At 35.9% G+C, this 72089-nt stretch overlaps 5 protein-coding genes across 5 annotated transcripts; 4 read left to right on the top strand and 1 right to left on the bottom strand.

Moving 5' to 3' along the window:
* The first annotated feature begins 32804 nt into the window (after positions 1 to 32804).
* On the top strand, positions 32805 to 33423 carry LOC145058996 (histone H3.2). The gene has a single exon (XM_079006865.1). It carries the CDS (start codon positions 32885 to 32887, stop codon positions 33293 to 33295), a length of 411 nt encoding a protein of 136 aa, XP_078862991.1. The 5' UTR covers positions 32805 to 32884; the 3' UTR covers positions 33296 to 33423.
* A 3977-nt stretch (positions 33424 to 37400) lies between these two features.
* Positions 37401 to 40352, top strand: LOC145059874 (uncharacterized). Its single transcript, XM_079007642.1, has 4 exons — positions 37401 to 38340; positions 38482 to 38559; positions 38690 to 39349; positions 39544 to 40352. The coding sequence occupies exons 1-4, from the start codon at positions 37401 to 37403 to the stop codon at positions 40350 to 40352; spliced, it is 2487 nt and encodes an 828-aa protein (XP_078863768.1).
* Positions 40353 to 40999: 647 nt separating this feature from the next.
* Positions 41000 to 41604, top strand: LOC145058994 (histone H3.2). The gene has a single exon (XM_079006864.1). The coding sequence runs from the start codon at positions 41084 to 41086 to the stop codon at positions 41492 to 41494; it is 411 nt and encodes a 136-aa protein (XP_078862990.1). The 5' UTR covers positions 41000 to 41083; the 3' UTR covers positions 41495 to 41604.
* Positions 41605 to 56031: 14427 nt separating this feature from the next.
* Positions 56032 to 56689, top strand: LOC145058993 (histone H3.2). Its single transcript, XM_079006863.1, has one exon. It carries the CDS (start codon positions 56104 to 56106, stop codon positions 56512 to 56514), a length of 411 nt encoding a protein of 136 aa, XP_078862989.1. The 5' UTR covers positions 56032 to 56103; the 3' UTR covers positions 56515 to 56689.
* Positions 56690 to 57020: 331 nt separating this feature from the next.
* LOC145058992 (uncharacterized) lies at positions 57021 to 61130 on the bottom strand. The gene is made up of 4 exons (XM_079006862.1): positions 60531 to 61130; positions 57999 to 58282; positions 57690 to 57917; positions 57021 to 57608 (listed from the first exon to the last, which is right to left on the bottom strand). The coding sequence occupies exons 1-4, from the start codon at positions 60976 to 60978 to the stop codon at positions 57129 to 57131; spliced, it is 1440 nt and encodes a 479-aa protein (XP_078862988.1). The 5' UTR covers positions 60979 to 61130; the 3' UTR covers positions 57021 to 57128.
* Between the last annotated feature and the right edge of the window lie 10959 nt (positions 61131 to 72089).

Here is a 72089-nt window from a genome sequence, read left to right as displayed (position 1 = left end):
TGGAAGTTGACTTTGACCAAGGAGTTGACCTTGGACCAGGGGTGGGTCAGTCATTTGATCTGAGGGTATTTATGAGTGGCTAATCTATGTTTATGGATTTGTAGCCGAAGGATTACCAGTGCAGCAGTCAGACGTTCAGCAGTTAGACTTTTGGTAGCTACTTTTCGAGGTGAGTTTCCTTCTAGTAGGAACGGGTCTAAGGCACCAAGGCCGGCTCGTATAGACGATATGATAGTATCGGAGTGTGGGCAGAGCCCGTATCTCTTAGTTGAGTCTGATGATGATATATGCTAGTGTGGTAGAATTGTTTATACACGTTGTCTGTGTGATACTTGTATGTTATGGTTTAGTAGCGGAGTGTGGGCGAGGCCCGTATATCCTAGATAGCGGAGTGTGGGCGAGGCCCGTATCTCCCAGTTAGTTGGGTTTGTGCGAGGCCCGTATCTCCATGAGTGTGGGCGAGGCCCGTATCTCCTAGTTGTTCCTTATATGATTGTATGACATGTGGTATTATGGGGGAACTCACTAAGCTTTGTGCTTACAGTTTAGAGTTTTGGTTTCAGGTACCTCTTCAGCGAAGGGGAAGGAGCTGGCACGGTAGCGGCACATCATACACACCCCTTGTTTTTCCGCACTATGAGATTGTTCTGGGATTTGTACTCTGACACTATGGTTGATTCCATGTTTTGGTTTTCAGACACGTAATATGTTTAAGAAACGATATGATCGAATGTTGTTTATTTTCAAATGTTTTGCAAAATGTTTAATTAAAAATGAAATTTTTGGCTGTGAAAATTGGGTCGTTACATTTGTAATAATAATACTTTTGTACTTCAGTTTATGTTTGTATAAATTACAATATCCTGGGTAATTATGTAATATATAACACTTTGTAATAGTCGGTTTGTATCCAGTAGTTTGTAACCGCTTTATCACTGTAAAATATTGTTTTTATGAATATGCAAGTAGCATGTTTTGGAGTAATAGTATTGTGAAGTATGAGAGTTTGGGTCTTTCGGAAATACGAAAGTTGGGGTCTTTCATTTTTGGGCTTCGCCCTTTGAGCCACTTAGTTAAACATGTTGTTTGGGCCTTTGGGCCACCTGAGATCATCTATTTTACTAAGGGTAGCTTTGGGCTTTTAGATAAGGCCCATATGGGGTTTAGGCCTAATTTGGAAAATTAGGCCATCATCATATCTTTATGGATCTTTTAGGTTGGGCCCAATAGGGCTTGGTTCATTTATGTGTCGGATTAGTGGGCCATATTTAGACTTAATGTTTGGACTTAGTCTTAAATCCTAATTGAGTTTAATTGTGGGTTTGACTCAAGGTTTGGGTCCAGTGTGCAGTAGCAACAATTATAGGATATGTTTATCATCCGAGGTGAACCTTCTCACTATACTTACCTGTGTGGTAATTTATGTTTGACCAGAGGGTCTTATTCGTGTTATTAACCAGAGGGTCTTATTTTCTGTTATTGATCAGAGGGTCTTATTTACATGATTGATCGGAGGGTCTTATTACATTATTGACCAGAGGGTCTTTGATGTGCACAAAAGTACCTACTAGTTTTAAATTTATTTCCTAACTAACTTAACTAACCAATATGCACCTAGGCAGTGTACCTAGTTGAATTGTAATGTAGTTTAAGTAAGTCGGGGTCGAACACAGGGAACCGTTTTAATTAGCTAAAATAATTACTCTAAATAATCTAAAATCAAACAATAATTAAAAATGTTTTTCTATCTAATTTTGCAAGTTTAGATGAACTTAATTTATCAACAACTGTTCAATGTTATAAAAACACTTATGTTAGTTTCAATCCACTTTCCCTCAATGGTTTAATTATTAATTATGACAATTCTCGGTGGTTACCAATTAAGATATTATTAGCAATTCAATTCCAAATTAACTAATGTTGAATCAATTCATGTAGATCTATGCATAGTCACACATAATTTAACACATAATTAACTATTAAGTAGAATTGGAGTTATGTAAGATTGAGTTAACAAACACAATTATGTTCATAATATGAGTTCTCCAACACGACCAAGTTCAATACTTCAATTACCTATCTAAGATTGGTTAAATCTTAGCTCTAATAATCTAATGTTCACTAAATTACTAGGTATTCAAATTCATGCAGATTAATGGTCACTAACTACACAAAATAAGAATTTAAGGCAATCTAGTATCAAATTAAGCATGCTAGTTATAATCAATCAAACACAAGACATTAACCAATAAGAAAAGTCTAAGTATTTATAAACAAACATGAGTTCCAGCTTCATCTAGCTAACAAAAGCAACTAGATTTAGCTACTCATTCTAACAAGTAAACATAAACAATTCATAATCAAAAACATTTAAAGTACCACGACTTAGAAAGTAATTATGCACTTCTTCTTCTTCCTTGGTATTCAAACCAATTTCGTAGCCTTCTAACCTTCTGAATATCGACTTATGGAAACCTTTTTTCACCAGCCAACCTCTTAAATTCGTAGAGATCAAAAGTATTTATAGTTGTCATAAAATTACATTCCACGTCGTGGAATAGTGCTCCACGTCGTGGACCTAGACGAATCCTTATTGGGTAAGGATTTCAACTTTGCGCGTGCTCATCTTCCAAAATTTCCTTTTCCACGTCGTGTAAGCTTACACGATGTGGATCCAGCTTTTTTCATGGGTTTTTATCTTCTTTAATGTTCCAAGGCTCCAAAGTTTCTTCTTTTTCCACTTTTAGTCCTTATTCCTCAAAATGACTTATTTTGGCTGCATAATACTATTTAATCTCATAAGTATCATTATTCCATGCAAATAACCAAAAATATGTATAAAAATGTATTAAAATATTGCCTAAAAGTATGTATAAATATGGCAATATCAATCTTATTCGCTTATACTGAGATATGTGTTATTATGCATCTTGTCTGTGTGACTAATGTTGTTATATGATTCTGTGTGTGTGTGTGTGTGTGTGTATATATATATATATATATATATATATATATATATTGAGTTGTGACCGTAGGGTCCATACCGATACGTGTGACCGGAGGGTCTTCACTGAGACACATGACGAGAGGGTTCTTATCGAGATTTAGCCATGAGATGCTAATTATTTGTGTATGTGGTATTTTGGGGGAAACCACTAAGCTTCGTGCTTACGGTGTTGATTTAAATGTGTTTCAGGTACTTTGTAGATTTTGGGAAGGCGAAGGCATGATTGTCACATTCGTCGGCTTACGATGTCTTGTGGATTTTGGGATACTCTGATATTGCTTTAATAAAAATGTATAATCTTGTGATGACTTGGGTTTATGTATAATGTTTGGTGAATTAAAAATGAAAATTTTGTTTTGAAATTTGAGGTGTTACGATTTGGTATCAGAGCCTTGGTTTGAAGTATTCGGGCACACCGTCGGGTATGTCTGGACTCAAATTGAGGAGTTGATAATTTTTCAATTGAAATGATTTTTTAATCACATGATTTTCTAAGGAAATTAAAAAGTTTTGAAAACAGGTCCAAAGCGGAGTGTACAATCAGCCAGAGCCCGAGCGGTGATTTCTCAAAATGCCCTTATTTGATTATGCGTTGTGATGAGTTGTTACTTTAAGCTACTAGAATTGCATGCTAGTTTAGGGCTTGGGATCTGCTCAATATTGCATGCTAGTGTGCCTGCTTAGGAGAGATGCCTTTATACCCGTTATGTGAGCTGGTAGTGTTGCTTGTTTATGATTAGTGGTCTCCAGGAGTTGCAAGTTCTGTGGTTAGAACAGTTGGGGTTGCATGTCGGTGTGGGTTAATGTGTTGGTTGGATAGCCTATTATGTTATGTGCTGGTAGAGGTTGCTTGATGCCTGAATGCTGCTTGCTTTGTGCTTTTAGAGACTTCCATTAATATCGACTAACTATTAATCGAATTCGTTAGGTTGCATTTTATAGGGATTAGATAAATTTAGAGGGTTAGATTTAACTATTTTGCGCAGTTCTCGTTTGAGTCTAACCGTTGAAGGGTGGGATCTTGCAGTTGAAGAATTATCTAGTGCATGTAACATGTAACTATATCTGAGAAGTAGTTAGTATGTATTAAAGGGAGCCCCTTTTGCATCTGATGGCGGAAAGAGGTGTGAAAGGAATCCTAGGAGAACCTAGGGAGTATTTTCAGTCTGATAAGAGGATTGTTTAGCAGAGAGTATTCGCTGGAGAGTGGCTATGTGGAATTAGATTGGTTGATAGTGGAGTTGAGTAGCTACTTAGGAAATTTGGAACGATTCTTGAGGAAAGTATGGATAGATGTCGAAGGTAGTATTGGGCACGTACTACCGAAAGCAGATGATTCATACTTAAATCGAGGAAAATTCCAGGGGTTCTAAGTAGCAGGTTGAGGGTGGATGACATGGTTTGGGTGCCATGATTCATTACATAATGTGTTTCCGTCTCTGCGGGTTATTTTCGGTTGTGGTGGTTGTGACTGAGAATGGTCCTGGTGATTGTTTGGCCTGAGGGCCATATCGGTTGGGTTTGAATGGAGTAGAACTTGCGAGAAAGTTGAGTTTATTTCTCGAAGGATTTGATCGGTGAGGTGTCCATTTGAGTCGTAGGACTAAAAAAGGAAGTGGATGTGATGAGCTGTTTGAGGATCTGCAATATGAGTTGAGTGATCGGCCGCTAGTTTGTGATGTCATTTTCTATGACGATAATTATATTATTTTAGTTTTCCGTGTTGGAAGGAAGAGAGAGCGAGCTTCTAATTTTAGAATCCGGAAGGTAGACCCCGTAGGGTACCAGATAGTTATGGTATTTGCACCAAAGGGTTTTTGTGGATTGACAGCCTTAAGGTATTTCCTATGCTATAAGAGAGTCCTTTTAGTAGGGACTATGAGATTAAGGTCTCTTGTTTCTTTTCTTGCAATGGGGCGTGGTCGAGACTTCAGAGATGAAGTGTGTGATAGTCCATTTATTCCCAGATAAGAGTTGGTGCTATTTTAGGACCGTCGAAACATCTGTTTGTGCAGTTGAATGGGATTCTTGGTGACTGGAGGCAATCAAGTTGGGAAGATTCTAAGGTATCCATTTGAGATTCATAATGTCTGGAGTTGATTGGTCCTTATCTGTAAGGTCATCGAGTGTTGCGCTTCAAGAGTCGGTTTATGGTATTTTTAGTGAGCCAATACGAAGTGCGATATGTTTCGAATGCCATTTTGCGGTAGTTTGAACCCTAAGTGGGGGAGAACTAAGTATTCTATTGGAAGGGTCATCGACCTGTTCGAGTTGCGGCTTCAGAAGGTTGAGTTATTGGGATCTGCTGTCCGGGTGTATGAGACTTGCGTCTAAGCGTGTCAAGGCAAGGTGAAGAGCGAGATGATGCATGTTGTATGTGCTCATGAATGAATGAGTTTTTGGATTATGTGTCTAGTCCCATAACTATAATTGGTATGTACTTGATTTCATAGTAGCGGAGTCCTTTTGGGTTGCCTTCACCAAAGCAACCTGACAGGATGACTTTTGGAGAAAGAGGTTAATTAGTGATTTATTAATATATTATAGGAATATGATATTAATTAGAAATCATGATATTTAATTAGTATTTAATCAGAAATTAATTAAGAATTAATTTTGGGATTAAAGGAACTGATTAAAAGAATGTGGACTGGTATTGCGCATCATTGATAGTTCCACGTTGGGCTAATGGACTCCTTATGGAGGAGTGGACGAAATCTATGGGAAGCCACATAGAATTCATCCAAGGCCTTCTAGAAGGAGTGTCCATGGACTGCTTAAGGCCTAAGCAAGGAATTAAGGTTTACACCTGAGAAACCCTAGCAGCCTCAACTATATAAAGACCCCCCTTTGAGATGTTGTATGGGAGGAAGTGCAGGACCCCAATATGTTGGGGAGAGGTTGGGCAGAGGGTCATGGGAAGCACCGAAGTGGTGCTCAAGACGACCGAGAGGATTCAGCAGGTCTGTAGCAGGCTTCAGAATGCTCAGAGTCGGCAGAAACGTTATGCCGACAAGCGCCGATCAGACTTAGAGTTTCAGGTTGGAGGCATGGTTCTCATGAAGGTGTCGCCTTGGAAAGGTGTCATCCGATTCAGGAAGCGGGGCAAGTTAGGCCCCAGGTACATTGGACCGTTCAGGGTATTAGCCCGGGTGGGAAAGGTAGCGTATAGGTTGGATCTGCCAGCCGAACTTAACCAGGTCCACAACACTTTCCACGTCTCTCAGTTGCGGAAGTGTCTGGTGGACGACTCGGCAGTGGTGCCTTTGGAGGATATTAAGGTCATTGACAGCCTGAATTACATCGAGCGGCCTGTGGCTATCCTCGACAGGAAGTCGAAGGATCTGAGGAACAAGAGAGTGGAGCTGGTGAAGGTGCAATGGCAGCACCGAAAAGGCTCGGAATGGACTTGGGAGCCGGTGGATGAGATGATGGATCATTACCCGGAATTGTTCCGGGAACGGGTAGCAGACTTCGAGGACGAAGTCTAAGATAAGTGAGGGAGATTTGTAACACCGGATTCCTGGTACGATTTCTATTTATGTAGTTTCTCTTATTTGCCTTGGACTCGGCGACTTGGAGGCCCGACTCGCCGAGTAGGAGCGATTTTGGCACGGGATTTAAATGAGGGACTCGACGAGTCGGGTCCCAGACTCGGCGAGTCCGTGCTGGACGAGTAAAACCCTAACCCGGGTGTTTGCACCCTATTTAAACACTATAACTCGACCTCCCTTGTCCCTAACACTTCCAGAGAGCTGTAGAGCAAAACCCTAGCCCCCATATTGTTCTTGTGAGTGATGTTTGGCTTTGTAAATGAAGTTTGGAGCTTAGAAGAAGAAGGAGGAGGTTGAAGAGTGCAAGGAGGGGAAGTAGATCCGAAATCTACATTGTGAGGAGCTTCCATTTAGGTAGAAAAGTTCCTACCTTGATCACTAGTTCATTAGATCCCCTTTTTGTCCCTAATTGGTGGTTTTCAAACCCTAAAACCTCAAACTCCATGTGTTTATACTCCATGTTCTGAAAGAACTTCAGATCTGGACCTTATAGACATCTTAGAAGTGTAAAGTCTCTGTGGTTGAGGTCCCTATTGAGTGTATGACCTCGTAAAGAGCTTGAAATTGCCTTTTGGAGCTCATAGGGCCATGCATGCACGTAAAGTTTGCAACTTTATGTGATAAGCATGCCCTAGGAGCTTAGATATATGGTTTGGAACTGTTGCATGTCTCAGATTTGGTCCGTATGGGAGGAGGGTTGAAGGGACTCAGCGAGTTCCAAAGTGGACTCGGCGAGTTCTATGAAGATGGTCTTAGACTCAACGAGTTGGATGAACAACTCGGCGAGTCCTATGAAGATTTCCTGGAACTCGACGACTTGTTCTTCAAACTCGACGAGTCATATGAACTGTTACTGAGTTAAGAGGGGTTTAAGTGTAGAAGGTCCAACCTTTCGTAGTTGCACGCGGAATTAGCAATTTAACGTGTAGCAATAGTCCCAGAAACCCAAATCCTCAAGATGGATGCTCTGGTGAGGATTTGGAAGCGAGTAAGAGATCTGCTTGTGGGACTCGGCGAGTTGTTCTCGGACTCGGTGAGTCGGATCACGAGTCGGTCTAATCGTCCCAAGTAGTGAGTTAAGGGTGACTTAGTGAGTGGGAAGAGGGACTTGATGAGTTAGTACCGGATAGTAGGAGAGGGACTCGGCGAGTCCATTCAACTGGAAGTTGACTTTGACCAATGAGTTGACCTTGGACCTGGGGTAGGTCAGTCATTTGACCTACGGGTATTTATGAGTGACTAATCTATGTTTATGGATTTATAGCCGGAGGATTACCGGTGCAACAGTCAGACATCTAGAAAGCAGACTTCCAACAGCTACTTTTCGATGTGAGTTACCTTCCAGTAGCGGTGGGTCTAAGCCCACAATGTCGGCCCACTAGTAGGAGTTATAGGTTGGATGATTGTCTTTGTGATGTCATCTAGGTTTGCTACTATCTGATATGTTATATGTTGGCATGATATGTTATATGTGATTGTGGTAGAGTTTGGTTGTTAGGACTGAAGGGTAGGTCGGACACCCCAAACATGTCTGACAGTATGTGTTGTTATGTTTATATGCTGGCATGATGTGTATTATGTGATAGCGGTAGTAGGAGGGGAATAGTCCCCGAGAATCGGTTGTGAGGACCGATGGGTAGGTCAGCACCCCATAACGACTTGACTACCCCAGAATGGCTTGACATAGGTAGGTCAGCACCCTAGAATGGCTTGACACGGGTAGGTCGGCACCCCAGAATGGCCGTACCGGGTAGGTCGGGCACCCCAGAATCGCCCGATAGTATGAATGCTATGTGAATGTATGGTATGTGGTACGTTGGGGGAACTCACTAAGCTTCGTGCTTACAGTTTACAGTTTTGGTTTCAGGTACCTCTTCAGCTACGGGGAAGGAGCTGGCGCGGTAGCGGTGTATCACACACACACACACACTCTTGTTTTTCCGCATTATGGATTTTCTAGGATGTACTCTGACATATTATTATGATGTGGTTGGTTTTCAGACATGAAGCATTACTATGAAACTTTTATATCGAAGTTTTTATGAATTGACCTACTTAAAAATGAAATTTTTGGCCTGTATTTTTGGGATGTTACAGCTGGTCTATACGGGGTGTTTAAGGAAGCGGACTGTAAAATGACTGCCATTGGGTATCCACTTTTACCCACCGCACTCTTGACTAGTGGAGGGTCGTTAGCCGAACGGTTAGGATATGACACAAACTTCCATTATAAGTATAATGAAATACGAAGTAACTAAATATTTTGTAAATTCCCAAATCTTAGCTACTTTAGGAAAAATGTGAATTTGGTGCTAATCCATGAAATTGCACATTGCACCTTGTTGGTCGTTAGTGGAGCTTGTGGTTAACCGACACACTAATATGGGAATAATGAAGGATGACAATGGGTAGCTCGTAGTTTATCATAGATCGATGGAGCGTATGTGGTTAACCAACACATTGATTAGGTGATAAATGACTTCGAGAGTACCAAGCTAATTTTCATGGTTATTCACACCTTGTTTGTGATCCTCGGTATCGCAATCATAAACTTGAAGGGCATAATTGAGATTAAACATGCCATTGAAAAGTTCAATGAATCTCAAAAGATCTAGGAATTTCATTTAAAACCTAATTCGTTTCAAATTTCATTTTCATGGTGGAATTGGTAAATCGTCATTTACCTACCGACAGATAACTTGCAATTGGATTACGGCATCCTTCTTCCGAATTGTGAATTATTGTGTTGGGTCCTAGCCTTAATATCTCATTTGGGTGTTATATTAAGGATTGAATCAACTAAGTTGAATTTTCTCCCCTTGTAGGTGTCTAGTTCTGACAACTATGGTCTTCTTAAATCCTTTGGAAAAGATTTTCCATTCGAAGATGATGTTCCACATGTCGATCAAGGTGAAAGATCAATCCCTTCTTCGTGTAAAGGTAGAACTAGAAATCATACATATCTTCCTCCACCTAATCCAATTATTCTCCTTGCCCCATGTGTTCATTGACTTGAAAAGTTCAAGGTCACTCAAGCCTTATTGGCAAGCAAACACCAAGATGGAAGGTCTATGTGTGCACACGTCTTGGAGATGATGTCACACATTGATAGACTAGGGATGTTGGGTGTCGTTGTCACGAGGAAGTTTGCTGTTGACTTGGTTCTCCAATCACTGTCCGAGTCGTATAGTTAGTTCGTTAAGGACTACTATATGGCAGACCACGACGTGACACTTATTCATCTGATATATTTGCTATTGTCGCTGAATCAACAATGATTTGATGGACTCTTGTTTTCTCTTCCCAATGGAAAGGGATCGAGCAACGTAAAACCGTTTGACTAAATGGTAAAGAGAAAGGCTAAGTCTGAGATTGTCTTGTGTACCATTCTGAAAGATTTTGCTTGCTTCTATTGCTAAGAGAATGGGCATTGGTTGCGAAGCTGCCATATTTACCCGAAAGATCACAATGATGGTAAAGTTGAAGTGTTTAACTCTGCTTCAGGTAAGTACACTATCTAACTCTATTAATTTCCTATTTATAGATTCTTAATACATGATGTGATAATATTTCATTTTGATGTTTTGTAAGATCGAAGAAAATAAAGGAAGCTTAAAGGAAGAGTAAGGCAAGTCTAGTCGCGAAGAGATGGATTTCGATCGCATGGTTTGATGATCAGATTTTTGTGCTGCAACTAAGGAGTTATGATAGATTGCTTAGAAATATTTAAAAACATAGTTTTCATGTGTATTTGTATTGTAAGGACAAGTTTTCTGCATTTTTTATAAATAAAGAAAATTTTTGATTGTCTTATTTTTATGATATCCTTGCAATGGCATTAGTGAAAATTGGTGTTTATATATTGTTAACAATGTTGGAAATAAATTTTATTCTTGTATCTATCATTTGTGGTAATGTCGTAACTTACCAAACAAGGAAGGATTCTCGTCACCCGAGTTTCAATTGGACAGAAACTTGGAATCATGCAACCTATATTGTGTGATGAATGAGAACCTTCGTATTTGGAAAATTAAGACTAATTCCTTGCTCATATAAGTATGTGAGTGAAGTGAAGGACTAAAGGGTCTAGTACACATTGTTGTGTACTGGTCAGGTCCACCACAAAGAACGACAAGACTATTCGTTATGATTTACTAAAAGCTTAGTAAATATGGTTGTTCTTACAAGATTAAGTGTAATTCTGAATCATTGGAAAAGTTTCAATGTATAGCAGAACGAATAATAAGAATCAAATTAGGCAGAAAAATAAAAGTTTCTCCAATATGAAAGAAAATGGGAGTACTTTAGTATCGTGTTTTTTGATCATCCTAATGATCATGGAACCATGTCATAATCAATCCTCTAAGGACACATTAGTACATTTATATGACTAAGGAGAGGAAGCAGAGATTGTTGAACTGGTTAAATCAAAAGGATGAGTCATACTTCGTTCCAAAATCAAATCTTAGAGTCATACTCCAAGATTGTGACTTGAATGACATATCTTAAGCATGTTGATAGCACCTCATAGAATGTGGAGCAAAAATGTTTCTTACTCTTTGACATTGGAAATTGGTAAGTTGTGATGTCTTGGATAAGACAAAGACCAACTAATACCAAAATTGTGTGTAGTGTTTGTCTTGATAAGAACCTATACTAACTCTTGAATATTTGTTTGTGAAGGAATTTTTCTTGACTAGAGAATCTTATATGTCAAGAGGTCAGTGGGAGTCTTGAAGATCTTGAAAAGGTTTCAATAACTAATCAAGAGTAAACCTATTGTTAATCACCAACACATGAGGTTTGTAACCTATCGTGTTAACATATTCTTGTTTCTGTGCCTATTCCAGTTGAAGTTGACCATGCATGTGAGTTCTACGAGTTCTCATTTGACTGCATAAGGCAAAGCACCTTGATTAGTGAAAGTTCATTGATTTGTGTGGGTGAGCTGCTAAACAACCTGGAAGCACTGGTAAGCCATTAAGCTACTAGATGGAAAGATATTAAGATTGAACATGGTCAATCCATATGAGTTTGGATTTGTCACAAACATTGTCTTGTGATTATAGTTATGACAAATTCACATGGATAGGAACACATACACCATAAAATCTGATTGATAAGGTTTATCTCCATTTCATGAAAATGATTGTGAGAAAACACTTTCACTAAGAACATTTTAAGGAGATACCAATTGTGTAAATTGTATTCTCAATTTCGATTATGATTACGAAATTCCTCTTCATAGTTCAAATTGTGAGAAATGGCAAATAGTCTGAACATTCGAGACTTATTGCTGTAAGTTCTGAATTAGTTTAGACACACGTGTGAGCTTTCTAAGGAAAGGTGTGTGGGCTTGAGAAGCGTAGATAAAGACTTATCGAAGCATCTCGTATCAGAAATCTAAACCTTGGTAAGAAAGTCAATAAGTATTGATTTCTAGAAGTCCAACTGATTTTTGGGTACATGTCAAAACTAGTGGGAGCATAAGTGTTATGCTGGTAATTATTATGCTAGTGGGAGCATAATTATTACGGTAAGTGTTGCAAGGTAGCAATGTCATTTATAGGAAACAAAGTCTTGATTTGCAAGGTTGCAAAGTTTGGAAAGTTGTTTCACTATAGTACGGGAGAGGATACTTATACTTTATTTTGAATCTCAAGGTTTAGATAGAAGTATTAATTTGACTTAGTCATGAACATATATGAATATCTGGTTGAAACGTCTCAACACTGGAAATTCTATATATGGCAATATTATAGCACGAGACTAGTAAAGTAACATTTTTTATGTAAGACATTATGAATCATATCGCATACGCTTCGGGTATAGGATCGATTGCATATGTTGTAATATTCGACCATTCTGTATATTCCAAATGCCTAGGGCATTAAGAGGGAAAAGGACCAGAACCGGATATGACTAAAGTAAGTTAAACAACTATCAATGACGAACTGAGGTTTGCTAAGGATCAGTCGCTTGTGGTCAGTTGGAAGTATAGTAATAGATGGACCATATTGACATTCTTATTAATAGATAAGATTCTATTAAGAATGAGTTGTCATATGGCAAATATGGAAATGTATCCATAATGGGAGTTGGATATTAAGAATCTATGTGTAGGCTAGAAAATTTTATGCAAGAAGGATGTTCAGAGGAATGTACTTTGAATGTGAGACTTCATATATATATATATATATATAGAGAGAGAGAGAGTTGTCTTGTAACAATCTGATGGGTTTTGGTCATAAGAACATCTTATGTGCTCATACAAACCCTAATGCTTGGATCTAGGTTTCTCTATTGTACATGCAAGTTATCCAAGACTATAAACCCTAATTCTAGCATACAAGTAATCATATTAACATAAGAATGGGTTTAAGATATTACCTTGATTGTTATGTAGCAATAACAATCACAATTCCTCCTTGTAATGACTTTAGAAAGCTTAGAGTCACAAATGTCACTCCTCTAATGGTTCACAAACACCAAGAGCAAGAGGATGAAGAAGAAAAGAGAAGGAGGTTTCCCAAAACATGTGGAAACCCTAGAAAGAAGATTGTCCACGTTTTTGGGGCATAAGGGCTCTTTAAATAGTGAGGCTATTAAGGTTATCTAACAAGGAAACCCTAATTTGGATGCTTAAGCCCTAAGCAACCTATGGACTCCTTTCCTTAAAGGCCTTGGACGATTTCTAATGGGTTTCCCCATAGAATTCGTCCATCCTTATAATATAAGGCAATCCATAACCCAATTGCAATTATCTTATAATTACAATTCCAGTCCCTTAAGTTTAATTAATCTCTTTTAGTCACAAACTTAATTCTTATTAATTCTTGACTAATATTAATTAAACAATATGATTTCTCCTTTAATATATTATTCTCATAATATATTAATAAATCATATTTAATCCTTTCTCTCCATAATTCATCCTATCAAGTTGCTTTGGTGAAGGCAACCCAAAAGGATCATGCACCATCGGGTCAAGTACATACCAAAATAGCTATGGACTTAGACACTAATCAAACAGTCTCCCACTTGGATAAGTCTAATAACTATTATGCGTATGACTTCAGATCCTGATCTGCAATCGTAGCTTTCTAAAGCCGCTGTCAACTCTGATCCTATCAGATACGCGTGTCCTTTAGATAAGGGATCATATATTCCTCCATTCTAGATATCGTATGAGACATGATTTCTAATCATTCTCTATGTACATTTCTCGAATTCCGATTTATGACGACTGACTAATTGAACAAATCAAATTAGCCCTAGCCCGGCCGAGCATTTACGTTTGTCATCACTAAATCATCGAGGGGCCCAAAGATATCGCTTTTATCCTACCTTGGATAAAAGGAACGGATAAACTTTGATACAATGCTTGCTTGCACTTACTCACTGAATCACACACAACAATATGTTTTATAACACCAAGTTACTAGCGCGTTTACATATTATCAATGTGCAACCGATTTGCAAGATACAACTCACACATCTCGGTTTCAAGAATATAAGATGTTATCGTCTCACCAATCACTCGTGATACAATTCATGGAGTGATCCAAGTGAGCGTGGGTTTAATCCAATGCTCAAATCATATTCATAAGCACTCATGAACGTTGCAGCAAACATTTGCTTATGTCTAATACTCTTTAGACCATCCACACACCAATTCAAGACAGTCTTTGTTCATATCTACTTCCAACATATGAACGACTGTGGCCCGTTCGAATAATTTGACTATTCTCAACCAATTAAATTATTCAGGAAGTCAAAACATGCAAAGTGAAACACAAGAATAATACTAATCCCATATGGCCTCAAACCTTTGAGCATAAATAAAACACCTTTTATTTATCACCATATCGATTACTCATTATTTGTTGTTTCGGGTAATCAACTTCTTACTTTAATTATTACACTTGTCCCATGCTCTTAGCATGCACACAATGTTTACCTATGGTTCTTACTTTGTGAAATAGATCAAATGAACACATTTCCAATAATGAAATATGCTAGATTCTAACATTCTATGCAATGATCCTTTCGTAATGTCACTGCACCAAAGTCACAAAGACTATTGCCAATGATATTACAAAGTCCTCTATCGGAGATTGTTACAAGACAATTCCATAGACGTGATGTCTCTCGCTCAAAGTACAATTCTTTGAACATCCTTTTGCATAAAAGTTTCTAATCTAGACATAGATTTTCATTATTCAATTCCCAATATGGACACGTTTCCATATTTTCCATATGACAACTCATTCTTAATAGAATCTTATCTATTCATAATAATGTTGATATGGTCCATCCAATACTATACTTCCAACTACTCACAATCGACCAATCATCGGCGAACTTTGGATTGTCCTTTGATATTTGTTTAATTATCTTAGTCAAAACCGATTCTTGTCCTTTTCCCTCTAAATGCGCTAGACATTTGGAAAATTTTAGAATGGTCAAATATTATAGCATTTGCAATCGATCTTATACCCGAAGCGTATGGGACACGATGCATAATGTCTTACATAAAGATTTGATACTTTATCAATCTTCTGCCATAATATTTTATGTGCTACGTTCTCAAAATTCGAACTATGAAGAGGAATGTCGTAATCATAATCGAAATTTGAGAACACTATGTATCCTTGACTAAATTTATTAACATTCCACAACCTAAGCCTTTAGATTTGAAATGAAGCATAATATTCTCTCCCTTAATTATAGCAAAACAATTATTCAACCCTTGCAACTTTGCAAGGTATGACTCTTATTTTCTATAATTAATATTGCTAACTTGCAATACTTGCCTTAATAATCATACAATCATAACATTTATGCTCCCACCATCATGATAATTATTATAAACATAACACTTATGCTCCCACTAGCTATGACATGTATTAAAAAACAGCTTAACTTTCAGAAGAACAATACCTATTGAATTTCTTAAGTTCATGTTTCTAATACTTAATGCTTTGATAATCCTTTATCTAAGCTTATACACCTTTCCCTTAGACAGCTCATATGTGTGTCTAAAACAATTCAGACTAATTGCCAAATCTCACAATTCGAATCATGGAAAGGGATACCGTAGCCATAATCGAATTTGAGAATACAATTTCACAATCACTATTTTCTTAAAATCTCTATTAGTGAAAGCATTTCCTCACAATCATTTTCATGAAGGAGGGAATCTTATGACACTTAGATTTTAATGGTGTATGTGTTCCTATCCATGCAAATTTGTTAAAACCAAAGTTTACGACAAATTCAAACTCATATGGATCGAACTTTCTTAATCTTGATTTCTTTGCCTTATGGTAACACAGCTGCCCACCATGTCTTCCAAGTAGTTAAGCAGCTCACCTTTTCCTATTAATGTACTTTTCATTGATCAAGGTCCTTGCCTTTTATGCATTCAAATGAGAACTCATAGAACTCACTGATGGGTTTTGGTCCTAAGAACATCCTATGTGCTCATACAAACCCTAATGCTTGGATCTAGGTTTCTCTATTGTACATGCAAGTTATCCAGGACTATAAACCCTAATTCTAGCATTCAAGTAATCATATTAACATGAGAATGGGTTTAAGATATTACCTTGATTGTTATGTAGCAATAAGAATCCAATTCCTCCTTGTATTGACGTTAGAAAGCTTAGAGTCACAATTGTCACTCCTCTAATGGTTCACAAACACCATAACCAAGAGGATGAAGAGGAGAGAGGATGGAGGCTGCCCAAAACCGTCTACAAACCCTAGAGAAGTCTTAGCCACCTTTTTGGGTCATAAGGGATCCATATATATAGGAGGCAATTAGGGTTATCTAACAAGGAAACCCTAATTTGGTTGCTTAAGCCCTAAGCAAGCCATGGAGCCCTTTCCTTAAGGCCTTGGACGATTTCTCATGGGTTTCCCCATAGAATTCGTCCACCTTATAATATAAGGCAATCCATGGCCCAATTGCAATTATCTTATAATTACAATTCCAGTCCCTTAAGTTTAATTAATCTCTTTTAGTCACAAACTTAATTCTTATTAATTCTTGACTAATATTAATTAAACAATATGATTTCTCCTTTAATATATTATTCTCATAATATATTAATAAATCATATTTAATCCTTTCTCTCCATAATTCATCCTATCAAGTTGCTTTGGTGAAGGCAACCCAAAAGGACCATGCACCATCAGGTCAAGTACATACCAAAATAGTTATGGACTTAGACACTAATCCAACAGTCTCCCACTTGGATAAGTCTAATAACTATTATGCGTATGACTTCAGATCCTGATCTGCAATCGTAGCTTTCTAAAGCCGCTGTCAACTCTGATCCTATCAGATACGCGTGTCCTTTAGATAAGGGATCATATATTCCTCCATTCTAGATATCGTATGAGACATGATTTCTAATCATTCTCTATGTACATTTCTCGAATTCCGATTTATGACGACTGACTAATTGAACAAATCAAATTAGCCCTAGCCCGGCCGAGCATTTACGTTTGTCATCACTAAATCATCGAGGGGCCCAAAGATATCGCTTTTATCCTACCTTGGATAAAAGGAACGGATAAACTTTGATACAATGCTTGCTTGCACTTACTCACCGAATCACACACAGCAATATGTTTTATAACACCAAGTTACTAGTGCGTTTACATATTATCAATGTGCAACCGATTTGCAAGATACAACTCACACATCTCGGTTTCAAGAATATAAGATGTTATCGTCTCACCAATCACTCGTGATACAATTCATGGAGTGATCCAAGTGAGCGTGGGTTTAATCCAATGCTCAAATCATATTCATAAGCACTCATGAACGTTGCAGCAAACATTTGCTTATGTCTAATACTCTTTTAGACAATCCACACACCAATTCACGACAGTCTTCATTCATATCTACTTCCAACATATGAACGACTGTGGCCCGTTCGAATAATTCGATTATTCTTAATAAATTCAATTATTCTGGAAGTCAAAACATGCAAATGTGAAACACAAGAATAATACTAATCCCATATGGCCTCAAACCTTTAAGTATAAATAAAATTCCTTTTATTTATCACCATATTGATTACTCATTATTTGTCATTTCGGGTAATCAACTTTTACTTGAATTATTACACTTGTCCCATGCTCCTAGCATGCACACAATGTTTACCTATGGTTCTTACTTTGTGAAATAGATCAAATTGAACACATTTCCAATCATTCTCATTTCACAACTCCAAATCCTTTTTCATAAGTGTGAGAATATCAAATTCTTGTTACTTATAAAATATGCTAGATTCTAACATTCTATGCAATGATCCTTTCGTAATGTCACTGCACCAAAGTCACAAAGACTATTGCCAATGATATTACAAAGTCCTCTATCGGAGATTGTTACAAGACAATTCCATAGACGTGATGTCTCTCGCTCAAAGTAAATTCTTTGAACATCCTTTTGCATAAAGGTTTCTAATCTAGTCATAGATTTTAAATATTCAATTCCCAATATGGACACGTTTCCATATTTTCCATATGACAACTCATTCTTAATAGAATCTTATCTATTCGTAATGATGTCGATATGGTCCATCCAATATGGAAAGATTTCCATAATTTCCATATGACAACTCATTCTTAATAGAATCTTTTCTATGTCAATATGGTCCATCCAATACCATGCTTCCAACTACTCACAAGCGACCAATCCTCGTCAAAATTTGGTTTGTCCTTTGATAGTTGTTTAATTATTTTATTCAAAACCAATTCTAGTCCCTTTTCCCTCTAAATGCGCTCGACATTTGGAAAATTTTAGAATGGTCAAACATTAAAGCATTTGCAATCGATCTTATACCCGAAGCGTATGGGACACGACGCATAATGTTTTATTTGCTATGTTCTCAAAATTCGAATTGTGAAGAGGAATGTCGTAATCATAATCGAAATTTTAAGAACACACTATGTTTCCTTGACTAAATTATTAACATTCCACAATCTAAGCCTTTAGATTTGAAATGAAGCATAATATTCTCTCCCTTAATTATAGCAAAACAACTTTACAACCCTTACGACTTTGCAAGGTATAACTCTTGTTTTATATAATTAATATTGCCAACTTGCAATATGTGCCTTAATAATCATACAATCATAACATTTATGCTCCCACTATCATGAAGATTATTATAAACATAACACTTATGCTCCCACTAGCTATGACATGTATTCAGAAACAGCTTAACTTTCAGAAAAACAATACTTATTGAATTTCTTAAGTTCATATTTCCAATACCTTAGATAGTTCATATTTGTGTCTAAACAATTAAGACTAATTCCCAAACCTCACAATTCAAATTATGTAAAGGGATACCGTAACCATAATCGAATTCGAGAATGCAATTTTACAATCACTATCTTCTTAAAATCTTTCTTAGTGAAAGCATTTCCTCACGATCATTTTCATGAAGGAGGAAATCTTCTGACACTTAGATTTAAACGGTGTATTTGTTCCTATCCATGTGAATTTGTCAAAACCAAAGTTTACGACAAATTCAAACTCATATGGATCGAAATCGAACTTTCTTGATCTCGATTTCTTGTCTTATGGTAGCACAGCTGCCCACCATGTCTTCCAAGTAGTTAAGCAGCTCACCTTTTCTTATCAATGTACTTTCCATTGATCAAGGTCCTTGCCTTTTATGCATTCAAATGAGAACTCATAGGACTCACATGCATAATTAAATTGATTGGATTGGCACAGAAACAAAATACTGTCAACACGATAGGTTGTAAACCTCAACTCGTGTGCTAATGATGATCGATAAGGTTTATTTGATTTGTTCTTGAAACCTTTCAAGACCATTAGGACTCCCACTGACTCCTTGACATATAAGAATCTCTTGTCAACAACCATATCTTGACAAACAAATATTCAAGAGTTAGTGTAGCTTTTATCAAAACACTTCATAAATGGGTCCTAGTTGGTCTTTGTCTTATCCAAGACATCACAACTTTCCACATTTGATGAATGTTATAAACCTTTCTAATTCTTGTCCACTCAATGTCACAATCTAAGACTTGTTTTGGAACGAAGCATGATTGACTTATTGATTTAATCATTTCTTCAGTCCTTGATTCCTCTTCTTAAAAATACAATTGTACTAAGACTCACTTAGAGGATCAATTGAGATATGGTTCTTAATCATTAAGTCCTATCATAAAGCATAAAAGCTACTCTTCCTTCTTCTTAGAATGGAGAAACTTTTATCTTTCTGCCTACTTGATTCTTCTTATTTGTTTTGCTATTGATTTAAACCTTTTCAATCAATTCATAATTACACTTAATCTTGTAAGTATAATCATATTTACTAAACCTTTAGTAAATCATGACGAATATCATTGTTACTCTTATGGTGGACTTGATCAACACGCAACTTTGTGTGCTCGATCTCCTAATCCTTCACTTGACACTTTGTCAATGAATTAGTCTAATTTCCAAATATGAGATTTCTCATTCATCGTGCAACCAAGTTGCATGATTCCAAGTTTCTGTCCAATTGAAACTTGGGCGATGAGAAACTCTCCCTATTTGGTAAACTCTCGACTTTCCATAAATAACATAACAAGAACCAAATCCATTATTTCTAATAATAGAAACATTCAAACATCAATTTTTCATATACGTCATTGCAAGGATAAATAAATAAAATCAAAATTTATTTTATTGCGGAAAAATTTTGTCCTTACAATGCAATTCATTGAAAAAACTATGCTAATACATCTTTCTTAACAATCTAATTCTAACTCTAAGTAGTAGCTCAAGAATCTAATCTTCGAGAAATGCGATCGAAATCCATTCCTTCATGGTTAGATTCTGCTCACTTCTTCCCTTAAGCTTCCTTTCTTTTCTTCGATCCTACAAAACATCAATTGCAATCTTATCACATTATGTATTAAGAATCTAGAATAGAAGCTTAAAAGAGTTAGTTAATGGATTTCACCTATATTAGAGCCATACGTTTCGACTCTCCCATCTCTTGGATCTCTTAGGTAAATGGGGCAGATTCGTCTCCAATGCCCCTTCTCTTGGCAATAAAAGCAAATTGACTCTTTTGGAACATGACATGGAACTACTTCAGACATTGCCTTTCTCTTATGATCAAACTTTTCGATCATAGCATGTCTTTCGTTGCCATTGTCTATATCCATAGAGGTCTTAAAGGCTGATTCACCAATCAACTTTGCTTTTCCATTGCGCCAAACCATTGTTGATTCAGCAACAATAAGCATATAGGTGAGATCTATAAGGGTCACGTAGCGGTTCATCATATAGTATTCTCTTACGAACTCACTATATGACTTAGGAAGTGACTGAAGAATCCAATCAACAGCCATTTCCTCACATACAATGGATCCCAACATTCTTAACCTATCAATGTGTGACTTCATCCCTAGGACGTGTGCACACACCGACTTTCCTTCTTGATGTTTACTTGCCAAAAGGGCTTGAGTGATCTTGAACTTTTCAAGCCTTCGAACTTGTGGGTTAGGGAGAATAATTGGAGGAGGAGGAGGAAGTGAAGTATTATCTCTTGTTCCTCGATCAAATCATGGAATATCATCTTCATGTGGAATGCCTGTTCCACGGGATTTGGGAAGACCATAGTTGTCGAACTTTGACATCTACAAAACGGGAGAAAATGAATTCAAGTTAGTTGATTGATTGAGTCCTTAGTAAATCACCCAAATGAGATACTAAGGCTAGGAACCAACACAATATTCTACAACTCGGGAGAGGGATGTTGTAACCCAAATTGCAGAACATTTGAAGGTAAGTGAATGACGATTCGCTAATTTCCACCATGAAAAACGAAAAAGAAATTTAAGTTTTAAATCTATGAAAACTCCTAGATCCTTTGAGATTCAATTAACATTTCAATGGCATGTTTAAATCTCGATATGCCCCTCTTGTTTGTGACTGAGATGTCGAGGATCACAAAGCAGGTGTGAATAACCATGCAAACTTACATGGTGCCCTCACATGTTACAGTCACATATTCGATGTGCCGGTAAACCACACACGCTCCACCGAACTATGACAAACATTGAGTCACCCTTTGCTACCTTTGCTTAGAACCATTTAGTGTGCCGGTAAACCACACACGCTCCACTAACGTCTTCGCAAGGGTACAAAGTGTAATTTCATGGAATTGCATCAATTCACTTTGCCTAAGTAACTAAGATTGGGGATTTGAAAAACATTTAGTTACTTTAATAATTTATTATACTTATAATGGAAGGTTTCGTCCTATTCTACCCGTTCGGCTAACGACCCTCCACTAGTCAAGAGTGCGGTGGGTAAGAGTGGATACCCATTCAATCGCCATTTTATAGGCAATTTCCTTAAACACTCCTTATAAACCAGCTTCGTGAATGAGGCCTACTAACGGTAAGACTGACTTTTACTCATACATATATATAATGTTAGACTTTTAATGTTATATATATATATATATATATATATATATATATATATAGATATAGATATATATATATATATATATATATATATATATATATATATATAGATATATAGATATATATATATATATATAGTATAGGGTGTATTTTACACTATTAAAATATTAGGTGGTCAAATTTAACAATTATACTTTTAATTCAATTAAATTTTAAACCAAAACTTTATGGATTTATTAAACCTCTTTTAATTATACACCTTAATTAATTAATAAAACCATAAGGGTGTGATTTGAACCTTTTTCAAAACAATACTAGGGTTTTAGAATTTAACATTCCTAATTAAACTTTTAATCAACTTTTAAATTCCAAAACTTGAGGGCAAGTTTTGAAACATTTCAAAATATTAGGGTTTAGAATTTAAATATACATCAAAATTAAATTATTAATCAAAATTTAAATTCCAAAACTTGAGGGCAAGTTTTGAAACCTTTTTCAAAACATTAGGGCTTCAACTATTTAAATTTCAAAACAACAAAACTTTTTGGGTTCAAATTTAAACTATAAAACCTAAAAGGAAAATATGAAACTTTTCATAACAACAAGGATCAAATAAAAAATAACCTTAATTAACATTTCATCACATAATTATCCATATTTGATTTATTTAATGATTTCTTGCAAAACAATTTACCAATTTAATCAAAATAATTAATCAATTATCACATAAGGAAACAAATATTTTATTAATTGATAAATATCTTCAATTAGATCATGAATATATTCATATATATCAAAAAATCGGATTTATATTGATCTAATATGATAAGGCAAGTATCCTCAAGCAAAAACAACAAGAAATCCCGGTTTTCCCTCTCACTGACCAGCCGACTCGTCGAGTCAGGCATGGACTCGTCGAGTTCAGCATGAACTCGTCGAGTTCAGCATGAACTCGGCGAGTTCAGCCCCCAGAAACACAAAAATCGAATTTTTTCAATATACAAAGCATCAATACAATAGAAATCAATCTAGGCTCTGATACCACTGATGGGTTTTGGTCCTAAGAACATCCTATGTGCTCATACAAACCCTAATGCTTGGATCTAGGTTTCTCTATTGTACATGCAAGTTATCCAAGACTATAAACCCTAATTCTAGCATTCAAGTAATCATATTAACATGAGAATGGATTTAAGATATTACCTTGATTGTTATGTAGCAATAACAATCCAATTCATCCTTCTATTGACTTTAGAAAGCTTAGAGTCATAATTGTCACTCCTCTAATGGTTCACAAACACCATAAGCAAGAGGATGAAGAGGAGAGAGGATGGAGGCTGCCCAAAACCGTCTACAAACCCTAGAGAAGTCTTATCCAGCTTTTTGGGTCATAAGGGATCCATATATATAGGAGGCAATTAGGGTTATCTAACAAGGAAACCCTAATTTGGTTGCTTAAGCCCTAAGCAACCCATGGAGCCCTTTCCTTAAGGCCTTGGACGATTTCTCATGGGTTTCCCCATAGAATTCGTCCACCTTATAATATAAGGCAATCCATGGCCCAATTGAAATTATCTTATAATTACAATTCCAGTCCCTTAAGTTTAATTAATCTCTTTTAGTCACAAAACTAATTACCAATTAATTATTGACTAATATTAATTAAAGAATATGATTTCTCCTTTAATATATTATTCTCATAATATATTAATAAATCATATTTAATCCTTTCTCTCCATAATTCATCCTATCAAGTTGCTTTGGTGAAGGCAACCCAAAAGGACCATGCACCATCGGGTCAAGTACATACCAAAATAGTTATGGACTTAGACACTAATCCAACACTCACATGCATAATTAACTTAATTGGAACGGCACAGAAACAAAATAATGTCAACACGATAGGTTGTAAACCTCAACTCGTGTGCTAGTGATGATCGATAAGGTTTATTTTGATTTGTTCTTGAAACCTTTCAAGATCATTAAGACTCCCAATGACTCCTTGACATATAAGATTCTCTTGTCAATAAACATTTCTTGACAAACAAATATTCAAGAGTTATGGTAGTTTTTATCAAAACACTTCATAAATTGGTCCTAGTTGGTCTTTGTCTTATTCGAGACATCACAACTTTCCATATTTGATGAATTTTATAAACCTTCCTAATACTTGTCACTCAATTTCACAATCTTAACTCTAAGACTTGTTTTGGAACGAAGTATGATTGACTTCTTGATTTAACCATTTCTTCAATTCTTGATTCCTATTCTTAGACATGCAATTGTACTAAGACTCACTTAGAGGATCAATTGAGCTATGGCTCTTAATCATTAAGACCTATCATAAAGCATAAAAAGGTACTCTCCCTTCTTCTTAGAATGGAGAAACTTTTATCTTTCTGCCTACTTGATTCTTCTTATTCGTTTTGCTATTGATTTAAACTTTTTCAATCAATTCAGAATTACACTTAATCTTATAAGTATATTAATCATATTTACTAAACCTTTAGTAAATCATGACAAATATCTTTGTTACTCTTATGGTGGACTTGATCAACACGCAACTTGTGTACTCGATTTCCTAGTCCTTTCACTTGACACTTTGTCAACGAATTAGTCTAATTTCCAAATATGAAATTTCTCATTCATCATGCAACCAAGTTGCGTGATTCCAAATTTTTGTCCAACTGAAACTTGGGCGATGAGAAAGTCTCCTTATTTGGTAAATTTCTGACATTTCCATAATTAAGAATCAAATCCATTATTGTTAATAATAAAAACATTCTAACATCAATTTTTCATACAATTCATTGCAAGGATAAATAAATAATATAAAATCAAAATTTATTTTATTGCAGAAAAAATTTGTCCTTACAATTCAATTCTTTGAAAAACTATGCTAATACATCTTTCTTAGCAATCTTATTCTAACTCTAAGTAGTAGCTCAAGAATCTAATCTTCAAGTAATGCGACCGAAATCCATTCCTTCACGGTTAGATTCTGCTCACTTCTTCCCTTCAGCATCCTTTCTTTTCTTCGATCCTACAAAACATCAATTGTAATCTTATCACATTATGTATTAAGAATCTAGAATAGAAGCTTAAAAGAGTTAGTCAATGGATTTTACCTAAAGCAGAGCCATACGTTTTGACTCTCCCATCTCTTAGATCTCTTAGGTAAATAGGACAGCTTTGTCTCCAATTCCCCTTCTCTTGGCAATAAAAGCAAATTGACTCTTTTGGAACAGGACATGGAACTACTTCAGACATTGCCTTTCTCTTACGATCAAAATTTTCAATCATAGCATGTCTTTTGTTGCCATTGCCTATATCCATAGAGGTCTTGAAGGCAGATTCACCAATCAACTTTGCTTTTCTATTGCGCCAAACCATTGCTGATTCAGCAGCAATAAGCATATAGGTGAGATCTATAAGGGTCACGTCGCAGTTCATCATATAGTACTCTCTTACGAACTCACTATATGAGTTAGGAAGTGAATGGAGAACCCAATCAATAGCCATCTCCTCGCAGACAACGGATCCCAACATTCTTAACCTATCAATGTGTGACTTCATCCCTAGGATGTGTGCACACACCGACTTTCCTTCTTTATGTTTACTTGCCAAAAGGGCTTGAGTGAGCTTGAACTTTCCAAGCCTTCGATCTTGTGGGTTGGGGAGAATAATTGGAGGAGGTGGAGGAAGTGAAGCATGATCTCTTGTTCCTCGATCGAATCGTGGAATATCGTCTTCATGCGGAATCCTTGTTCCACGGGATTTGGGAAGACCATAGTTGTCGAACTTTGACATCTACAAAACGGGAGAAAACGAATTCAAGTTAGTTGATTAATTGAGTCCTTAGTAAATCACCCAAATGAGATACTAAGGCTAGGACCCAACACAATATGCTACAACCTAGAAAAGGGATGTCGTAATCTAGTTGCAGAATATTTGAAGGTAAGCGAATGACGATTCGCTAATTTCCACCATGAAAAACGAAAAAGAAATTTAAGTTTTAAATCTATGAAAACTCATAGATCCTTTGAGATTCATTGAACATTTCAATGGCATGTTTAAATCTCGATATGCCCCTCTTGTTTGTGACTGGGATGCCGAGGATCACAAAGCGGGTGTGAATAACCATGCAAACTTACATGGTGCCCTCACATGTTACAGTCACATATTCGATGTGCCGGTAAACCACACACGCTCCACCGAACTATGACAAACATTGAGTCACCCTTTGCTACCTTTGCTTAGAACCATTTAGTGTGCCGGTAAACCACACACGCTCCACTAACGTCTTCGCAAGGGTACAAAGTGTAATTTCATGGAATTGCAGCAATTCACTTTGCCTAAGTAACTAAGATTGGGGATTTGAAAAACATTTAGTTACTTTAATAATTCATTATACTTATAATGGAAGGTTTCGTCCTATTCTACCCGTTCGGCTAACGACCCTCCACTAGTCAAGAGTGCGGTGGGTAAGAGTGGATACCCATTCAATCGCCATTTTATAGGCAATTTCCTTAAACACTCCTTATAGACCATCTTCGTGAATGAGGCCTACTAACGGTAAGACTGACTTTTACTCATACATATATATATATATATATATATATATATATATATATATATATAATGTTAGACTTTTAATGTTATATATAGTATAGGGTGTATTTTACACTTTTAAAATACTAGGAGGTCAAATTTAACAATTATACTTTTAATTCAATTAAATTGTAAACCTAAACTTTTATGGATTTATTAAACCTCTTTTAATTACACACCTTAATTAATTAATAAAACCATAAGGGTGTGATTTGAACTTTTCAAAACAATACTAGGGTTTTAGAATTTAACATTCCTAATTAAACCTTTAATCAAATTTTAAATTCCAAAACTTGAGGACAAGTTTTGAAACATTTCAAAACATTAAGGTTTAGAATTTAAATATACATCAAAATCAAACTTTTTAATCAAAATTTAAATTCCAAAACTTGAGGGCAAGTTTTGAAACCTTTTCAAAAACATTAGGGTTTCAACTATTTAAATTTCAAAACTAAACTTTTGAGTTCAAATTTAAACTATAAAACGTAAAGGGGAAAAATTGAAACTTTTCATAACACAAGGATCAAATAATAAATAATATAAATTAAACAATTAATTTCATCATTATCTATATTTGACCTAATTTCAATTTTTGCAAAATAAGTTACCCAATTAATACAAATAATCTAATCTTTATCATATAATGAAGTTATTATCTAATCAATTGGTAATTATCTTGTGTTTTGGCAAGGATATTCTTTAAGAAACAATAAAAATCGTATTTTATAGGTTTAAAATGAATATGGTAATAATCCTTAAACAAAACAGCAACAAAATCCGAAATTTCCTCTGTCTGACGCTCCGACTCGCCGAGTCACACTCTGGAACTCGCCGAGTCCAAGAAGTGACTCGCCTAGTCAGGTCGAACAGTAAGCCAGAATACGATTTTCAGCTACATAATGCATCAATACAATAGAAACCAATCAAGTCTCTGATACCACTGATGGGTTTTGGTCATAAGAACATCCTATGTGCTCATACAAACCCTAATGCTTGGATCTAGGTTTCTCTATTGTACATTCAAGTTATCCAAGACTATATACCCTAATTCTAGCATACAAGTAATCATATTAACATAAGAATGGGTTTAAGATATTACCTTGATTGTTATGTAGCAATAACAATCACAATTCCTCCTTGTAATGACTTTAGAAAGCTTAGAGTCACAAATGTCACTCCTCTAATGGTTCACAAATACCAAGAGCGAGAGGATGAAGAAGAAAAGAGAAGGAGGCTGCCCAAAACATGTGGAAACCCTAGAAGGAAGCTTGTCCACGTTTTTGGGGCATAAGGGCTCTTTAAATAGTGAGGCTATTAGGGTTATCTAACAAGGAAACCCTAATTTGGATGCTTAAGCCCTAAGCAACCCATGGACTCCTTTCCTTAAAGACCTTGGACGATTTACAATGGTTTTCCCCATATAATTCGTCCATCCTTATAATATAAGGCAATCCATAGCCCAATTGTAATTATCTTATAATTACAATTCCAGTCCCTTAAGTTTAATTAATCTCTTTTAGTCACAAACTTAATTCTTATTAATTTTTGACTAATATTAATTAAACAATATGATTTCTCCTTTAATATATCATTCTCATAATATATTAATGAATCATATTTAATCGTTTCTCTCCATAATTCATCCTATCAAGTTGCTTTGGTGAATGCAACCCAAAAGGACCATGCACCATCGGGTCAAGTACATACCAAAATAGTTATGGACTTAGACACTAATCCAACACAATCTCCAATAGAGCACTTTGTAATTTCACTGGCAAGGTCTTTGTGACTTTGGTGTTATGACATTACAAAATGATCATTGTGTGAAATGTTAGAATCTAACACATTTTAATAGTGGCAAATTTTTGGTATTCTTACACTTGCGATAAGAATTTCGAATTGTGAAATGAGCATCGTTTGAAATGTTTTCAATTGATCTATTTCATAAAGCAAGGACCATAGATAATTATAGTATGCATGCTTGGAGCATGGGAAAACTAATATTATAATTCAAGTATTAATTTGATTATCTAAAACATTATATAATGAATAATTTGTAATCAATATGGTGATTAAATAATAAGTGTTTTATTTATACTCAAAAGTTTTGAGACCGTATTGACTTCAATTATTCTTGTGTTTCATTTCGCATGTTTTGACTTCCCGCATAATAAGATTATTTAAACATCCACAATCGATGATACTTTGGAAGTAGGTAATGAGGTAAGATTGTCATCACTACTAGAAAAACAGCCTTTTACGACGCTCATTGCGCGTCGTAAAAGGCTTAGACGACGCGCAAATGCGCGTCAAGGAAGGCCCTGTCATAAAGAAAGATGACGCGCTTTTGCGCGTCGTCTATAAACGACACGCATTTACGATGCTCATTTATGACGCGCAATTACGACGCGCGTTTACGACACGCAATGCATATCAAGGAAGGCCCTGTCATAAAGGAAGACGACACGCATTCGCGTGTCGTAACCTTATGACGCGCGTGGTAATGACACGCAATGCATATCAAGAAAGCCCCTGTCAAGAAAGGCCATGTCATAAATGAAGATGACACACATTTTTGCGTATCGTAATTTTAAATGTTTAAAAAAAATATTATTTATAGATTTACTTATTTTCAAATTAAATTTGTATTTAATGTTTCATAATAGAAATTAAAATATAATATACAAAAAATAGAATTCATTGCATGAATTTAATATCATACAAATAATCGCTAACAAAAATTCATTTAAAAAAATCACATGTCAAACAAGTTACCTAACATTACATGTCAAACAACACTATATGTTAACACTAATAACACTTAAAAACATGATTTTTCTTACATTTGGAGCACCCAATATTCCTATATCAGCAACCAACTTTAGGTCGAATTCCAACCACCTGTATAAGAACAATATTGTAAAAGAACAACATTAGAAAAGTTAATTAATATATACCAGTACAACATGTATGAATAAGTTCCTTAGTTTATATACTTTATATGTAATTTCTCATCAATAACAGGTCTTGTTGCTGAGTTATTCCCATGCTGCCCTTGGTTGAAGTTTTACATTTGATCCATGTAAGTCTAATCAATGGCAAGTCTTAGGAATGAACCACAAACAAACCTAAGAACAGAAACAATTGATTAAGGACTAGATTCCCTTACTAAACCTGTTTGTTGTAATAGAATAATTCCAGAAGCCAGCATAAGAAAACATCCAAAGTAAAAAAGATTTGTTGTTGAAAGCGACTTCAACTTCCTGTCAAAACAATAAAAGGTTGGTTGTTTTCTAGATTATCAAATTATCTAGTGTTTATTTTAGCATGCATGCAATGAATAACATTGAAAACCAAACCAACCCAAAAAGAGCCCAAGTCAAAAAATGCATGACATCAACATGTAAGGACTGCTTACTATTTTCGTTCAGATACCTTCAACAAATTCAACCAATATTATCAAATTGTTCATTATTCTCTACTTTTGTTGAACCAATGTTATCAAGATTCAAATCTATAGAGCACCCATGTCTTAGACACACGAAGCGATCTAGCAAGCATGTACTGGAGGTTGCTGACATGTGCAAGTCATAAAAACATAGATAACATTCTTTTTCATTAGTTTTTTCAAAATCATCTTCCATTTTTTGAAACTGAAAACTGATTTGAAGGTGTTGGATCCTTTTTTAGCTCCATTTCAACTCTCATTTGAAATTATTATATTAAAAGAACATTATAAAACAACAAATAAATAAATAAAGTTTTTTTTTACCTTGACAACATTGGTAAGTCTCCCATTCTTCCCACAAACATGTTTCCAATATAAATTCTCGCAAGTTTCTTTATTCAAAAATCAAGCTTCCCATAAAGCCCTAATCCTTTCTCTAGCTAATCACGACTTATGAGATATTGATGTTTTTCGTCTTTGCTGACTGTACACCTCGACTACACCTTGTCCATGTTCCAGCCAATCAACAGGCGCCACATTGACAGCCTCCACACAGTTAAAACCACAACTGAATCCTGCATGATATGCCCTTGGAAAAGTAACAATAATCTCTCCACAACACTGAGAAGCTCGATAAACTGGGACCCCTTCAGACTTCAAAATTTTAGGGCTCAATTGAGTAACCTGTTAAGATTAAATCATTTATTCATTATCCAACACTATATCCAGACACTACTTATTGCGAAAAAAAATCTTACGAGTTGATGGAGTAGATCTGTTTGTTCCTTAAAAAAACAGATAGATATCTGATTTTGAATTGGTTTATTGAATCTGATCCAAACAGGTATATTGCCTTAAAAGATAAAAAATATATATATATATTTTGAAGAGTTTTGTAGTTTAAGTTTTGGAAAATTGGGTGGCAGGACATGGGTGAAGAATTATTTGGGGGTGATGATAATATTTATATTGATATTAATATTTCAGGCAAAGTTCACGATGCTCATCACAACAGATTCCTGCAATGTTCATTAATTATCAGTTTGATGAACTGGATATTTTTATCTAGAGTAGTACCTACCTGTGTGTGTTGGACTTTTGTGAAGATTTCCATTTTTTGTTTAAGCAACTTTGCCAGATGAGTTTCCAGGAGCTGACTCCTAGCCCTGTTGGTGTTTGAATGGTTTTTGTCATTGTTGGAAGGCTTGGGGCTCGGTAGTCGGTACCGAGAAAAATTATACAACTGTGGGGTGTTTGTCATTCTTCTTCCTTGTCACGGTTTGCAAGAACCATGTGATGATTTTTTAATAAAAATAACCAAATTTTAAAGTGTTTAAAGCACATGTACAAGTCTTTTAATACATGCTATTTTCTGCCCAATAATTTAGCAGTTTATTCCGTAACCAGACCCGTCTGCTGTCGCCACGGTGCCGCCAGGTGGTTGGGTTTGGGGAGCTTGTTGCTAGTTGTAGTAATCATAGCCACCAGCAGCACCACCAGCAGAAAGTTCTTTAAAAAAAACCCAATTTGTCTAAAAGATATATTCTACAATAACAGTTTAAGAAGGGCATAAATGGGAGGTGTAAAAACCTTTAACTAAAAGATACCCAATTTGTCTTAAATTAGCAGAAAGTTCTTTAAAAAAAACTCATTTTAAAGAGTTTCATTTTGAATCATGCAGCCATTGGATTCACATATTGAGCAATCAAAGTATACTATGTTATCCAAGTAAGAATAAAGATGCTATGTATGCTGAAAAGCAAGTGCAATCTAGCATATAGTTTCTGAAACCAAGATGATGCTTGGTCTCCTTGTAAAACTGCACATACCACACTGATTACTTCATTAACCAACTGTTTTTCAGTTAATTCACACATGAGTCTTGTTCTCTTCACAAATCTATATATTTCTACAAAACAATCAACTAGTAGTTCAAAAATAAAAACAATAAAAAGAAAATCACAAATATAATTAAAATATTAAATCCTTACACTAAACAACAACATGTTTGGGCATAAATCTATTGAAATCACTTTATTTTGCAAAAAATTTTATACATAGAAAAACTTATATATCAACAAAAATAAAACATTTCTCAACACATGAAAAATTTCTCATTCTAAAGATGTAATTTCAAGAATATATGTTTTTTTTTTCAAAAATAAAAATAACAATTTTTTCTCCAAAGATTTTATTTTGGATGAAGATCATTCAATAAATCATTGTGCAGCATAAGGTGATTCCGTAACTAAGTGAGAACAAGTTGATTATTTTATGTAAATACAATAAAAATAACCAAAATGTTTATATTGTTAAAACCTCCATCTATTTCTGTTTTGTAGTTTTCTCTTTAATCAATAGCCCAATATTATTTAGTATCTTTTTTATTATAGAAAAAAACATGATTTGCGTATATATATATATATATATATATATATATATATATATATATATATATATATATATATATATATATATATATAATGATCGAGTCCTATTTGATATTTTTACCGCCATTTAGGGAATATTTCAATAATTTGACATCCCCATTCCGGAGTTCTCATTGGTTGTTAGACATATCACACGGATTGCCATCTTGTATAGTTTATCAGCGGTCCAAATTCACGCTTTCGCAAATCGCAATTTTGAACTTTCCCCCGCTAATTTCCCCAAATCTATGCATTATATAAACCCCCAAAACTCTAGATCCAAAGCACGCAATCAATCGAAAAACAAATCTTCAAGAACATCGTTAATTCTTTCCTCTTCTCTTATCACATTCAAATGGCTCGTACCAAGCAGACGGCAAGGAAATCCACCGGAGGAAAGGCTCCAAGGAAGCAGTTGGCAACCAAGGCAGCAAGGAAGTCGGCACCGGCCACCGGCGGAGTGAAGAAACCACACAGATTCAGGCCTGGAACAGTCGCATTGAGAGAGATCAGAAAGTACCAGAAGAGCACTGAGCTTTTGATCAGGAAACTTCCGTTCCAGAGGCTCGTCAGGGAGATCGCCCAAGATTTCAAGACCGATCTGCGTTTCCAGAGCTCCGCCGTGGCTGCTCTCCAGGAGGCTTCCGAAGCTTACCTTGTTGGGCTCTTCGAAGACACAAATCTTTGCGCTATTCATGCTAAGAGAGTCACCATCATGCCAAAGGATATGCAGCTCGCTCGTAGGATTCGAGGTGAAAGGGCTTAGACTTTTATTTCTAATGTTAGAATGTAGATCTCGACTAGTTTGCTGTTGATGTATGTGTTTTGTTTCAATATGGTTATACCCAATGAAAAATCCAACTTGGTTATGAAAAATTACCTACTTAATTTGCATTTTCGTGTTGCCAATTTGGTAAATTCTCCTTTTTTTGTTCATCGTAAACATTGCCTCTAGAATTTGTATGCTCTTAAGCGTCTGCCAATATGGTTCAATGGTAGCTTTGTTTATGGATTTGGAGTGGTTGAATTAGTATTTCAGTTGGATGTGTATTTTTTTCTTTGTTCTTATTGATGGTTCTATAGTCGTTAATCAATGAGATATACATTTAAATAAGTTGCTCATTTTGATTGAATTTTGTATAGCTGATATTCTTGAGAAAATTCACCTCCATCTGTAATTTATTTTACATGAGTGAGGTTGTTAATAAACTATGGTGAAAAATTGAAAACTGAAAAGTGTCCATCTATATGCACGTGTATATTGCTTATAAAAGTCTATAATAATTTTATCCATTGTAAATTGAAACTTTATCGAGAAATTGATTGGAAGTAGTGAAACCTAAGTTTTCATCATTGCAAATAGCTTGTAATGATGATGATTTTGTAGCTTTGCATTGACATTATGTCTCGTTGAAGGTAATGCCAAAACTCAGACAATAGGTATTTCAACATAATTCTTCTAACATGGGAATCATATTTTACAAAGATGTAGCGAAATCTATGGTTTTTGAACAATGGAAAACTTTAGTAACACATTCATTGCCCTAAAATCAACTAAATTTAGGTTCAAGATTGAGTTCTTATCTAAAATTGTTTTAAGTTTTGCAAAATGTATTGTGAGATTGGATCAAAGTGGAAGATCTTATCAAAATATTTATATTGAAATTTGTTTGTAAGATTTTAGGTATGAAGTATACATAAGATCATACTACTCTATGATGTTATTTTTGTATTTCATGACAATATGAAAACATTCTAGAATTATTACTCTATGATGTTATTTTTGCATTTCATGAATTTTTTTTATGTATAATGTTTCTTTATACTGTTGGTTCACACACCTATTTTATTAGGTGCATAAATTTATATCTTACCAAAAAATAATCAATTAGTAGTTAAAAAAACATAAAAAGAAAATCATTAAAATAATTATAATATTAAATCCTCACACTAAATAACCGCATATTTGAGCATAGACCTATTGATTGCCTTTATATTGCAAAATATTCATTTTCATGCCATAGAAAAACTTATATATCAACAAAAATAATACATTTCGCAATACATGAATACTTTCTCAGTGTAAAGATGTAATCTCAGGATATATGTTTTTTCCAAAAATAAAATAATATATTTTTTTCAAAGTTTTTATTTTGGAGGAAAATCATTCAATAAAATGACTGTGCAACATAAAGTGATTCCGTAGTAAAATAAAATGACACACCCTATAGACTTAATATCTTTTTAATTTTAGAAAAAACATGATTTTGGTAAAAAAAAAAAGTATAATTACATAATTAATATTAGTGTATTTATAATAATTAATATTTTTTTATTATTACTAACCATTTTTTCTAATTATATAACAGATGTCTACGGTCATCGTGTTAGATTAATATCTACGGGTAACTATACAGACGTTACCTTAGATAAAGAAAATATAAACTCAGTCAAATCTTGTGTATATCAACATACAAGTATTCATCATACTTCAAATGGTACAGATTTCTATATATACGAATTTAAAAATATATGTTTCACATTTATATAACTCATAACAATTTCTAATGTTCTAATTTGTATTTTAATTTTTTCAGGCAACTATAATTTGAACAATAAAGTTCAAACACCACTGTCTATTAATTTACATAATTCAGTGTTTGTCATTTGCACGACATCCACCAATCGTTCCACAATAACTCATAATTCTCCTTCAACAGATATAAATGTTAGAACTCCCTTTTCTAACATTTCAAACGGTATGCATTTATAAATACACAAACTTAGAAATATATGATTTACATTTATATAAATCATACCAATTGCTAACGTTTTGATTTGTATTTTTATTTTACCAGACAATTATATATTCAATAATAACCTCCAAACACCAATATCTATTAACAAACACAATTCAATGTTTGTGAATGCCACGACATCCGGTAATCGTTCAACAATAATTCAGAATTCTTCATCAATCAAGTTACCAAGAGGAAAACATCAATTAAAAAGGAAGACTCCAGATATATCCTCGATACCTGTTTTTGACTTGACATTAGAGGAAGAAAGTAATCATGATCATATTGTCAAAGATAAGTTTCGGGGTATATCAAAAGGTGATCATAATTCTAATAGTTTTAATATTATTTAAATTTATTTAATAATCTAATTTATATATATTTTTTACATTTTTATATTTTTTTTCATTCAATAGATTACTTGGATCATGGAGACGAGATTGTAATATGTCAAATTTGTCATGCAAAATTATGGCCAGATGAATCTCTTAGAGGACAAAAAAAAAGGCAATACGTCTTATTCTTTATGTTGTGGTTACGGAAAAGTTGAGTTACCACCCTTAAAAGAAGCACCGTCATCTTACAAAAATCTTTACCGTTCCGTAGATTCTAAAAGCAAACACTTCATGAAGAACATTCGACGTTACAATTCAATGTTTTCATTTACATCCATGGGAGGCAAAGTTGATTCATCCATCAACTCAGGCAACGCACCATACATATTCAGACTTAGCGGTCAAAATTATCATAGTATGGGAAGTCTTTTACCTACAGGTGGATCACGACCAAAATTCTGTCAGTTATACATATATGATACGGAGAACGAGGTTTCAAATAGATCGACAAGTATTGGGTATATTTTTATAATCTTCATCTAAAAAATAATTTCAGTTCATTTGTCTTTTTTAACTAACATTAAATAATTTTCTATGATATTTTCAGTAGACCAACGAGCGCTTGTACATCAAGTTCAAGATCATATGATCTCTAAATTATAGAATTTTTGAAGGATATGTTAGATTCAAACAATGCGTTGGTCAAGTCTTATAGGATGGTAAGAGACAGTCTTCATGATAATCCTGGTGCTAATTTGAAGTTAAGATTAATCGGAAAAAGAGAACAAGATGGAAGGACGTATAACTTACCAACTTCTTCTGAGGTAGCCGCTTTAATTGTCGGTGACATCTGTGATTCAATTGAAAAAAGAGACATCATTGTTGAAACCTCATCGAGATTACTAAAGCGTATAAGTGAATTACATCCTTCTTACCTTGCTCTTCAGTATTCATTACTATTTCCATACGGCGATGATGGTTACAGAGTTGACATCCTTCATAGAGGTATTACATCTTCAAGTAACAGCAAGCGCCCGACCTGTACAATGAGAGAATTTTTCGCTTACAGAATTCAAGATAGAGATCAATCCTTCTCACTACTTCTTAATGCAAAAAGGTTATTCCAACAATTTTTGGTTGATGGTTATACAATGATCGAAAGTGAGCGATTATTTTTCATACGTAAGCAACAAAAAATTCTTAGATGTGAGTCTTATGAGAATCTGCGTAATCACCAAGCACGTGGGAGTACAAATATTTCGAACGTTGGGCAACGTGTGATCTTACCTTCTTCATTTACCGGTGGTGCACATTATATGATGCAAAACTATTTGGATGCCATGTCGCTATGTAAATGGTTTGGATATCCTGGTTTTTTCATAACCTTTACGTGTAATCCAAAATGGCCAGAAGTTCAAAGGTTTCTTAAGGACACTCCACTTCATCCAGAAGATAGACCGGATATATTATGTAGGTTATTTAAGATGAAGTTGGATGCATTTATTAAAGATTTATGGGAAAATCAAATTTTTGGCAAGGTTCAAGCAGGTATTTAAACTTATACTTTAATATATATATATATATATATATATATATATATATATATATATATATACACACACACACACACCTTCTTTAGCTGCTAACGTCTATCCTATTTGTATATTTTTACATGCATTGGTTTATACGATTGAATTTCAAAAAAGAGGTCTGACTCATAGGCCATATATGTCTATTTATGCATTCTGACTGCAAGCTTCCTACAGTTGAATATATTGACCCGATTATTTATGCTGAGATTCCAAATATCGATGAAGATCCAGAATTGTATTCACTTGTCAGGGAGTTCATGATTCACGGTCCATGTGGAACTGAAAATTTGAATTGCCCATGCATGGTGGACAGAAAGTGTTCTAAAAACTTTCCAAAGAGTTTCTGTAATCATACTTCAGTTGATTCAGATGGTTTACCCTTATATAGGAGAATAAATGATGGAAATTTTGTTGAAAAATCTGGTGTTCAGTTAGAAAACAGAAATGTTGTTCCATACAACAAATATTTGTTGAAAAGATATCAGGCACACATTAATGTTGAATGGTGCAATCAAGGATCCTCTATAAAGTATTTATTTAAATATATAAACAAGGGTCCTGATAGAGCGACTGTTGCTATGGTGCAAAGCAATGATGATTCTGATAACAATGATGCAGTGGATGAAATCAAAGAATACTATGATTGTAGATATATATCTGCATGTGAAGCATCATGGCGGATTTTTAAATATGATGTTCATTATAGGTATCCTACTGTGATTAGAATACCTTTTCATCTGCCTGGTCAACAACAAGTTATATATGAGGCAGACGATGATATTGAAGATGTTCTTGACCGACCTTCAGTTGCTTCTTCAATGTTCATATCTTGGATGAAGTGTAACGAAACCAATAAAGAAGCACGGAAACTTACATATGTTGAATTTCCTACAAAGTTTGTTTGGAAACCTAAACTTCAAATTTGGAAGCCAAGGGAAGTTGGATATTCTATTGGTAGAATTCACTCGGTTTCACCTAAGCTTGGCGAGACATATTTTTTAAGAATTCTTTTAAATAAAGTGAAAGGTCCAAAATCATTCGAAGAAATTCGCACGGTCAATGGTGAAATGTGTTCTTCTTTTAAAGGTGCATGCTATAATCTAGGCCTTTTGGATGATGACAAATAATACATCGAAGCAATTAAAGAAGCAAGTCTTTTTGGATCTGGTTTTTATCTACGTTTCTTATTTGCTACGATGCTATTGTCCAGTATTTTGTGTAAACCAGAGATTGTGTGGGAAAACACATGGGAATACCTATCAGATGGAATTTTTTATACTCAACAAAAGAAATTAAAGTCTCCAGGTATTATATGTTTATTACATTATTATTAAAAATATATCATATAAATTTCCAATACACAGTCAATTACATTTTACGTCCCACTTAATACCTTTTTTAATATGTTGTAAGTAATATAGTATTGTTTGTTCAGGTTTGTCACTAAACGAAGATCGAATTAAAAACTTGACTTTGTTTGAGATAGAACAAATTTTACTCCGAAACAATTCCAGTCTCAAGAACTATAGAAGGATGCCTTACCCAGATGCTAATTTAGTTTCATCTTCAAACAATCGTTTGATAGCCGAGGAACTAGATTATGACATACCAAACTTGAAGAATGAGTTTGATCGACTCTTTGTTTCATTAACTGACGAGCAACGCAACATTTTTCTTGATATCATGGCTACGGTTAAAAATAATAAGGGAGGTTTATTCTTTATTTATGGTTATGGTGGAACGGGTAAGACATTTCTTTGGAAGACAATTTCTGCAGCAATTAGATCTCAAGGTGAGATTGTTTTAAATGTTGCTTCAAGTGGGATTGCTTCATTATTGTTGACTGGAGGCAGGACAACACACTCTCGATTTATAATTCCCATAAATCTTACCGAGGATACTTTTTGTAGAATAAACCCAAAGAGTGATCTTGCGAGTTTAGTAAGAAAAGCCTCATTGATCATTTGGGATGAAGCACCCATGGTACACAAGCATGCATTTGAAGCTTTAGATCGAACTTTGAAGGATATATTACGATTTGTCGATCCAATAAACTCAAATATTCCATTTGGAGGGAATGTGGTTGTTTTTGGAGGTGATTTCAGACAAATTCTACCTGTTGTTCTGGGTGGCAGTAGACAAAACATTGTTAACGCTTCTTTGAGTTCTTCGTATCTATGGCAACAATGCAAAGTTCATAAATTAACAAAAAAATGAGGTTAACTGTTGGAAGCGACCCATCTGTTGTTTATCAAATAAGGGGGTTTTCAAACTGACTATTGGACATAGGAGAAGATAATCTTGGCGGTCCAAATGATGGCGAAGCAATTGTTGATATTCCAGAAGATATTCTCATTAATGATCCATGTGATCCTATTGGTTCATTAATCAATTTTGTATATCCTTCGATTCGTGAAAACTTCAACATTGCGGGTTATTTTCAAGAAAGAGCAATACTTGCTCCCAAGAATGAAGTTGTCCAAGAAATAAATGATCGGTTGCTAAAATTGATTCCAGGAGAGCAAAAAGAATATTTAAGTTCAGATAGCCTCTGTCGATCTGAGTTTGTTCATGATCAGTTTGATGCAAACTTATACTCACCTGATGTTTTAAATGGTCTTAAAGTCTCAGGTCTGCCAAATCATAATCTCATTTTAAAAGTCGGTGTTCCAGTTATGTTGTTGAGAAACATTGATCAGAAAAATGGCTTATGCAATGACACTAGACTACATATCAAATCTTTGGGAAAACGTGTTATTGAGGCAGTTATCATATCTGGAAGTAATATTGGAAACCGAACTTTTATTCCAAGAATGTCTTTAACTCCTACTGAAAACAAAATCCCGTTCAAATTTCAAAGAAGACAATTTCCGTTGGCTGTATGTTTTGTAATGACAATTAATAAGAGCCAAGGACAATCTTTATCAAATGTTGGTTTGTTTCTCAAGGATCCTGTTTTCACACATGGCCAATTGTACGTTGCTTTATCTAGAGTTCAAAGTAGAGAAGGATTAAAATTGTTAATTTTAGATAAGGATGGTAGACTATCAAATAAAACATCCAACGTTGTGTATAAAGAAGTTATTAGAAATTTATAAAAACTTTGTATAATTTTATTGTTTATATCAATTTTTTTTGTTTTGTTTAAATTTTAATTCAATTCTACAAAAATAATATTTTTCTAACATATCTACAAATGCAGATTGTCGATCGGATATTAAAACCACTATGCTTTCGTAACTTTAACGAATCATTATTTCATTATCATATAACTGATAAAACATCTATATTTATTACTAATTAAAAATTTTATTATGATTATTCAATTATTAAGTATTATTATAAATAAAATTATTTTTAATTTTCTCATCCGTGGTGTCCACTGATTATAACCTAGTCATTCAATAAAATGACTGATTCCGTGGTAAAATAAAATGACACACCCTATAGACTTAATATCTTTTTAATTTTAGAAAAAACATGATTTTGGTAAAAAAATATATATATAATTACATAATTAATTATCGAGTCTTATTTGATATTTTTACCGACATTTTGGGAATATTTCGATAATCTGACATCCCAATTCCGGAGATCTCATTGGTTGTCAGACATATCACACGGATTGCCATCGTGTATAGTTTATCAGCGGTCCGAATTCACACCCAAATGCTTTCGCAAATCGCAATTATGAACTTTCCCCCGCTAATTTCCCCAAATCTATGCATTATATAAACCCCAAAAACTCTAGATCCAAAACACGCAATCAATCGAACAACAATCCTTCAAGAACATCGTTAATTCTTCCCTCTTCTCTTATCACATTCAAATGGCTCGTACCAAGCAGACGGCAAGGAAATCCACCGGAGGAAAGGCTCCAAGGAAGCAGTTGGCAACCAAGGCAGCAAGGAAGTCAGCTCCGGCCACCGGCGGAGTGAAGAAGCCACACAGATTCAGGCCTGGAACAGTCGCATTGAGAGAGATCAGAAAGTACCAGAAGAGCACTGAGCTTTTGATCAGGAAACTTCCCTTCCAGAGACTTGTGAGGGAAATCGCTCAAGATTTCAAGACCGATCTGCGATTCCAGAGCTCCGCCGTGGCTGCTCTCCAGGAAGCTTCCGAAGCTTACCTTGTTGGGCTCTTTGAAGACACAAATCTTTGTGCGATTCATGCTAAAAGGGTCACCATTATGCCGAAGGATATGCAGCTTGCTCGTAGGATTCGTGGAGAGAGGGCTTAGACTTTTGATTTTTGATGTTGGCATGTTGATCTAGATTAGTTTGATGTTGATCTCTGTGAGTTTGTTAAAATCTTATAATATATTGAATGAAAAGTCGAATTTGGTGATGATATACGACTTACTTAAATTACATTGTCATTCGTAAACATTTAGATGTATACATCAACTGTAATCAAGCAATCCATCATCGGTTCTTATTTCAACAATCGTGTTAATCATATGAAACTTTTAAGCGAATAATCCATTTAGTATAATTTGACCACTGCTGAATATTTGTTCCAACATAAATTTTGTTTTTTATTGGTACATTTTAATTTTGACGAAAATATATTATTTCCCTTTTTTTCCATGAAAATAAATGTGATGTCTTCGATTGGTGCAATAATCTTAAATTTATTGTTCTTGCAAAATGTTTTGTACATAGATGAAGTCGGATTCATTCGCTTTTTGAATGTCATCATTTTTGGGTTTTGTTAGTTGTATGGATTACAACAACAAAATTGGTACTAAGGGGAGGTACTGTTCTAAAATTATAAGACTAATTAAAAAAATAACATTTTTTTTAAAGTTTGGGCTAACCATTAAATTTTGGTGAAACGTATCAACACGGCTATCTTTACATGTTAGGGGTGGTTTTGCAGGTTTTGTTATATGGTATAAGACATAATCGTAGGATTGATTTCTTAATTAATTGATAAACATTAAATCAAAAAATCAAAAGAGAAGAGTACTTATTTTGAAGGATTGATATCTTCAATGGTATTAAAGTTGATGCCATATTTGATTCTTTTGGGTTCCTATAAAATTGATTGATGAAGTTTTTGATGGATAGATCATTACGCCGCCACTGGGTATCGAAGCTTTTTTGACGCGTAAAGGGTGACGTGGAGGGGGGTATTTACGCGTGAACACCGCCCCCCTCCCTGGTGAATGTGACGCAGAATGACATGGTTCACTGGTGGTTACAACCAATAGAATTTCATTTACCAAACTTCTCTCTATCTCTTGCTTTTCTCTCTCTCTCTCTCTCTCTCTCTCTCTCTTTGTTCACTAGTTGTTCACTAGTGAACATCACCCCTATTGTTAGTAAACATGTAGTGAAGTATCGATTGAGATGATGTGTCGGCCCTTAAACGCGTAACCATACCTCATGGCCTTATAGAACCACTATATTAGTCATTTAATTTCTAGACTTATTTCATATTCATTATACTACACAATTGAAAGTTTCAGGACTTAATATCTTACTTTGGCAAACATAATGGTATAAAACATTATGTGCCTAAAATACGATTAACGTTACCTAATACTTCTAATGTCACACTAATAATTTATTTTTTAATATTTTACCACACTTGGTCCGGTGACTATTTGTATAATGTTTTATTATCTTGGCCAAGTTACTTCCATCTTATTTCATAGACAAAATTGCAAAAATGATCTCTCTGGTTGTCAAAATTCTACATTTTTTGTCCAAAAAAGTTTGGTGGTGCATCAGTGTTCCAATTTTGGATCTTTTTAGTGATTTTGGTCCCTATACACTTGAAATTACTTGTATACCCTTATAATTTATTTTACTATTTTTTTTTAATTGTTGTAATACTTTAATTTATATATTTTTTTTCATCTTAAACAAAATAAATAAATAACCCGCTACTCTTTCATCTTTATCATAAAACCCACTTATCACCAACTCCACCTCTATAACTGGTGCAACCCTCATTTGTCCGGAACCACTATCCTCGGCTGCCATTTCGCCTGAAACCACCTCCGGCACCCGCCATTTTCACAGGAAAAACATAGGAGACTTCTTTATAGGGGAATGTTATTTTTTCATCAAAAATCATAATAGGCGACGTGTGTTTCATCCAAAACCAAGACATCCGGTGAATACCAAAACTCCAGTGAGCACCTGAACTCCAACACAACCCCTGTAACCGTTCTCTTCCTTTTCATCTTCTTTTTCTTTCTGTTCTCCTTTTCCATTTTCTGACGACGAACACCAAAAATGTAGATCAGAACCACCGACGAAGGAAGAAGGTTTCCGTTGGTGGTGTTTTCTTGGAGATGAAGAAAGAAGGATGGTTTTCGTTGTGGTGTTTTTTGGTTACCGTGATGATAATAGTGGTGTTCGAGGAGGAAAACAGGTGTTCCATCGGTGATTCTTAGTTAAATTTTTGGAAGCAATCTTCAAAATCCCTAAATCAAAACTGAGTGGTGATGTTTGGAGAGAGAGAGAGAGAGAGAGAGAGAGAGAGAGAGAAGAGAAATAAGAGGGGATAGTGTTACTTTATTTTTATTATTTTTAATGAAAATAGCAATAAAAAAATAAATAATAAAAAAGAATTATCAAAGGGCATATTCATCATTTCATGTTGGGTCTGGACCAAAAACACATAACAATTCCAACTATAGGGACCAGAACCGCATAAGATATTCGAAATTGGACCACTGATGCACCACCAAAATTTTTTCGACCAAAACGTCAGAATTTTGACAACCACATAGACCATTTTTTGCAATTTTGTCTATTTCATATTAACAACAAAAGAGGAAAAGTGCAGTTTAACTTGTCTTTTTAGACACTAGACCCTCACTGATCATACCTTGATGTTGTAGGAATAATATTACGGAAATATACGAAAGCAAACAAAAAAACAGAAAATTGAGACATATATTTAAAACATTATCCTTAAAACAAATTCGTCCACTATCGAGTATTTGTTTCCCAAGATACAAAAGTTAGAAATGGTTCTTTAGACCACCTGAACATTTTAGGTTTGGATATTACCTTTCTAGTAGTAAGGAAAATGATAGAAAGAAGTAAAAGATTAAAGGTTTCTTTAGCATTCTTGTATGTCTTACTTGTCTATATTTATACATCATAATTCCATAACCTTCATCTAGGCATAAATTTTGTAAATATTGATTTGTGATTAATATGACTTTGTAACTGAAATCATAATTAATATTTTCTATTATGGAAAAAAAATATTTATAAAAAAGTCCCTGAACTTTTTTTGGTCAACTGGTTGTGCACACGTACTCGTAGGATGCAATTTAACACACAAGTTCAGGTCTTACAAATCTTAGAAGCCTTTGTACTTATATATTCATTTTCTTTTCATTCTCCCACCAATGTAGGATTAACTAAAACCACATTAAAATTATTTATTATTTCTTCCAACACCCTCATTTCAAGGATTATTTTTTCATTTATCAAATTCGTTTTGGACATGTGATATACCAAAACGAAGGTATCATGGAGGAGAACACAAACATATAATCATTTATTCATTTGATAGTGGTTTAAGGTTTGAATTTCATGTTCAAAAATGGAGAAAACCAATTTTCCAACAGTTCCTTCATATGAAACTTACGATTAGTTTAAGCCAAGTGACTTTAATATTAAATGGTAACGCAATACATTTGTTTGTATATAAAGTAAGTGTGAACATGTTAATAATATAAACAAATTGCATATTATAAAGTAATAAGAATCAAGTACTTGAATAACTAAAGTTAAAAATTCCATTAAGGCATTATGCTATAGTTACATTATACTAGATCTAGTGTTAAACCCATAGTGACAGCATGTTGAAATACTTTGTGTTATATCTCGATGCATTTTTAGGCTTATACTATACAAGGCTTTAGCAAGATCTTTCATATTGAGGTCATATGATAGAAAGTGATTTGATTCATGTATCATATCAATGTGATTACTCTCTAAGAGGATTCCATCTATGAATATAAGTACAATAAAGTTTCTCATACCGATCTTGAGGTATATACATTGATCTCGCTGGTTTTTAATCAAGTTGTTATTGTTCACCACTTCGTTGAACGTTAGATACCATTGACACGAAACGTCATTTAGCTTATATAATGATTTCTTGAGTTTAGACACTAGATGTCCTTGACCCTAAGAAATTAAGCTTATTAGTTAGATCATGTATACATCTATGTGTATATAATTGTTAGAATAACCATTTGATGTCTATTTGATGTAGCACTAAATCAAAATGAGCTACAAAGGCCATTACGATCCCAAGGAATTAATTTTATAAACAATTGAAAATGTTTCCTTGTAATAAATATTGTATTTTGTGAATAACCTTTAACAACCAATCGATATTTATGTTGTTTGATGTCAATAATGTTGGAAATAGGTGTCCAATGCCATAACTAATTTGTATAAGTTTGGGAATAATAACAAAGTCATTTTTGTTAGGTTTTATAAGCATCTAAACACATGATCTTGGCAACAGAAATAAAACAAAATCTTATGTGTTCATGAAACTTAATGATCTAAGTTTCATGCTATTACTACAACCATATGAAAAATAAATAAGGAAGAACCACATACCTCTCTTACAACTAGAAACCTTCGAGCCTGCGACCTTGTGCGTGCCACCTTATTTGAATGAAAGGATCCAAACCAGAATCCCTCTATTGGTTCATATCCAGTGAAATCAAAATAGCAGAATAAAAACAATTGCGAGGAGGAAAAAACTCAATAAGAATTTGTCTACTATAGTGGGAGTAAGAAGGGTGGCGATAAATTCATGCCAATGAGCAAGGAATGATGGGATCCCTAAGGTCATGTTTATAACCTTTGATCCCTTCCATGGATTTCTCCTCCATCCCATGTGGGATAAAAGGATATTTCAAAATTCACCTCCATCCCATGTGGGATGGAGTGATTTTCGTGAAACCCTAGTTCCATAAGAGTTATGGAATATTACCATCAACCAACTATTGATTAATTAGTACTCAACCCTTTAATTAGTTAAAATGTTTACTTAATTCCCAAAATATATTTCCATTTAGTTTTTAATTAATTATAAACCATAATGATTAATAAACTAATTCCCCTTTTATTTATCATAATCAATTTGAGTCTCGATGGTAACTCAACAGAACCCTACTATTATTAGAAATATTACCAACAGTAAATGACTTTGATCACTTTTTTCAACACTTTTTGGGTTCCCTTAAGGGCTAAAATAGCTAGAAAGGAATTAAGAGAGTTAGGTAATTAGTTAGTTGATTTATTACAAGTTAATAAAATATTTAGAAACTAATAAACAATTGATTAGAAAAATATCGAAATTACTTAGAATTAATTTGGGATTAATTAGAATTAATTCGGAGGCACATTGATTAAATGTTAATTGTTAAATAGTTGAGCAATATGAACATTTTGAAACTACCTATAGGTGGATGTTTTTTAGGAGCTTCCATAATCAATCCTGGTAACAAATAAGGAAAGAATTTGTGACATCCCCATTTTCACGACCAGAAAAGACCGATTTTGTTTATGCTTTGTTTAAAAATCAGAGTAACAATTTAAATAAAAGTGTGCGGAATTTATCCCAAAACAAAATATGATAAAGATTTATCAAAAGCATTTCCGTAGAAATGTATTTCATTAAAAAGACTCGGGATGTCATGTTCGATACAGATCATAAGCATAAACATTACATCATAGGCCTTACTACATCATTTTGTATTTACAGGCCTAAAATCCCTTAATCTCTCATCCCAAGACATCACATCTATGCTCATGCGTCACTACCTGTAATACAAAAAACTGAGTGGGTCAGGCTTGGGAGCCTGGTGAGCACATAGGGTTTTCAACCCACAATATAAAGTTTATTAACTTTATCAAACCAAACAAACCCGATTACTCGTTCCCGTTATCCTCACTTTACGTCCCTAAAACATCTAACACAAGGGACCTAGTCTAAGGACTATCATCGGGATGGACACTACTGCTAAGGGGATTCCTCATCAATTAATGTCCTTAAGGCAACCATGTGGGGAATGGAGTACACCTGGTGAGCACACAGTTCAAATAAACACCTACAGGTTGCAAGCCTGCTAGTGTTCCACCGGACTGTCTAGAATAGTCTATGGTCGTCATCTATACTCCGCTAGATGACTGGATCATCAATAACATCTATAACGAGGCCTCTCATTATTTCATTTTATCACGCAACAACTAATACATCTACCCATGTTTTACCCCAACATTTTCGTAGATATAAAATACATATACAGTTTAAATCATTGAAAACATGTATAAAAATATTCATCCAGCATAGATAGCAAGTATTCAGGTAATATGCACACACAACACGTAATTTATATAAATACTTCATATCTATGTGTAAGCTGAAAGTAACTATGCACTCACTTGAAAGGTGGTGACTCAGCACTCGGACAGCGCTTCGATACTCTCAAAACAATTTTCCTTCGATAAAACCTACTACCAATACCACTAGGGTTTAGTCTAATGATAACCGCGACTAATTAATAGTCTAGCTATTATTACTATTATATAAGCTTTAAACAATACTTATATAACTCATAATAATAGCCCAAGTATTTATTATAAGTTCCTAATAACGTTACTATAATTAAATAAAAGCTATATTAAAAATAGCGTAGGCGTAGCTTACTTACAGTGGATTTTTCTCAAAACCGGGTGCCGCTGGAGCAATGTTCTCGAGCCGAAAGGGTCTTCTTCTCGGAGCTGTCAGGCACTCCAGGGCTTCCGCCTCGCGCTAGGGAGGTTCCCTAGGCTTTTCGGGAGGTTTCGGGGCTAGAGAGAAGTTATAGAGAGAGAGGGGAGTGAGGGGAGGTGTGAGGAATGAATGGAGGCCTCACCACTTATTTATAGGGGCTGGAGGAAGGTTCACGTCGTGAATTTTTAATATTCACGTCGTGAGCCAGGCTGGCTACAGCTAGGCGCAACCTGGTGCTGACACGTGGCATCACATATAGGGTGGAAATCAGCCGATTTTCAAAAATTCATAACTTTCGCATACAAACTCCATTTTCGAAGTTCTTTATATCCACGCGTAAACAAAATCAACAACTTTCATTTAGACTTCGTCGGCTAATTCTCGACCGATCTTAAATTTAACAGTAGGAAGAGTTTAGACAACTAAATGACCGCGAAGAATTCGTAACTCTTCATACGGAATCCGTTTTCGTCTGTCCTTTTACCGTTGAGTTCCTCTCTAAAAGTTTATAGTTTTAAGCTTTTGGGTGTGAGTCACTAAATGCATTCCTATTTTGGGTGTTGTCACTTCCAAGAAGCAACACAAGTGTTCATGATCTTCAAGTGGATATGTTTATATACTGTTATATTGGAAAGGTTGTTATTCTATCTCTTATGATAATTTGTTTTTCATAGTTTTTAAAGTATGTTGCCATAATAGTAAAATTTGGATCTAGGGTGCATGTATACTTAGGACTGTATTTGCATGCTTTCGTTGCCTAATTCTAGTGTATAGTTGCGTATAAAATCCATCAGTGGTATCAGCGCCATTAGGTTTTAATTATGAGCACAAATATTAAAACTGACAAAAATTGAAGAAATTTGTTTATTCGTAGGACGCGACGCACCTCTGCCTGGCGTGGTGCGCCCTACCTGATTTTTTAGGTTTTTCTAACACCCAGATTTGAAAGTACTCGGTTGTGGCTTCGAAGGACAAGGGTATAAGCGTAATGTGACGATTCAGTATAGGCGTAATGTGACGATTCAGTATTTTATGGGTCTCGGGTCTTATTTGGAAGGTTTTAGGTTTGGGGGTGTAGCTAGGAGCGTAGGGCTTCTCGTCATCTTTTCGTGGATATAAAGTTCGTCGGAAACGGACTTAGAATGAAGGAGTTATAAGACTAGGAAGTTATTGGCAATATAGGGACCTAATGGACATAAGTGGCAAGAAGGTACCATGCATGCAAGGTGGCCATCGTGTAAGTACGCCCAACGTAAGTTAGGGGTACGCCCAACTTAGAGGAGTAAGTGGATGCGGGTTTGGGAGAACTACTCCCAGCGTACGCTCAGAATTCCTAAACCCTAATTTTGGGGCTAAGCACTATATAAAGAACATAATGCCCTAGATATCAGCCTCCCTCCCATTATTAGACAACCACCATGAAACCCTAATCCTTCCATGAGTGTTCTTGGAGTTTAGAAGGCCATTATAGAGCATTTTGGTGTTGTGAAGCCATTTTCCAAGCAAGCGAGGAGGAAAGCAAGGTGGTGGTTCAAAGGAGATTGTTGTTCCATTTCAGATTATCATGAGGTATAAGGACTTGAACTTTCCTCAAGTATGCTTAGATCTAGTGTAGTAATGTTTTAGACCTTTTTGGTCCCAAGAATGGAGCTTTATGGTTCAAATCTAATTCCTAGGCTTAGAGTTGCCACTCTCAATGCCAAATGAGTCCCTAAGACATAAAGTTACCATCTTGGATGTCTTAATGGGTTCATGCATGAGTTAAGATAACTTTCATGGAAATAGAAAACCATTTTTGGAGTTGGGCTTATTTGGGTCATGTAAAGTCACCAAGTCAGTGACTTTATGGATTAAGATGTTGAAGAGGACCTAGGTACGTGATTATAGCCTTTGGAATAGAGTATTAAGTGCTTAACGGGAAAAGTGACTTAACAGAGCAGTATGTCGGGTGTACATGCATGTACGCGCCGCGTACACACCATGCAGCCTGTACACCTAGCGTATAGAGGAGGACACCTCGCGTACTTAGAAGAAGTAGGCTTTGCATGTTTTGGGCCATAGATTGGGCCATACTTTGGACTTAGGTTCTTTGGGCCATAGTGGGCCATCAGAAGTCAGATAATTTAGGCCAGGAATATGTTTGGGCTTAGGGTAGGGCCCATTAGAGGGATTGGGCTCAATTTAGAAAATTAGGCCATTATTGGGAAGTCTACCTAGTATTGGGCCTTTCATATTATGGATTTTGGGCCTTAGTTTTGGACCAATTTAGATAAGGGTTAAAATGGTCATTTTACTCTAAGGAGGATTGTTGGTTTGGACTAATTGTTATTTTGGTAATGGTAGCTCGGGGAGTCGAGAGATCAGCAGTTTGGGGATCTGCCAGCTAGCAGCGAGAGGTTTATTCACAGGATTCTACAATCAGCTTGTGAGGTGAATTTCCTTCAGTAGGAACGGGTCTAAGGAACCAATGACGGACCGTGTAGAGTAGTTAAGTGTGGGTTGGGCCCGTATCTTATAATGATTATGTTTAGTAGCTAAGTGTCGTTTGGGCCTGTATCTTTGACTTGTTATGATTAGTAGCTAAGTGTGGGATGGGCCTGTATCTTAGTATTATCTGAGTATGTTATTGAATTGGTAGATTATAGTTATACTTGTTGTCTTTGTGATACTTGTATGTGCCTGGTAGGGAGGTGAGCGTGGGCGGGGCCCGTATCTCATCACTGGCTGAGTGTGGACGTGGTTCCATATCTCATTATTAGTAGAGTAGGGCGGAGCCTTGAAACTAGCAGTTATAGTGTTGTGTTTGTCTGTTATGTACTAGTATGATTATGATTACATGGTTGTCTGTGTATAGCGGGCAGGGCCTAGAGACAGGCGGGCGTGGTAGAAACAGATTTGTATACCGAGCGGGGCTTGATGCCAGGCGGGGCTTAATGTTGGATTCATCCGATACCGGGCGGGGCCCGAGGTAGCGGGCTAGGCCAAATGTATGTGTTTATGTGATTATGTGTTTGGTATGTGGTAGTTTGGGGAGACTCACTAAGCTTCGTGCTTATGTTTTTCAATTTTGGTTTCAGGTACTTCTAGTAGCAGAGGGAAGAGCTCGGGATGACTGCATTGCACACACCATGATGATTTAGCCTGGGATGATTACTCTAATGTTTTGATACGATACTCTGATAACGTTTTGAAATGCTTGACTATATTTTGATGAAATGATTGATAACTATTGTTTATTAAATGGTTTAAAACGAAAATTTTGGTCTAGAATTTTAGGATGTTTCAAGTTGGTATCAGAGCCTTGGTTTGAGGGATTTGGTCACACTCTTGGGTGTGTCTGGACTCAAACTGAGGACTTGGTATGAAAAGTTTCAAAAGGAAATCACTTTTATAAAAAGAAATTTGAAAATCAATTTTAAAAGAGAAAAGAACTTTGAAAAAAGAGAAGGGTGTGGTGCATGCAATCAGCCGAGCTCAAGTAAGTGCTCCCAAATTACCCATACAAGTTTATGTTATGATATGCTTATGAGAACTGCATGCTAGATTATGGCTAGGGATCTAGGAAGGATGCCTTATGTGCCTGTTATATGTATATCAGCTTTATGAACTGCATGATAGTACATATTAGTCAGTGATATGATGGCCTGATTAGGACATGCTTGATTATGTTTCTCAATGCTCGGATGATGCTTGCTTTGTGCTTTTAGGAGTTCTAGTTATCTTTTACTAACTAGTAAATGAACATGTTAAGTTACATATTGCAAGGACTAAATATATTCAGAAGGTTAGGTCTAGCTCTATTTTCGCAGCTATTGTCTGAGTCCAACTGTTGTAGGGTAGGATCTCTCAGTCGAAGAATTATCTAGTCTTAGTGATATGTAATGGTATTCGCAAGCTAGTTAGAGGGAGATAACAGGGACTTCTTATGTAACTGATGGCGGAGAGTGGGATGGTAATTACCTTAGGGCAAGCCTAGGATGAGACTAGTGCTGGGAGCAATAGTAGTGAGAAGGGACTTGGTGGAGTCAAGGCAGTTCTTGAGGAAAGTACGGATAAATGTGGAAGGTAGTATGGGCTCGTACTACTGAAAGCAGAGGACCCGTACTTGAATCAAGGAAGGCTGAGATGAAACCGGGAAACTTGTAGTGTGTGTGTGTGACCCCTCGATAGCTATGAGTATTCTGATGGCTGTTATGATATGTTGCAACATGGTGATGTTACATGGCAGACCAGTGGGCAGTTTAGGTGCTGATGAGGGATCAGGCTCGGGCTCTAGAGTCGGGCAGCTGGATGAGCAGATGAGAGAGTTTATTTCAGTTGAGATTACGCGTAGTATTTTAGACCAAAATCCTGTGATCTTTGGTACGGTCAAGGAGGGCATTATGGAGATTTTGGACGAGAGATTTGGTGCGATCCGCACTGAGATGGCGGCCATGATGGGGGTGCGCTCATTGATATTTAGGGAGTTCAGAGCCCGTGGAGCTCCAGCCTATCATGGCGCTAAGGACCCCATTGCTGGTAGTCGGTGGTTGGCAGATGTCGCTAACGCATTTCGTTCTAGCCAGTGTCCTGAGGGGGACAAGGTCCGACTTGCCTCATATCTTCTGAAGGACAGAGCACGCGATTGGTGGGGGTAGGTTGGACGTGCTATTGGAGATGATGTTGCGTTGGACGCGATGACATGAAGTGACTTCTTGGCCAGGTTCAAGGCGGAGTTTGCACCAGTTATTGAGGTGCATCAGTTAGCACGTGAGTTCCAGGGCCTCCAGCAGACCACATAGATAGTGATGGAGATCACCGCCAAGTTCAGAGGCAGAGCCCTTCTTATTTCGCAATATGTGGCGAATGAGGATATGAATAAGGCTCGGTACCACGAGATGCTGAAGAGCGACATTAGGCAGTTTGTGAGCCGGTCCAGGTGCAAGACGATGGAGGATATGATCGCTCGAGCTAGGGAGAGGGAGATTGACTTAGAGGCGGATAGGAAGATGAAACCAAACGAGGTGCAGACATCCACGGGATCGGGAAAGAGGACCAATACATCAGAATCTAGATCGAGAGGTCATCAGGACCGTAGCCGTTGTGGCAAGTGTGGCAGGACACATGAGGGTGCGTGTAGGAGCGGTAGTCGTGGTGATTTTGGTTGCTTCAAGTTCGGCCGGATCGGTCATTTTAGCAGGGATTGTACCGCTACCACCACATAGGGATCATACCCGATCTACTTCCATTACAGTCAGCGGGGCCACAAGAAGGACCAATGTCCAAGTTTGGATGTAGCGGGATAGGTGATAGTGTTGGATTAGTGTCTAAGTCCATAACTATTTTGGTATGTACTTGACCCGATGGTGCATGGTCCTTTTGGGTTGCCTTCACCAAAGCAACTTGATAGGATGAATTATGGAGAGAAAGGATTAAATATGATTTATTAATATATTATGAGAATAATATATTAAAGGAGAAATCATATTGGTTAATTAATAGTAGTCAATAATTAATTAGTAATTAGTTTTATGACTAAAAGAGATTAATTAAACTTAAGGGACTGGAATTGTAATTATAAGATAACTGCAATTTGGGCCATGGATTGCCTTATATTAAGGAGTGGACGAATTCTATGAGGAAGCCCATAAGAAATCGTCCAAGGCCTTAAGGAAAGGGATCCATGGGTTGCTTAAGGCTTAAGCATCCAAATTAGGGTTTCCTTGTTAGATAACCCTAATAGCCTCGCTATATATAAGACCCTTATGACCCAAAAACGTGGGGAATCATTCTTTTAGGGTTAGAACATGTTTTGGGCAGCCTCCATCCTCTCTCCTCTTCATCCTCTTGCTTATGGTGTTTGTGAACCATTAGAGGAGTGACATTTGTGACTCTAAGCTTTCTAAAGTCAATACAAGGAGATTTGGGATTGTTATTGCTACATAACAATCAAGGTAACATCTTAAACCTATTCTCATGTTAATATGATTACTTGAATGCTAGAATTAGGGTTTATAGTATTGGATAACTTGCATGTACAATAGAGAAACCTAGATCCAAGCATTAGGGTTTGTATGAGCACACAAAGTTGCGTGTTAATCAAAACCCTTCAGTGGTATCAAAGCCTAGATTGGTTTCTATTGTATTGATGTCTTGTATGTTGAAAAAATTCGATTTTTGTGGTTCTGCATGATGGACTCGGCGAGTCCCACTGTGGACTCGGCGAGTTGCCCCTACTCGGCGAGTCCATGGGGGTACTCGGCGAGTTCGAGCGTCAAATGGAGCTATTTTCGGGATTTCTTGCTCTTTATCTTTGAGATACTTGCCTTTATCATATTAGATCAATATAAATCCGATTTTATGATATATATGACTATATTCTTGATCTAATTGAAGATATTTATCAATTAATAAAATATTTGTTTCCTTATGTGATAATTGATTAATTATTTTGATTAAATTGGTAAATTGTTTTGCAAGAAATCATTAAATAAATCAAATATGGATAATTATGTGATTAAATGTTAATTTAGATTATTTGTTATTTGATCATTGTGTTATGAAATGTTTCATATTTTCCCCTTAGGTTTTATAGTTTAAATTTGAACTCAAAAGTTTTGTTGTTTTGAAATTTAAATAGTTGAAACCCTATTGTTTTGAAAAGGTTTCAAAACTTGCCCTCAAGTTTTGGAATTTAAATTTTGATTAATAGTTTAATTTTGATGTATATTTAAATTCTAAACCCTAATGTTTTGAAATGTTTCAAAACTTGCCCTCAAGTTTTGGAATTTAAAAGCTGATTAAAAGTTTAATTAGGAATGTTAAATTCTAAAACCCTAGTATTGTTTTGAAAAAGGTTCAAATCACACCCTTATGGTTTTATTAATTAATTAAGGTGTATAATTAAAAGAGGTTTAATAAATCCATAAAGTTTTTGGTTTAAAATTTAATTGAATTAATAGTATAATTGTTAAATTTGACCACCTAATATTTTAAAAGTGTAAAATACACCCTATACTATATATAACATTAAAAGTCTAACATTATATATGTATGAGTAAAAGTCAGTCTTACCGTTAGTAGGCCTCATTCACCGTACACAGTTTAAAAAATTTAAAATATATAACAGAAAAATTAGTTTGAAAACTTGTGAATCAAAAACTAAATAGAAAAACGGTTTAAGAAAGTGCAAAACTATAAACAAAATACGCAACTAAACTTTTAAAAACTTCAAAATAGGGGTGTAAACGAGCCGAGCCGAGCCTGACCAAGCTCGAGCTCGGCTCGTTTAATTTGAGGAAGCTTGAGCTCGATTCGAGCCTTAAAATGAAGCTCGGGCTCGGCTCATGAACATTTTAGTGGGCTCGCGAGCCTAAACGAGCCTCTATGTGTGTGTGTGTGTATATATATATATATATATATATGTGTGTGTGTGTGTGTGTGTTTGTGTGTGTATGTGTGTGTGTATATATATATATATATATATATATATATATATATATATATATATATATATATATATATAGAGAGAGAGAGAGAGAGAGAGAGAGAGAGAGAGAGAGAGAGAGAGAGAGAGAGAGAGAGAGAGGATCGTTTAAGCTCGTTTAGGCTCGCGAGCCCCATTAATTGAAGCTCGGCTCGAGCTCGTTTAGTAAACGAGCCTCATATCTAGGCTCGAGCTCGGCTCGGACTCGTTTAATTCGATCTCGAATCGAGCTTTTAACGAGTCGATCACGAGTAACTCGGCTCACTTACACCTCTACTTCAAAACCTCGATTTCTTTAAACTAATAAAACTGTAGAGGGATCCAAACTGCAAATATGTTATACTCAACGCTGCTATGTCATTGGTTGAAAACACATAGAGTGGATCCCTATCCGCGGCTTTTTATGATTAATAACCGTCCGATTAGCGCCTAATCCAACGGCCGATCCTCATCTTCAAAATTGAGCACCCGAGTCTGAAATTTTCAAAACATCCCGCTCATCTGAAACCTTCTACTATAAATAACCCTTCAAACGATGCTTTCAAATCCATCTAAACAATCTTCCAATCTTAGCATTCCATACTTCTTTCTCAATCCCCAATTCGAATCAAATGGCACGTACCAAGCAAACCGCCAGGAAGTCCACCGGAGGAAAGGCTCCAAGGAAGCAGTTGGCCACCAAGGCTGCAAGGAAGTCTGCTCCGGCAACCGGAGGAGTGAAGAAGCCCCACAGATTCAGGCCAGGAACCGTCGCACTGAGAGAAATCAGGAAGTACCAGAAAAGCACTGAGCTTTTGATCAGGAAGCTTCCGTTCCAGAGACTTGTGAGGGAAATCGCACAGGACTTCAAAACCGATCTCCGATTCCAGAGCTCCGCCGTCGCTGCTCTTCAAGAGGCATCTGAAGCTTACTTGGTTGGACTCTTTGAAGACACCAACCTTTGCGCGATTCACGCCAAGAGAGTCACAATCATGCCTAAGGACATGCAACTCGCTCGCAGAATCCGTGGCGAGAGGGCTTAAATGCTTCAATACTGTTGTTCTCCCGTTTGTGTTTCACGTCTTGTGAAATCGTGGTAGATCTTTGATGATTTTTAGGTTTTTCTGTTTCTTGTATTCCGGTTTCAATGTGTAGGATGTGATGTTGCGAATATCTATGTTTATCAATCAGATCTTAATGAAAATCAATGTTTCCGCATTTCTCCAGATATTAAGAACGTAATGGTATTTTTATTTACAGTTCAACAATTAGCTTTGCGTCCGATCTTCAATTCAAGAAATGGGCAAAAACCATTAGAAATTGAGTTGAATGATCAAATGATTTTGTTTGAAAGATAGAGAACGAACAAATTTTGTTTTGGGGTTCAATGAAAAAGTCGAATTAGAGTCAATGACAGATCACTTAAAAGTTCTTTATAAAATTCATTATATCCATTCTTATATGTCTGATATAATTATTAATCTAGATGAATGACACAACTATACATAAGTAGATTTGTCATATAATACTTATAAAAAGTAGAAAAATCTTTTAAAGGTAATTATGGTGTTGTAAATTTGCACAAATGAAACTCACTCAATCTATTGTATTTAGTATTTACAATGGTTAAATACAGTAAATTCGCAAAGTTACATTATTACACCCAGTTGTTTGGCACGGAAAAATTATGGAATCGGAACGACTCTTCTCCGGCGGTGTCTCTACCTACTCCGAACATCGATCCATCATTCTCTCTTCCTCGATTTGCATTTGCGGTTGCTAAATGTGCAGTTTGAGTTTCTTTCGGCAGCTGCGACACCACCGGAGCATAAGTTTGCGATCTGAGATTCGCGTTTCCCAACATCGCTACCTCTTGATCCCACGCAAACACATGAAGTGAAATCGGCACCTTCGTGTGTCTATGCAACGATAGCTTCTGGCTAATCGAAACAGTATCGTAACATCTAATCGCTCCTTCAGGTGAAACCATCCATGGAAGCACTTTCTGATTCGATATCCTCGAAACCACAAGAAGCTTTCTCGCCTTTTTAGCCTCTGCGTACAAACTACTCAAACCTGAACGAGTCGCAGGCGAGTCTTCTTCGACTCCAAGAACAGACGTAACTTGAATGAATCCCTATCGAGACGAAGCAGGTTAGCGATTCACAGAAATATAATCATATGTTCGAAGTTATGAATTCAGTTATGAAATTCGAACCTCTTGTGTTCGACCTATGGCGAATCCGAGCTTTGTATCTCCGTCTTTGATTTTGATTTCGACTGCAACTTCTCCACCAATTGGCGCAAACCAAAGACGAACGCCTCTCACAACTCCGATATCAACCCCGTGATAATCTTCAAATCCGTATAAACTCACGTTTGCGAGATTTGCCAAATCCGACAACGATCCAGTGTTAACAGTAGACGAAGCTGTTTCTCCAGAAATCTGTCGGAATTATCAGAAATTCAAAATCAGGTAAATGTGATTTCGTTCAAAATTTTAGGGTTTATTACGATTTTGGTGTACCTTGGTGAGGAGGGACTCTGTTTGGATGTTCATGAAGACGATTGGGACACCGGAAGCTTGAGAGGCGGTGTGCCAAGCGTTTGCTCGTGAAAGTGTGTCTTCGAGGTCGTTGTAACGATGGAAAACGGAATCGGAGGATTTAGGGAGGAATAGAATGGAAAGGAAGCAGCTGGAATTGGGAATTGGGAGGAGTTCTTGCATTTGCTTTTGCCATGGATATGCCACGTATCCATCGTGGAGTTGGGCTGCTGCTAATGCACTCTCCATTCTTGAACCTCTTGAAGCTATATCAATTTTGTTTATAGAAATGTTAAGGTAAATGAATTGTAATCTAAATAAAATTATAAGAAAGGGAATGGAAAGGGACTCGATTCCATTGCTTTGACATTTTATGACTAGTTTTTTGAAAAAGAGTTTGAAAGAAAATTCATAATTGAATTCCTTTGATTTGACAACTTTGCACGCCATTGAATGGAATTTGGGATTCCGATTCCTTTGTATTATACCAAAGTTCCCAAATCAAACACTCTCTAAAAATTCCCAAGTAGTTGGTTTTTTGATGTACATTTTGAAAAAGAATATTCAGAATTGAATTCCGTTGATTTGACAATAGGCCATTGAATGGAATTAAGGATTCCAATTCCCTTTGTTAAACCGGAATCCACTAAACATACACAATTTAATAGATATAATTATCTTAAATACAAAAAAAAAAAGTTAATGGAAATATAATTTGATAAAAGCTAAAAACAATGGGAGAGGTGGGTAGAATTGTTATAGAATCTTAAAAATACATTTCATGAATTTATATCTATCTATATCTATACTATACTATAAAAGAAACATTTTTTCTTTAACCACATATATTTAAAACCCCCAAACTTTTCATATTTCATTCTTTTATATATATATATATATATATATATATATATATATATATATATATATATATATAGGTTCTACGGAAAACATAAAAATTCTAAAAAAATCCTTAAAATGAAAAAAAAAATACTTAGAGATCACAAAACAATTTTTTGAATTTTTTTTATCAACAATTGCAGGTTTTTGTTAAAATTCGCTGAAAAAAAAAATAAAAAATCAATTTTTTTTCACTGATTTTGTATAAAAAGCTGCGGTTTTTTCAAAAAAATTTTCAAAAAAAAGTTTTGTGATCTCTAAGTATTTTTTTATGTATTTTTATGATTTTTAGGGTTTTTTTGTTTTCCAAATAACCCTTCCCTATATATATATATATATAAATGTGAAATATTATCATATTAATGGTATATTTTTTGAATTATTAATATAAATACTTTAAATGTTAATTTTAGTATCACGTTAAATCCAAAATATAAATTAGAATATCAAATAAACATAAAAGTGAATCAAAAATTATTTTTTAAAACATTTAAATGTTATAAATATAAAATTAAATTGACCAAATTACCTAAAAATATCCAAATGTAATTTTTTATAATAACTGAATTTGTTTCAAATAAATGATTATTGAATCATAAACGGTAACAATAATAATAGTTCAAAATAACATAATTTTATAAATTACATTACCAGACCTTACAAAAAAGAATAATTTCTAAATTAGTTAATCATAACATTAAATCGATAATTATATTTATTTTTATTCACATATCAGCTACGAGTAGCGCTATTAAGTGATATGATTTTAATAAAATATTATAACATAATTCAAATCATTACAAATTACATAACCAATTATTGTAAGAAATTATTATTTCATGTTCGTATTAATAACATAATTATTTTCAATATGTACTTGTCAAATTTTAACCAAATAATTTTACCCTGCATAATATGTGGATATTCGCCAAATAAAATTAATACAAGTAATTATTATGTTACTATTTACATGTCAATAAATAACTTTTGTAATATCATTGAGAACATAAAAACACAAAAATAAATAAAACAATAACAACAAAATTAAAAAAAATTTAACAGCTAACCCATTTAATACTGATGGTGTTACGATAGCATTTATGTTTGAATGTCAAGTTCAACCATCTGTCTTTTATTATAGCCGACTTGATGAAGACTATTGTGAAAGGATGACTAAAGTCCCTTTAGTCCAATGAGAATATGTTTTTCACAATAAAAAAAATTATATGCTACCTAAAAAGCTGTTGACTTTTACTTTATTATTATAACATTAACTTTATACAAAATAAAATAAAATAATCACCAGAATCCTATTTACAATATGGACAATATAAATAAAATCATAATTATTTACATATACAAGTTTCAAAAATTGATTTTCTAATTGCATTCTTGAACTTTTTAAACTAATTAAATTACATTATGTAGGTCTAAAATTCATGTAAATGTTAATTTGTAACTTTTATCTAGTGAGTTTTATATTACACAACGTTGTCATGTATAACATTAAATAATACGGGTTTTTAGGTGGATAATTAAATTGATACAATAAAGAAAATGAAAATGAAAGAAATGAAAAGTCAACGAGATGAAGAATTTGGAAAGTTGACTAACCTTGCAAAGCCAAACAATCAGCTTCCGTCCGATCAACAAATCCAACGGTGTAATTTGGATCATCAATCGACCGCAACATGTACTGTTTCTTCCCGCCGGTGGAACCGTTGTTCGGAACAATACACGCCACCAACTCAGCAAACTCGTCCGATCCGCGTCTGATTCGAACTCGGATTGAAGTCTCCTTCGATTTAAACGAGTTATGAAGGATCTTCTGTACTCCGCTCTTCCCGTTCTTAAACGGCGCCGTTATGCTGATGTTTCCGATCTTAATCTCCTCCACAATATCGCCGGTCTCCAACATCTCGCCGGTCCATTCTTCGGCTCTGGAGGTTCCTTTTAAACACTCGATTGATAGCACCGCCGCGTTGCTGGATCGTCCTCTGCTGCTGTCTTCCGATCCGGACTGAGATTGACTCCCCCATGAGCTGGATCGATCCATGGGCATATTTTTGAAAATTCTGTTGGGATTTAATGGGGATTGTGAAGTTTTGGATTATGAAATAGAGTGAGAAACGAGACGATCGGTGGCTATATGAAATGACTCGTGAAAATGGTCAAAAGGAGATGATCTAGAAGATCTGACGATGATTATTTGGTAGAGAATTTAGAAGAGGTTTGGTATATAGAAGCATTACTACCTTCTGATTGGAGAATGTTCAACATTAGTCAATATAGAATTTCAGAATTCAATTTGTGTGTTCAAATGATTAAATATCTATTTTTTAAATGTTAATATATGGTTTTAGACATAACTATCAAAAAGTTTGTAGCTTGGTGTGGAAACTGCCTCTTCCCCAATGGTAAGGTTCAAGTCTCGTAGTATATTTAAACTTTTTTTTTTTTTTTTATTTTATTTTTTAATTTTTTTAATTATAATTTTTTTAAACAGATATTTAAAGAGTAAATTAAACGAATGGTGCCTATGATTTGGTGTAATTTGTACGTTTGGTTTTTCACTTATTTTTTAACTCGGAAGGTCCCTACAGTTTGTTTTTATTGCGCGCTTGGTCCTTGTCTTATCTAAAAAGACTATTTTATCTTTGATTTTTTAATTTATTTAAATAAGGCGAGGTAGGTAAGATAAGATAAGGTGAGGTGAAAGTGGGGTTGAAGGCGTGTTTATTTAAATAATAAAAAAATCAAGGAAAAATAATATTTTTAGGTAAGATAGAGACCAAACGCGAAACAAAAACAAACAGTAAAAAACTGCCAAGTTAAAAAAAATAAATTAGGGTACAAACGTGCAAATTACCCCAAATCATAGACCATTCGTGTAATTTTATTGTGATAAATATTTTTCTTTTGTTTATACTTTCGAGCATTTAAAACAAGGGAAACAAAGGATAACGACTTAGAAGGGTAACATAGTTTAGGTTGTGTTTACGTTTAGTCATTGAAGTTATTTTTTTGTTCACATATTACTATTGAACTTTTTTAGACTGTTCACATTACATCACATTAGGTGTAGATAATATAGTTTGGTTTTGTTCATATTTAGTCCCTTAAGGTTTTTTGTCCACATATTAACATTGAACATTTTTGGATTGTTCACATTACATCCTTATGAATTTGTTTGGACAGTTTGCATTACATCTTTAGTACCTAGCAGCTCCAGTCGTCTTCTATGTTGCCATTGAACCGTTTTTCAGCTATCCCATATGAGAAATGTTTCAGTTTTGAGCTCGGACCTACTCAATCTTTCATTTACATTAAACTGTCATAAGTCATTCATTTGTAGTCAGAATGTCATAATTTTGTTTTCAACACATAGTTTTATGTTCTCACTTTATTTTAGACTATATAAACACTTTATTCGGTTACATGTCAATTGAATTACGGGTCCGAAACATAGGGTATCAAAGCTAACTTTATGTTGTTTCAGTATTGAATTTACTGTTTGTAATTCAAACACCTTATTTCTTTATATTAGGTTAATTTTTGTTGGTTGAATTAGTATTATTCAAATCATTAACTAGTTGTACCAACTGCATAAGAACATGTGCCGTTTCCAACCGGGTATTAAACAAAAACTAACACCGATCGACACCGAAACCGATATAGTGTAACCAATTTAGTTATTGGTTTCATTATTAGTCTAAACCGGTTCTGATTCCAAATAAGGTTCTGTAACGTTCAAAAATCACAACAAATTCAAACTTTTAAATAACAAACCATTTACTCAAAAAGAGTTTACATAACCATTGTTCCCAAAAACATTATTTAAAATTGGAGTCTCCCAAGACCCAACAACATAAAACCAAGGATGTGTACGGTTATGCCTTCGCCTTGCCATGGTCCTCAGAAGTACCGAAACAAAACTAAAGTTGTAAGCCAAAGCTTAGTGAGTTCCCCCAAAGTACCACCACGTAAACATAACAAACAACAACATGCATACATAGCCTTCAACATGAATGGACCGTTTCACCGGGACTATAGCCTATCTGGACAACTCTCTAGGCCTTCGGCCTGACTGGTTTGCCTTTGTAGGCCTTCAGTCCATCCGGATCGCCTTGGGTATGTTGGCCTTCAGTCTATACACTAGTCCACCTCAACCCAATAAACCGTAACATATCAATGCATAACATTACCAATCGATAACAGATAACACAGATAGTCTTACAGATCTACTAGTCTAATCACATAACCAGTACCACATAACTCCGCATAACAACATACAACAAATCAGGATATCTAATCCAATAGGCCGACCTTGGTGCCTTTGACCCATAAGTAATGTGAGGAAAAATCACCTCTCAGTCTGAAAACAATCTGAATGAATCTCCGATCTGACCAACCGGCCCTATCTGACTCCTAATAATCAAAAAATTTACCAATCCAAATTAATATCAATTTCCTAAAATACCCTTGTTCAAAATCGGAAAGTCAACAAAATCATTTGAGTGAACTCAACCGAGTCAACCCAACCAAGTTAACCTAACTAAGTACGCTGGGTGTACTCATCTGTACGTGGGGCGTACTCCCTTTGACCTAGAATCGGAACCTTGACCGCGTACACGCAGTGTAACACTTGGTACGCACATACGCACATGGTAAACCCTTTTTCTCATTAAGAGCTTAATACTCCAAGTCTTTACGTCCAAAGTCAGATCCAAGTCTCAAATAACGTATTTGACCATAAAGTTTCCAACGTTATGGTCTTGCATGGCCAATAAGGGCTTAACATGAAAAATCTCAAGCACTTAACCCATTAAGACCTCACAACACATTCATGGAAAGGAAGATATGATTAAGACTACATTTTTATGCTTCTACACACCTCAAAATGACTGAAAGGTCAACTTAAATTGAATGAAGTAGCTCGTACTCAAAATATCCAATTAATGGTACCAAAAGGACACAAACATCATGACTAACTTAGATCTATGCATAGAATCTACAACTTCATAACTTTATACCTCAAAATGGAGCTTGTAGGTGAGGTGTTCCTGGATCTAGAAGGTCTTGATCTTCCAAGATGATGCTTCTTCTTCACCTTGCTTCAAAGGCACCATAAACACACACTTTTGAGCTCAAAGGAACACACATACAAGATATTAGGGTTGCAAATGACGAAATGAGGGTTGGTGGCTGGAGAGGGAATGATAAATGAAGAGTTAATGATGCTTATATAGGGACCAAACCCTAAAAATTAGGGTTTGAGGATCTTTCACGTACGATCTACGTACGCGGTGTACGCCCAACGTACTAAGACCCACACATGTAGGCCTAACGTACACAACATACGCTCACTGTACTAAGTCTTGGCCTGAATTTACAAAAATGCAACTATGGGCCATTTTGCAAGCTTTCTCATACACAAGGGCTAAAAATGATAAACCTTCATACTTAAGAGTTAATTTTGGAAATATCTCATTGCTGGAATGTTACAATTCTCCTCCACTTGAACTAGACTTTGTCCTCGAAGTCTACTGTTGCAAACAACTTCGGGTACTGCCCCAACATCTCTGAATCGGGTTCCCAAGTCCATTCGGGACCCTTCCGATGCTGCCACTGAACCTTGACTAAAGATACCACCTTGTTGCGCAAGGCCTTCGTCTTTCGATCTCAATGTAATTCAGGCGATCATCAACCTGAACATCATCCAAAGGAATAACCGCTGAATCATCAGCCACATACTTTCGTAGTTGCGAAACATGGAAGTTGCTGTGAATTTGACTGAGCTCCTCGGGAAAATCCAACCTATATGCTACCTTGTCGTCCTTGGAAATCACCCGAAATTCCCCGATATATTTGGGCCCCAATTTGCCCCACTTCCTGAAGTGTATTACGCCCTTCCAGGGTGATACCTTCAGCAAAACCATGTCACCGACCTGAAACTCTAACTCAGATCAACGCTTGTTGGCATAACTCTTCTGTCGACTCCGAGCTGTCTGCAACCTCTATCTAATCTGCTGAATGAGCTCTAATGTCAGAAGGACTACCTCAGTCCTTCCCAAAACTCTATGACCAATATCTCCCAACATATTGGGGGAACGACACTTCCATAAAAATCTCGAAAGGTGGCGCACCGATACTGGAGTGGTAGCTGTTGTTGTAAGAAAACTTAGTTAAGGGAAGGTAAGAGTCCCAACTACCACCAAAATGTATAACACATGCCCTCAACATGTCCTCAAGTGTTTGAATGGTCTGGTCACCTTGACTGGTGATGGATGCATCACGAAATACCATAAAGTCCTCAACACCCTCAGGGAGGGTCAACACCAGTGCCTCACACAACTTCTGTCTCAGTGTGTCAAATGCAGCCTGCTGCTTAGGCACCCAAAGGACATCCACGCACTTCGTCGTCAGACGAGTGAGGGGAAATGGAATCTTGGAGAAATCTTGAATAAATCTCCAATAATACCCTATTAATCCCAAGAAACTCTTGATCTCAGAAGGAGACTTTGGGACCTCCCACTGCATAACCGCCTTGTTCTTGGCCGGATCGACCAAAATTCCATCCTAGTTAACGAGGTATCCCAAGAAATGAACCTCTCATAACCAAAAATCACACTTCGAGAACTTGGCATACAACCGTTCTCGCCTCAAAACCCCTAGGAGCTCCCGAAGGCTCTCCTCATGCTGCTCCCTAGTTTTGGAATATACCAAGACATCATCAATGAAAATGATAACTGATCAATCGAGCATCGTCCTGCATACCCGAATCATCAAATCCATAAAGGTCGCAGGCGCATTGGTGAGCCCAAACGGCATCACCATGAACTCGTAATGACCATAAAGAGTCCGAAACACGGTTTTCTCCACATACTCCTCTCTAACCGTCATCTAATGATACCTTGACCTTAATTTGATCTTGGAGAACCAAGATGCTCTCTACAATTGATCAAATAGGTCATCAATTAGTAAAGAGGGATAACGGTTCTTCACCATCAAGTTGTTCATCTCCTGATAATCAATTCACATCCAGTACGAACCATCATTCTTCTTGACGAACAATATCAGTGTTCCCCACAAAAAACTGCTCAGTATGATGAACTACTTGCCTAACAACTCATGAAGATGAGAGGAAAACTCCTGCATCTCCAACGGTGCCAATCGGTACGATGCTTTTGCAATCGGATCTGCACCTGGGACTAAATGAATCCTGAACTCAACCTGCCTCTCGGGAGACACATCGGGTAAATCCTTCGGAAACACATCATCAAAATCCCTAACGATCGGTACATCTGAAACTGAAGTTTTCTTCCCAACCAGAGTATCAATCACATATGCAAGATAACCCATACAACCATGCTGAATATACTGTCGAGCCCTGGCAGCAAAACAAAAAGCTGACCCACTCCTGGTACCCTCTCCGTAGATGACCAGTTCTCTTCCAGTTGGGGCTCAAACTACCAATCGATGACCCTCGTAGTTTGTCATAGCACCAGATTTGCTTAGCCAATCCATCCCTACTATCATGCATACATCCCCCATGGGGATATGAATCAAATCAATCAGATAAGGTACCCCATAAATTTACAAGACACAACCCTAATACACTCTGGATGCAGAAACCCCGTGCTCGTTAGCAATAGAAACCGACACCAAGCAGTCCAACTCCCCAATAGGCATATCAAACCCACTACTGAACGTCAAGGATACAAAATATCGACTCAGACTCGAGTCAAAAAGCACAAGAGCATGAAAAGAGCTTACTAAGAAGGTACCAGTAACGGCGTCTGGCGCTGCCCTGGCCTCCTCAGTAGTGAGCTAGAAAGCATGACCTTGAGCCCTCGGGGGCCCCGCCCTATCCTAGCACCCATCAGTGATCCTCATAGTGGTTGGCGTCAGGGCTTGCGTCGACATGGCGACAAGCAATGGAGAATTGACCTTCAAATGGCCAACCTGATCACAATGGTAGCAAATCCTGGCGTTTCGTACTGGGACCGACTGGAAATAATACCTCACAAAGTGCCCTTCCTTTCCACATTTGTGGAATCCAGAAGATGATCGGCAAGCAACCTCATGAACCTTGTCGCACTTGCCACAAGTGCGACCCCTTCTGGCTCCCAGATCTCGACTCAACGGATCTGAACCACTTCACTACAGGCGGTGACTAGACAGGGGCCTGCCTCTGCTCTTTATACTAGAGCACCATCTCGATCTTCCTCCTCCTTGTGGCATCCTGAAGCTTCGCAAGTGAACCATACCACTGAGTGGACATAAACTGGAAGATGTCTGTCTTGAGCACGCTCAAGTACCGGGTCATCCGAGCTTGTTCAGAAGTAGCTAACATAGGACAGGAAAGAGCACTCTTGGTAAACATCTTGGTGATCTTCGTCACCATCTCAGTCCCCTGCCTCAGATCCAGGTACTCTTGGGCCAGTCTCTCCCTCTCCACCATAGGGACATACCTCGAGCAAAACAACTTAGAGAACTGCTCCCAGGTCATAGTGACCCATTACTCAGAAGTGTACGAGCCAATCACCAACCTCCACCAATCCTTTACGCTTGACAAAAGAAGGTTCAGGGCGCACTTGACCTTCTAGTCAGCAGGGCATGAGCATGTGAAGAAATAACCCTCCACATCAGACAACCATCTCATTGCAACAATAGGATATTGAACTCCATCAAACACCAGGGGCTTCATATTGTCAAAGTCCCGATATTGGAAGGCTCTCCCTCGGGTAATCCCCACAACAACAACGACTGTGGTAGTTACATCAGCGGCAACCTCAGTGAGAGCAGTGTAGCAATCTTCAAACAACTAGATCATAGCAGTCTTGATAGAACCAAACATCTCCGCCGTAGATCACTGAACAATAGCAACCACCTCAGTGGCGATGACCTCCCGAATCTGGTCATCCGTCATCCTCAACCCATCCTGGCCGCTCAATCCATATCCAGAACCTGATCCCCATGTGAACACCATACTGAAAGTAAACTAGAGCACATCAAAATTCCATAATTCATATAATTACAACCATTCCCAGCAGACGAACTGTCACACCCCAAAACCACGAACGGCGGAAACGTTCTGGGGCGGAGGACGTCATGTAAAGTATCACAACAATGCAAAGTAGTAAACAAGCAACAACATCATCCATTGCATTAATAGTATAATTTTAATTACAAGTGTGTTCTTTCATAGTATACAACAATATTATGAATAACCAAAATAAAAGACGAGTCTGAACTGCTCCGTCTTCACAAAACCTGGTCGTCGTACCTGTCTATTTGTGACCTGAGAATACAAGTTATTTTGAAAGCGAGTATCAGCCAAAAAACTGGTGAATTCATAAGTATTAATGTGTCTTTAATTTCTAAAACTTGTAATGAAAGACTTGAAATTGTTTTGAAAGAAAGTTCGTATAAGTATGAAAATGTTTGTAAAACAACTGTAAACGTTTGAAAAACCCTAGAAATCCCTATGATTCCTACTAGTATAAAAGGGAGTCTTCTACCAAGAGCTAACTGTTTTGAAAGTAGTCTTCTACCAAGACCTAACTGTTTTGAAAGTAGTCTTCTACCAAGACCTAACTGTTTTGACTATTATTATTAATATAAGAAATTGTATCCTTGGGTACTAGGATACTCAAATATAATTCACCTCATCGGTTATGTGAATGAGTCACACGATAAAGGTAATAATATAAAGAACCTAAGTATTATCCTTTTGTACTAGGATAACTAACAGAGTTAACTGAAGACATCCGTAGATTTACATTTACCTCTGTTGCTAACAGCTGGGTATAGGAATAGTTAGTCCCTTAAAGTATACCTATAATGGTATCAACCGTTGACATCCGTGGATGTGCTTTTACCTCTGTAGCTAACAGAGATTCTAGGAATGGTTAATCCCGCAAAGTATCCTTTGGTACTAGGATATTAAGTCCAATCTATCTCGTCGCTTATGTGAATATATCACGAAATAAAGATAAGAAGGAGAATTATATGTAATAGTATCTACACATATAATATCTACGTAACAGAATCCATGTAAAAGTATTTATGTAAACGTACTCATGTAAGTGTATCTATGTAAACGTATTCATGTAAGCGTATCTATGTAAACATACTCATGTAAGTATATCTATGCAAACGTATTCATGTAAGCGTATCTATGTAAATGTACTCATGTAAGCGTATATATGTAAACGTACTCATGTAAGCGTATATATGTAAACGTACTCATGTAAATGTATATATGTAAACATACTCATGTAAATGTATACATGTAAATGTATATATGTAATGTATTAGTATAGACCCATGAATGAACTGACTCTTGTGTGATTCCCTGTACTTGGAATGGTAAGTAGTATCTCCTAACTATACCTATAATAGTTACTAATGGTGTACATGTATAACCTCAAGTGTGCCTTTGCTACCCAAAGGTACTGAACTGACTGAGGAAAACTTTTATGTCTCTATATGTATACATGATATATAACTGATAGTTAAACGACCTTCGGATGGATACTCGATACCCTACCAGACCACATCCCAACGGGGAAAAGGAAATAAAGCGGGTTAGCCTTCCTAAGTCTTTTAAATATTATTTATATAACTATACATATACAGGCACACAATTGTGTGACATCCCCATTTTCACGGCCAGAAAAGACCGATTTTCATTTATGCTTTATAAAAATCAGAGTACTTCTTTTCATAAAAATGTTGCGGAATTTGTTCCCAGAAAAATACAATAAATACGTTATCATAACATTTTCGAAGAAACGTATTTTATTCATTTTAAAACGTTTGGGATGTCATCGTCTATACAGGAACATAAGCATAAACGGAACTTACATTTATTTACACTAGTGATCTACATCTCTTTAATCTCTCAGTGTAATGTCACTTCATATCGACACCTGTGATATAAATAAACTGAGTGGGTCAGGTTGGAAAACCTGGTGAGTACATAGGGTTTTCAACCCACAATAATATAATTATTATGTTCAATCATCAAACAATTAACCCAATTACCCATCCCCATTATCTTCTTTATTCCTAAGTACCCTCCCTAAGGATTTATCCTAAGGGCCATCTCCTACATCATATTTTACCTCTAATCTTCATACATCGCATCTCCTTATATGTTTGTTCCTAAGGACTTTCCCTAAGGATCATCGCTGTAACAACCTGATATTTCAACTCTTTGTATTGACCTAAAAAGTCAAGTATTGTAACCATCTTGGGGTAATAAAATTTACTTTGATAATAAGATGCCCAAAAAGTATCTATTTAAATTCCTATTATGTGTAATATCATTAAACCGGGATCATACTTAAAGAGAATGCTCAAATCCGACTTCGTATATTGAAATTAAGATTTTTCCAAGCTCGGCTTAGCAACAGACAGCTAAAAACTCGAATCGGAGATCGGACGACTTTTGGCCGGAATGACCTAAACGAGAATCGAAGGTCTCGACAATGGTATTTCAACGGTAAAAATTCTGGCAAAAACCGACGTCAGATAAAGAAGTTATGAATTTTTGAAGAAATTCCTTAAACACGATGAGTTATAAAATAAATAATAAAAATAATTTCGGAATTTGCCAACGAAGTCTAAACGAAAGTTGTAGAGCGTAGTCTCACCTACGCGTAGATATAAAGACCATTGAAAACGGAGTTCGTATGAAGAAGATATGAATTTTTGAAGTTTATTAAATAAATTATATATTTATTTAATTCAAAAATCTAGCATTATCCGAAGAGGAGTCAGCGTCCTCATCCGAGGTACGCGCCGCGTACCCCTGTACGCCCTGCGTACCCGAGGGCCTTGGCCTCGGTTCGTCCACGTCGCCCTATGCGAGGCTACCGACCCGTCGGACCCGCCCGTCCGACCCGCCGTCCCATCCGAAGCCGAGGCAGTCGAGGACTCGGTCATGCATGACGTACGAGTACGCGCTGCGTACAGGCGTACGCCCCGCGTACCGAGGCCTCTCAGCCCCTATAAAAGGGATGCGAGGGTCTCCGGAAAATTTGCTCAATTCTCCTCACTTCTCTTGCGTTTTGCCTCGTTTTCTGTGCCCGTTCAAACCCGAAGCCCTGGTTATTTTTGCTCAAGTCCCGAGGGTCGATTTTACTCCCGAGATTCCCGAGAATCCCGAGAAAAGTCCGTTTCCCGAGACGAAACTCTGCCCGGTTTTCCATCTCGCTATCTTCAAACTATCAAGTGAGTTCATATCCCCCTTCGAACACTCTTTAAATACATTTTAAATGCTTTTATACTCTTTTAGGGGAGGAATACAAGTAAACATACCGTTATTATCGTGTATTTCATAAAAATCTCATTTACTCGTTTCTATCAAATGAATCACTTGTGATTTAGTTCTATTATGTGGAAACTCTTGTTATACTTTACATGCAATAGATTTATACAAAGTATTTAGTAACACCAAAGCATCTTTCGTTGTTAAACCGTTTCATATATTCTAAAAACTTATGATTTATGTTGGTCAAACATTGTGAAAAAGGATAAACTTTGCATACAAAACTATCACTTTAATACAGACTTAGTTGAGAATCCATGAGACATGTATATCTTCAAACACTGCCTTTTAGATAAAAGGCATCGCTACAAGTCATGTCTATAACCAGAGTCTCCCGTTCGGAGAACGTGTCAAATGTGTATAGATCTATACGGGAAGTCATGATCCCGCGCCCTGACTGTTAGCTACAGTCCGTCTTTTGGGGTGACAGTTTGTCATAACGCTACGACGCCTGAAGAACGTCGCTACAGGCATATTATGTTCAGTATGGTTATAAAACTCATCGGATATACTACTATTATAGTACTTTTGAATAATGAATAAGTAGTTACTACAGTTATTCGTTATCTAACAAACTGAAATCTTCTAATAGGTTTATTATTTAAATCTATGTTTAAAACTTTTCTAAAGCATGTGGATTGCTTCAAAATGTTAGTCTTGGACATTAAACAAACAACTATTAGGAAAATAAGGGATTTTCTTGGTTCAACTATCTACGTTTTTTTCAATACCAACATTCTCATGCATTTCACACTTTTATAAGGAAATATGGGATTTTCTTGGAAAATATACACTCATTTTGGAATGGCATTCAATGTTTCTAAATCACTTAT

Source organism: Lactuca serriola, chromosome 6, assembly GCF_051521515.1.
Source record: "Lactuca serriola cultivar US96UC23 chromosome 6, Lser_US96UC23_V15, whole genome shotgun sequence".
Taxonomy (NCBI): Eukaryota; Viridiplantae; Streptophyta; class Magnoliopsida; order Asterales; family Asteraceae; genus Lactuca; species Lactuca serriola.
This window is presented reverse-complemented; position numbering and strand designations above follow the sequence as displayed.

What these genes read in the sequence shown, in the direction of transcription:
- LOC145059874 (XM_079007642.1), top strand. Translation starts at nt 37,401, where the DNA reads ATGCATTCTGACTGCAAGCTTCCTACAGTTGAATATATTGACCCGATT. An exon ending in AATGTGTTCTTCTTTTAAAG is followed by an intron (nt 38,341 to 38,481) that starts GTGCATGCTATA and finishes TGTGTAAACCAG; the next exon opens with AGATTGTGTGGGAAAACACA. An exon ending in GAATGTGGTTGTTTTTGGAG is followed by an intron (nt 39,350 to 39,543) that starts GTGATTTCAGAC and finishes TATTGGACATAG; the next exon opens with GAGAAGATAATCTTGGCGGT.
- LOC145058994 (XM_079006864.1), top strand. Translation starts at nt 41,084, where the DNA reads ATGGCTCGTACCAAGCAGACGGCAAGGAAATCCACCGGAGGAAAGGCT.
- LOC145058992 (XM_079006862.1), bottom strand. Translation starts at nt 60,978, where the DNA reads ATGCCCATGGATCGATCCAGCTCATGGGGGAGTCAATCTCAGTCCGGA. An exon ending in TGATTGTTTGGCTTTGCAAG is followed by an intron (nt 58,283 to 60,530) that starts GTTAGTCAACTT and finishes AAATTGATATAG; the next exon opens with CTTCAAGAGGTTCAAGAATG. An exon ending in CCATAGGTCGAACACAAGAG is followed by an intron (nt 57,609 to 57,689) that starts GTTCGAATTTCA and finishes TCGTCTCGATAG; the next exon opens with GGATTCATTCAAGTTACGTC.
- LOC145058993 (XM_079006863.1), top strand. Translation starts at nt 56,104, where the DNA reads ATGGCACGTACCAAGCAAACCGCCAGGAAGTCCACCGGAGGAAAGGCT.
- LOC145058996 (XM_079006865.1), top strand. Translation starts at nt 32,885, where the DNA reads ATGGCTCGTACCAAGCAGACGGCAAGGAAATCCACCGGAGGAAAGGCT.